The sequence below is a fragment of the Mus caroli genome, unplaced genomic scaffold (assembly GCF_978045245.1).
Source record: "Mus caroli unplaced genomic scaffold, Mus_caroli_1 scaffold_11, whole genome shotgun sequence".
Classification (NCBI taxonomy): Eukaryota; Metazoa; Chordata; class Mammalia; order Rodentia; family Muridae; genus Mus; species Mus caroli.
In genome coordinates, this window is record NW_028227266.1 from 49,221,754 (window position 1) to 49,293,221 (window position 71,468).

At 43.4% G+C, this 71,468-nt stretch overlaps 2 protein-coding genes and 2 long non-coding RNA genes across 7 annotated transcripts; 2 read left to right on the plus strand and 2 right to left on the minus strand.

The window, feature by feature from the left end:
• Positions 1-2,523: 2,523 nt before the first annotated feature.
• Pou2af3 (POU class 2 homeobox associating factor 3) lies at positions 2,524-13,300 on the minus strand. 4 transcript variants are annotated; one of them, XM_085844643.1, is made up of 5 exons: positions 11,801-13,300; positions 9,826-9,920; positions 6,089-6,143; positions 4,556-4,785; positions 2,524-3,137 (listed from the first exon to the last, which is right to left on the minus strand). In XM_085844643.1, exons 1-5 carry the CDS (start codon positions 11,805-11,807, stop codon positions 2,763-2,765), a joined length of 762 nt encoding a protein of 253 aa, XP_085700769.1. In that variant the 5' UTR covers positions 11,808-13,300; the 3' UTR covers positions 2,524-2,762. The 4 variants fall into 4 exon arrangements, with proteins under 4 accessions (XP_085700769.1, XP_029337770.1, XP_085700771.1 ...); XM_029481910.2 differs by lacking the exon at positions 11,801-13,300 and adding an exon at positions 10,569-10,647; XM_085844645.1 differs by lacking the exons at positions 9,826-9,920; positions 11,801-13,300 and adding an exon at positions 6,997-7,209.
• Positions 4,611-9,534, plus strand: LOC147002014 (uncharacterized). The gene is made up of 3 exons (XR_015048955.1): positions 4,611-4,663; positions 6,021-6,247; positions 8,193-9,534. It is a non-coding gene; the product is annotated as an uncharacterized LOC147002014 (long non-coding RNA).
• An 8,765-nt stretch (positions 13,301-22,065) lies between the features above and the next one.
• Pou2af2 (POU class 2 homeobox associating factor 2) lies at positions 22,066-45,312 on the minus strand. The gene is made up of 4 exons (XM_021172853.3): positions 45,164-45,312; positions 27,320-27,362; positions 23,944-24,242; positions 22,066-22,845 (listed from the first exon to the last, which is right to left on the minus strand). The coding sequence occupies exons 2-4, from the start codon at positions 27,324-27,326 to the stop codon at positions 22,444-22,446; spliced, it is 708 nt and encodes a 235-aa protein (XP_021028512.1). The 5' UTR covers positions 27,327-27,362; positions 45,164-45,312; the 3' UTR covers positions 22,066-22,443.
• Positions 23,681-33,314, plus strand: LOC147002015 (uncharacterized). The gene is made up of 3 exons (XR_015048956.1): positions 23,681-23,840; positions 24,973-25,094; positions 32,561-33,314. It is a non-coding gene; the product is annotated as an uncharacterized LOC147002015 (long non-coding RNA).
• Positions 45,313-71,468: the final 26,156 nt, after the last annotated feature.

Below are 71,468 nucleotides of genomic sequence, written 5' to 3' on the forward strand. Positions count from 1 at the left end.
GTATTTGTAGGACATGTAGATACCTAGTCAAAACCCACACTTACCCTGTCATGCTTTCTCACACTGAGGCACAGGCACATTGTCATGTGATTATGGACTCTGCCAATGGTTCTTAACCTTCCTAATGCTGTTCCTCATGTGGTTGTGACCCTTAATCGTAAAAGTGATTTTCCCACTTCTATGAATCATAATATAATTATCTGATAAACAGGATATCTGATCTTTGGCTCCTAAAAAGGTTCATGACTCACAGGTTGAGAACCATTGGTCTAGGTTGTTCTGTGTTGCTGGCAATGCACCATTCCAGAGATTCCCTGTGAGCTATGGCAGATGTGTGGGCAGAGTCCATCCACTTAGTCATATGTTACCTGGCCTATTGGTCTGGCTTCAAATCTAAAAATTCTTTTTTTTTTTTTCAAGACAGATTTTTTCTGTATAGCCCCGGCTCTCCTGGAACTCACTTTGTAGACCAGGCTGGCCTCAAACTCAGAAATCCTGCCTCTGCCTCCCGAGTGCTGGGATTAAAGGCGTGTGCCACCACACCGGGCAAATCTAAAAACTCTTAAACAGTATTTTAAGGAGAAGTGATTATCTGTCTGTCTACCGATATCTATTCATAGCCTCACCACACACACATATACATACACATGAGATGTGTGCATGCCTCCCTGAGAGAAAGGGAGGGAGGGAGGGAGAGAGAGAGAGAGAGAATGAGAGAGAGAGAGAGAGAGAGAGAGAGAGAGAGAGAGAGAGAGAGAGAATAAGAAAATCAGGGTGCCAGAAACATCCTTTGTTAAAACTGGAAGGAAGTTGATTCAGAACATACAAAACTGATGGAGAAAGAGGAGTAAAATGGAAGAGGAGGAGGAGGAGGAGGAGGAGAAGGAGGAGGAATAGGAAGAGGAGGAGGAAAAAGAAGAATGGGGAAGAGGAGAAGCAGGAACAGGAAGGAAATGGAATCTAGGGCAGAGACATATAACAGCAATCACTGGACAACGTTTGCGCCTCTGCTCTCTCTTGGGGACAGCTGCTGGAGCCATACTCCATGGAGAGTATGAAGTGGCTTTGAACCGCATGAATAGGTATTTGTTGACTTCAGGCCAGCATCAATTTAATTTCAAGCCATTAAAAGACTAATTTTATTGGCACTTCAGAAAGGCAGCAATTGTTCCGTTTCCATGGCACAGCCTTTCTTTGAGGCAGGCTAGAACTTGCTCTGTTTGCTCAAGCCTTAGCTAAGTCCTCAGGGAGAGAAGAGGTGGTGTCATTCAGAAAGCACCCCTGTCTTCTCATAAGGAGAAAGCCACTGAGGAGCAGTGAGTCAGCTTCTCCTTTTAGGCCCTCCAGCTACCCTGGGGCTTCAGCAGTTTTTAATGCTTCACACTCTGGTGTCTTTTGGACAGTTTGATCCTTCCAGGGAGGTCTGGCACAGCTGACAACAGACCTTTCTGTGGGGTTAAGTGACTCCATAGTGTACTGAGCAGTATTTCATAAACCGTGGCTCAAACTTCCTGCCACGTGAGGGTGAGGAGCAGAGTTTGGAGTTCTTTCAGACTCCGGTTTGGGTGCTCACTGTCTGGGAGAATTAAGTTTCCAAGCCTTAGACTCCTCCTGTATTCTCAATGTTGTTATGATGAGTGAGTGAATGGGACAGTGCCTGAGAAATCTGCACACAGTATATACCACACAGGAAGGGCTCAGAGAACTGTAGCTGTGGCACCAATATTATACCACATATTGAAAGAGGGGATATGGGAAATGTACCCCAGATTTTACCTCTATGGACTCCAGATGCCCTGAGCAAGCAAGATTAAAGGGTACAGTTTGACTCTGCACAAGCTACTTCTCTTGACTTTGAAAGACAGCTGGGCTCCTCACTCGACTGATTGGAGGACTCAAACTCTTTGAAAGTCAGTTGTAAAGGATACATTCTTATAAATCCCCGAGTAGGCATGTGTAAGACATATTTAGAGATCTAAGGCAGAAGTTCAGGAAGAGAAGATAAGCATGCATCTAAACCCATCACTGGGTGTAAACTACGGCAGTTGTCAAGGGGATGAAGTTCCATGTTTGCGGAGGAAGTTTATAGAACAGGCACTTTGGAAATGCAAAAGAGTTGTCTCAAGGTTGACACTGCTGTAGGTAAAGAGTGCGCTTTGGGTCACATTAACATTCCATTGACGGATGCTGGATAGGAGAGGTAAGTGAGTCATCGAATTTTTGTCTGATGATCCTCCAAAATGTACATCCTTGGTTAACCAAAGCAGGCTTTTCTGTTCTCAGCATCTCAGCAATGCCTACCCCTCTGTTCTGTGGCATCCAGGTCTTTTCATCATATTAGAATGATTTTAAATGCACAAATAAGTTACGATGAAACTATTCAAGTATAGTTAGTTATTTCCCGGTTAGTTGATAATACTGAAATCAAAGGATACTACTATTGGAAATTGAGAAAAACAACCCAACATGTATTATACAAAGTTATTTATTAGTTTACAAAAGAGTTTGTTTGTTATACCGAGAAGGAAGGCACTGGAAAAAGCCATACAAAAAAATTTTAACAGTGAGTGTATAAAATAAGACTGTCACAAGACCAAGTTTGAGGGCATTGTGTTGATTCCTACGCTAGCTATCAGGTGATTGAAAATGGTGAAACGTAAACCATATGTGGGGTAGTTTGTGAAAGGGTTGGATGGTTGAAGTGTCATCAAGATGCAGTAGAGAAAGAGATACACTCATGACACATTCTTGTATGGTTTCTACTAACTATAGCAGGCATCACAGCTTGTCTCCCTCTTATAGAAATCGCCAGTGGTGGCCATGGGAGGGGCAAAGTCCACACAGTCCATGCCCGAGTAGGAGAAGAACTCTGTGGTTCTGAGGGCATCCAGATGCTCTGCCTCACAGGATGCATAGTAGCAGACCGAGGAGGGGGTGGCTGGGGACGAGTGGCTGTACTGGGGGTGAGAAGGCCAATGTTGGCAGAAGTAGCCATCTTCTGGGAGGCTGGAGTGTAGGGAATCCAGAGAAGGAGGTGAGCTGTAATTTTCTGGAGTGTAGGAAGGCAGCTGAGTTGGTGAGTAACTGCAATCAAAGGAGCCAGAGAGACTGGAGGAATCCGAAGGTGATCCTGGAATCTAGAGAAAGGAAAACCAGGGAACAAAAGCTGGGTAACTTAGACAGGATGAAAGAAATTGAGCAGTGTGGATTTACTCAAGCACAGTGAGAACACTAGGGCTAAGAATGAACCTCAAACCCTTAACTTAAGTCCTTGGAAGTAATCTCATTTGCCGACTGTGATTTCATGACACCGCACCCCAGATTTCTTTTCCTCCTTCTCAACAATCGATTGCCTTGCTCCACTGCCTTCCTTTGTTAAAACCTTGCAGGATGTTTTGTTCTTAAACCACGAAATCTCACTATGTCTCAGGTCACCTGCACGTCAGATCCTGCTGCGTGCCACAGTGTAAGCTGCAGGTGGCACCTTGGGCCACACCCTTGACGTGAGCAGCCAGGTAAACACATAGAGGTAGAACCCAAGTCCTCATAGGCCCGGCATCTAGAACACCCAAGGATGAGAAAAGCCCTTCCTGCCACCAGTGTATTCCTCTGCTAGTGGCCAGAGATCTAACACATCTTAAGCACGCTGACAGTGGCCAACCTTGGCAGCTGAGCTGAAACTGTGTGTTATGTTCCCGTGAAATGATGCACGCGCATTCTGTAGGGTTACTTCCCAATCTTCTCTAAATTCAGTTTCCCTTAATATAGACTTTTGACAAATGAAAATAAAAAGTGTTCACAGTTTTTAAAAGAAAAAAAAACTTACAAAGTTTTAAAAAATTATAAATCCCCAAAACATACAAACAACAATCTTACTCATTTTAAAGAGAACACACTTTTGAACATTTGAGATCCATCAAGAATAGAAAATCCAAATTCTTTCAAAGATTAGGACTGCTTTGTCTTGTTTTGAGAGAAGGTCTCATGTAGCCTCCTAGGCTATACCTTAACTCTATATTTAGCTGAGACTGACCTTGAACTCCTAGCCCTCTTGTCTATGCCTCCCAAGTGCTTGGATTAAGGCATATTCCACAGGCTTAAATATCAACCATCTCAGGCTTAGATATGTTCTTTTGCCTATGGCAGCCCAAACCAGCCAGTAAGTGGAGCCAGTTCAGCAGTTAAGCCAGGCCCCATTAGAATGTTGGTATCACATATACGTAGCCTTGATCCATTTCAAGGACTTAAAAAATCTAAGGGCTATTGTTGAAACTATTTATTTCCAAATAAACAGATGTCTTAACAGATATTTTTAAAAAGGAGTAGCACCTTTTTATTGCCAGACATCCATTTACATGGGAAATCATAATATGTGTATTCAAAGGCTTATGCCCTTCACGGTGCCCACACATTGAACTTTAAAATGCTTCCCTGACTATTTCCTGGTTGATAACATTTGTATGCTTTCTCACGAGATGATGCAAACACTTCTACAAAGCATCTCTACCCCACAGTTAGCAAGCACCAGGCTCCAGGAAGGATGTGGATTAATTACCAGGCTCTGGTTGTGGCAGAAAGGGGCCACTTGACAGCTCTCTGGGAAATAGTGGGGAGCAATCTGTGCAGAGTTGAGCAAAGGCTCCGGGAGTGTGTCTGTCTGAAGGTAGGACTCGAAGATCTGGTCGAGGCAGCTAGGACTTTCTTCACAAGAGACACAGGTGGAAAATTCTCGAGTTTGAAAATAACTGGGCGTGGAAGACGTTGGTTCAGGCTCAAAATACAGTCCTATAAGAGAAAGGGAAATGATTGTTGTTTAAAAATTGCAAAATAGGTTTGAATAGAGTTTTCTTCTATTTATTATATCTAGGGGGAAATGGAGGTTGGGAAATTCCTTATAAGTAAACACTTTTGGAATTTGGACTGTGTTAGTTGTCTTAGGTTAATCCAAGTCCCAGAGAAATTAATCTGGTCAGTAATGTGATGGATAGCTTTCAGTATGGTTAGGCTGAAGTAAAAGAATGCATGTGGCCCAGCCAGTATCTAAATGCCACATTCAGGGAATAGCACCAGCCCCCGCCTTCAGGGCTATAAAAGCACTAATGCCGAAAGCTATCTGCAGCGCAAGGAAACCGCTCTGATGAATTTACTGGGGGGCGTTGGAAACCTGCTGGTGTTACGATCTTGCTGCTTACCTAATCTTTTTACATAAGGGACTTAAATTGTTGAGAAGAGGGTTTGGAGAAATGATATAAACAGTGATGCACATGCTAATGTAGTGTACAAATTAATAGCACTTTGCTTTTAGAAGAAGTACAAAGGGCAGGAGTGTCTTATTTGTGGATACGTTAAGATGAGAGTACAATGGGAAAAATATGATAGAGAATAATGTGGATAATCTGCAAAGAGCATCGCCCCCTTTCCAGTTAATAGGAATATTCCCAGTGTGTGATAATCAGTCTTAAAGGTTCAAAGGGGTGGGGGAAGATTTAGAGGAAGCCCATTAAAGGTCTCAGGTTCCTTTCAGGTTAAGTTAAAGTGATGTATTTGGTGGGAACTGCTATAAGCACAGGCTTCCTTCTATATGACCTCCTTAAATTCGTAGCTGCTGAGTGGCATAGGAAGGACTGTTTATGTAACAGAGTTGTTTGTTTGGGGCTGGGGAAACTTACACTTGTTTGAACGGCTCTCTGGGAAGAGAGTGGAGAGTGGGAAGGAAGCCCCTGTCGACTATATGCTAGGTGAACAAGAGCAAAGGCATTATCCTGGATGATTACAACCCATACTGCACCAAGAAAAGACGGAAAGATTCTAAAGCAAACCCTGCTTTTATCGTGGAGCCGAGGTGCTTGGAGACCAGCGACTGGGATAAATGTCAAGGACAGAGTCTTGGTACAGAGTAGACAGTTCAGAATGAAGATAAAACTATGTCTTTCTTTCCTTTCTGGGCTTGCATCTGGAGTCACCTTCTGATTGGTTGGATTCCAATTAAATGGTGGTGCCTCTCTTAACCCCTGCATCAGGCTCTGAAGGGCTTCTGAGATGGACTTTTGAAAGGGTTTGAGGGAACCATAAAGCTGGCTGTACTGACCTGCGGAAGATGGCATGGTAGTGTCTGGAAGGTGGAGAGCGCTGCTTCCTGACAGCTGTCAAGGCAAGAAGAGGAACTTGAAGCAAAGGGAAGGGCTGCGCTTCCTCACTGGGGAAACTGGGCAGGGGATTCGATGGGGACAGCCGCTTCTGTTTTGCGGTAAGCCTTCCTCTAAGAACCCTGGACTTCAAACACAGCCAGCTTTATGTTTGAGATTTGCGTTTTTGTTTGCTTACTTGAGCATTGTTTCTCCCCCCACCCCCCGCCACGAATATCAGATTCCTTGATAAAATGTTAAGTTATTAATTTTGATAAGGGTTAATATAAGTCACTTATTTTGTTACAGACAGAGGGCAATTCAAGTAAAGTCAGCAAGCAGCCTTTCTATTAAACTATTTTATAATGAGTAAGACTTAACATTCACTTAACCCAACTATGACAACAGTCAATACATTTTCAAGTTTGTACCTACTACTTTGTTTCTTTGTCCTAGGAATTAATTTCCCCTAAAGAAATAAGTAATAATTAGACATTGTTTCTAAAATTTTTAAATCTGAGAAGTTAAAATATTCACATTTATGACCTTTAAAATATAAGAAAAAATTTGAAGTAGTTAGTGATTCAGAGTCTATGAACATTTGAGTTCATAGCCAGAAAATAATTCTTTGCAGATTAATTTTTTCTATTTTCTATGTAATTTGCTTTTAAAAATTATAGTATCTAAATACTGAAGATTCATGGGGCTAAACCTTTCAAACGTTTAAAGTTAAGCAGCTTGCCACTTCCAGCTGAAAGGACAATTATGCTAGCCCAATAATGCTGGCATTGTTTTCTTTTAGATTTCAGGTGGTGACTTTAAAGTTTAAAGGGGCCCTGGCTGTGGCTCTGGGCTAGGACGGGGAGCTCACCACTCCTCTCTGGGGTTGCAGGGTAGACTCACTCCTGTTCTCTGAGCCACTGCAAGCATCACACAGCCAGCCACTGCTCAAACAGGAGGTGTGTTAATTTTGAAAACGATCCATGCTGTAATGTCATGAACCAGGAAGCTGGAGGCCTTTACCAGCTCTTTATGCAAATATTTGGCTGCAGCTTGAGCTGGAGGACTTGGAAGGAGGGTTTATTATTTTTTTTAAATCTGCTTCATTGTAGAGCTTGCTTTTAACCCCCTGCTTCCCCCCATTGGCCTATTTGCTTGCTTCCCAGTAATCCTGTTATCTCCTGGACGTATGTTTACAATGTCCTAATTGATATTATCTTTCTGGCCCTTGGTGGTTCACTTTTTGCCTTGCTCCCAGAATACAAAGAATGGTGCCTCTCTTATTTCAAACAGCACACACATCCACAATCGACAATATATAAAAACGCATTAAGCCTATTAAAACAAAACAAAGGAAAACCAGTGGTTAAAAAGAAGAAAGGTAAATTTTATCTTTAGATAAGTACCAACTCGAGTTTCTCTTTACTCCAAGGGCAAAGAAGTGGTGTGTGTGTGTGTGTGTGTGTGTGTGTGTGTGTTTGTGTGTGTGTGTGTGCATGTGTACTGATAAGGCTGAAATAAAAATTTAATATAACTGTACTAGTCTGACACATATACTTTCTTCTGCTACAACTTGAGACTTAGATATCTACCTCAGTCTATAACTTCATGATTAGTTTCTTAAAGTTTCAAACAGTTATTATTCTGACTTCATAGCCAATGAAGGCAGATTTACTCTTGCTTTGCAGTGTTTGGCACAATTAATTCTCTCCTGGATTACTGTTTCCCAGAGATGTCTTTAATGTTGGACCAAGTTGGATATAGTCTCTGTTAAACTAGAAAAGTCTGCCTGGAGTAGGCATACATTATTCTTCCTGGGGAGCAGTCTATCACCCTTGCTGACTGGGTACACTGTATAGCAGTCCCAGAATCCCAAAATCCTTCTGTTTGCTCTCAGAAAAAGATTTTACATCTGGGTCTCCTACTGAAATTCTATGTGCATGACTCCTGTGAGCTGGAAGGGGTGGGGAATGAGAAGTTTCTAGGAAGCACAGTAGGGCACATTCCAGAAAGCAGCGTTATGTTCTTAATAGACATTGGTTCTGAAGGCTTGCTTCATTCTCACAGGGAACTCAGAAAATGGCAAATGAGACTTCTCTCAAGATCAGAGCCTGGTCAAGTACTGAGATTCAATCCTTCCTCTTGCCCTGTACTCTGCTAGGAGCCAAGGGTGGTCACAACGATTTTAAGAACCCAACAGGATTGCTTTGCCTAAGTGGGATGCTCTGGGTATGGCTGAAGCCGAGTTCTGCAAGTACCAAAGCTCCTGGTTCTCGTTTTATTAATGGTATAGTTATGGACTACTGAGGTTATTAAACTCCTGTTAGTATGATCGGCTCTGTAGAAAGATGAAACTAGAGAGCCAATACTGAAAAATAAGATGATCTTGTTTCTACCTTTAGCCTGTTTCTAACTTCAAGACTTTGGATCTTAGCTGTCATGAGGAATACAGATTTTTATGATCTATTCATGTCATCTGATCATTACAATCAAATGAAATAATGAATATACAAAGGTACTTTGAACAAAGAATCACTGAAAATCCACCTTAGTATTGTAAGGACATTCTATTGTTGCCTGAAATTCTGCAAATGGGGACAACTAATTTATCTAGCTGTATGTATCAAATCATAACAAATGTGCTTGAACTCTAAGTTCTGAGAGAAAGGTGTAATATACATTAGTGTAAATGGCCCATCCACCCTTGGTTGGAATTTACTTTAGTGATCTGTTGATCACTCACTGTGGAGAATGCCCCTAAACACTTATTTAGCCTTTATACAATCCTCTTAGCTTTCAACAGAACGATTAGGGGAACAGACAAAAAAGTCTCTAGTAAGTCAATGTATTGGAGGACATGTGCCACAGAGTCACTGAGAACTAAGCCCAAGTCCTCTGGCTCAGAAACCTATCTCACCATCGCTCCATAATTTCTCCCTCCTGTTGCTTGAGGTGCCAAAGTTCCATTCATGAAGTCCAACATGGAACTCGCACAGGATCACATGCTGACGAGACCAGTGAAATCATAGATGACTGGAATCCTGTCTGATCCTCCCTCCACACCTACACCTACCCACAAGCAATAACAGTGTCACGTGTAGAAGGCTCTTCAAATTGAACTCTCTCTCGGTGGACAAGCACGCCTAGTTTACATGGTTCTGCAGCTGCCCCGAGCACTCGGGTAATAAATGTGAGGTGTCAGAGTGTCTTATGACTACCCAGATCAGTTCTGTCATAGTTCTGTGTATTCTAGAGACAGAGGCCTTTTCTTCCAGAGACTTCCAGTGACTGCTGGTTTTTCATATACATGACCTCAGAGCCTAAATTACAGAGAAACTAGGTGGGTTTCTGGGAGATATTTTTTTTTCAATGAGTTTGTTGGGGCTGTATCTATACTCTCTTAACACTATAAAAACATATTTAACCTGTTGGCTGCCTCTCTTCCTTGCAGAGGACCAAGAAGCCTTCCCCACTCAGCTATGAGCAGTGAGAGGTGAGCCTCCCACAGTCCTGAGCCCTACACCATGTCCCACAGGTTTTTGTGGCTGCCTATGGTGACCTGGGAAGTTGGGGACAGATGTAAGAATCCCTCCCTGAGCAGGGCTGTGCTTATGTGTGGCCTCTGCATCTTCCCTTACACAGGGCTGAATGAAACCTTCGATGGACTGGGAGGGACAGAGAGGGAGAGGGTGGTGCTTACGTTTGCCCCTGAGGCGGCCTGGTGTGCCCTTCTTTGCTGCAGAAGCTCTTTCACGGTCATCTTCACACGGACGCCTTGATATACCTTAGGTTTTTCTGGGGAGAGGCAACAGGGTTAGTGGTCAGTTTCAAAGCTTGGGTGTCAAGGGGATACAGTGAGGGTTCCCTTGGTACGGCTAGGATACCCAAGGCCAAGTTCTACCTTTGCAGAACACCCGAAGGGAATGAAAAAAGAAAAAGAAAAAAAGAATAAAAAAGAAAAGGAAAGATAACATTAAAAAAAATACCCACATTTCTCAAACTAGAAAAGGTTAAGCACGGGCAGGTGCTTCAGGGTCCTAGTGGGAACAGTACCTGTGGGCAACTATGAAATTATTCATCCCTAGCTGGGCCCCATCCTCAGGACAGTACCAGCTGTTCTGCTCTGGAATGTGGAGGGAGGTCAAACAAGCCTGCTATTTTGGCTATGTTATTAAATCTGGGGTTCCGGCTCAGCTTGTGGATCTGGGGTGCTCTCTGTTTCAAACTGATCTCGCCGACCTCACCATAATGTGAACAACGGCCCCTCTCCCCATGCCCCCCGCCCCACTGTATTCCTCTATCAGTCCAGGCATGGCTTCTGGAGAAGTACAACCTTTATTTGTGGTGCCCTTGGTCTGGAAGCCAGCCCTGAGACAAGCGACAAGCTACAGGGATCGGGGCAGTCAGTCTGTCCTGGCCCTGTTAAGAACTTACTGCACTGACCCCAGAAAAGGAGCCAAGATCGGGAAATAGTCTCCTGTCGGTCCTTTCTCTTTTACAAAAATGTCTTTTCTTCCTCACCCCCTTCCTCCCTCTAGACTCCAACTCTGTCGCTCTCTTCATCTCTTCCCACCCCCTCCCTATCCGGTGCAGGCGTTTGGAGAACTGAGCTGTGGCGAGTTCTCCAGCAAGAGCTGCAGCTCTGGAGTAATGGCATCCCCGAGGCTCCCTAGGACCGCGCAGTCGCCTGGAGGCAGCCCTCCGGAAGGGGCCGCCCCTGAGCCGGCAGAGCTGGGCCGGGAGACCTGGGAGAGCCCAAGTGGCGGACCGTGCTAGGCGGGGGTCGGCTGGGAGGGACCGGTGACTGCCGGGGGTCCCGGCAGAGCGCAGTGAGTAGGTCTGGCTGATTGTTAGGCCAGGCTAGACCCGGCAGAGGCACTTTCCGAGTAGGGTTTGACTTAGAAGCCCAGTGTGACTCCCACCCGACCTTGACCCTGGAGAGAGCGCTTATTAGAATCACGGGGAGGGGCGGAGCACAGTGGCCCCTGGCCTAGGCGTTTGGAGACCGTGCCAGGCCACCAGCGCCTCGCCTGGTTAGTGTAGGGACCGCGGCTGGACAGCAGGGAGACCCCCACCCACGAGCCAGATCCTGAAAGTTAGGATCCCTCAGGAAAGTTAGTGCGCTATTCTTCCCGGTCCTGGGCATCGGTTTGTCTTGCTGCAGTGCCAGGACGCGCCCACTCCACTCCAGTCTCCTTTCCTCCCATTCCCACTGACTGGGTCGGCTCTGGGATCTGCAGGCAGCGCGGGCGCGCCTCGGGGTCCACGCGGGGCCAGCCCCAGCCCAGCTCCCAGCCGGGAGCGTCCTGCTCCAGTCCAGGGCTCACCATGAGCCTCTAGCTCCCCCGCGCCGCCGCTTCTGGGCTCACAAGGTCGGCGCCTCCAAATTCCCAGGACGCCAAGGTGGAAAAGTGAAAGGGCAGGCAGGGGCGTGGGGGACTCGATTGTCTTTCCGGAGTGGCCTTATAGGTCTCTGGGCCTCTGCTCTGGGGAGCAGTCACCCAGAGGGACCCGACACAGCGGGATCGCGTCCCCTCTGGATCCATGCCCGGCCCTGACTATTATTCCCTGACTTTGTGCCTCTCTGTTATACGCAGGAAAAGCAGAGGAAATACACTCGGATCCAAGTGCCCCTGGCCCTCATGACCCAACCCCTGGAAAAGCATCTGAGTTACCCGACATCCTGGTCAGCAGGAGCTGGGCTGGAGACTGGATGCTGCAGCTTCAGAGACTCAGCACCTAGGAAGGCTCCTGTGCAGGGAGAAAGGCAGAGATGCGACATTTTTAAAGTTTCACAAAACACGAGGCAGCACCCAGGTCCCTGGATCAGGAGACACACAGAATTAATGTTTTATACCTTCGGGTATAGGTTTGAGTTTTTTCCCCCTCATGCCAAGTATTTAAAACCTCTAGAAACCCATGATTTGACAATCAATGATTGCGCGATACTTTCAATTTGAATATTCAAAGGCTTAACAAAATGGACTATCTTCTGCAGAAATCCTGCACACAGGCACCTCACAGAGAGTCCAGAGAAACAGAGAGTGAGATCCCTTTGGGTCCTGACCCTTGCTTTTCTCCTATTTTAAACATTTTGTCCACCTGCCCACAGGCAGAGCAGGTGTCCTCAAAGATGCTCTATGTTAGTGCCTCAAAGGCTGCCCAGAAGCCCCCACTGACCCAGGCTGTTCCCTGTGGACCACCTGAACCAGGTTGGACAGCCACAATGAATCTCTCTTGTCCACTCTCCATTTTAAGGGGAAATGGCAGGTTTTGGGGAATGAACATGGCAGACAGAGGGTGTGGCACAGCAAAGAGCCACTTTGGGCCCAGGCTGCAGGTCAGAGGACAGCAGAGGCCGAAACTTTGTGCTTTGTATCCCTTTGGCCCTGCCTGGCCACAAGGCTTGCCGGTCCAATCTGCATCCTCCCTCCTGCTAGGTCACAGACACTGGGCTTCCAGCAAGCAGTCCTTGCACATCAGCGCTCTCTTTGCTCTTTGGAGCTGTAGACCAACACAGCTGCCCTTGACCCATCTGAGATTCCTTTAGGCCAGGTTTCCACTGCTGCATTGTGGCAATCCGTATTCCTATGTTTTGGTTTGTTTTTAATTCCTCGAACCCCAGCCTTTTTACCTCATAGAACTCCTGCTTCCTTTAGAGGAAGGCCATGGTTTCTTTCTTTTCTTTCTTTCTTTCTTTCTTTCTTTCTTTCTTTCTTTCTTTCTTTCTTTCTTTCTTTCTTTCTTTCTTTCTTTCTTTCTTCCTTCCTTCCTTCCTTCCTTCCTTCCTTCCTTCCTTCCTTTCTTTCTTTCTTTCTTTCTTTCTTTCTTTCTTTCTTTCTTTCGAAGGCTCTGAGGAGAGAGGTAGGAGGGGTTTGGAACCAACCTGTCTTCTTGGACCCCTCATGAATATGAGTAACCCGGGCCCATGCTGATGTGTATTTTGGAAGCTCTGCCTGAGATGCTCTCTGTCCTATGATTTGAAGGATGAAGAGACTGGAGTGATATGGAATGTCAGGTCAAGACGTCACAGGGGACAGAAGGGTCCCCTTTGCAAATAACTAGGAAGTTTTCAGGAATGCAGATAAAGTGATGGCATAGGCCTCTCTTTTTTAATCCCTGAGTTGTCTGAAGCGCAAACAAAATAAAAAATAAACCAAACAAACAAAATCCAAAAAAACCCCCCACCAAGCTTTAGATTAAAAAAATCTTTAGAAAAAATATCTGAAAACTTAAAAATATATCAGACATAATATATTAGATATAGAGTATCTAACAAACATCTCAGCTAAAGGGTCTCTGGGGGTGATACAAGCATTCAGGGTAGACCTGTCTGCTAGGCAGGTGGAGCCACACATATCTGGAAAAGGGTCAGGGCTGGGGACACTTGAAGTAGCATCTGGCGGTGGAGAAGTAGGGTGAGATGTGGTTGTATTTGGTCCAGCTGGTGTTTATCAGCCACTGGACCCTACTTTTGCAAAATCAGGCCTGAGGACCAGACCAGAGAAAGGACCAGGGGATCTGAGAGAAACCCTCTCCCTGGGACCCCATCCTTCCTTCCTCTAGTCAATGTTTTCCCTTGCTGCTGTCCTCCTTTCTGTCTTGCTTTTAAGATCTCCTCGTTGTCCTTTGGCTGTTTTGTTTATTCTGCCCCCCCCCCATTTTCTGTCCCTTGTTTTTTTCCCTGTTGATACTTTTTTTTTTTCATTTCTTGTCTCTCTTTTCTCTCTGACTCTATACATGCCTCTCTTTCCCCTCGTGCTCTCATTCTTTTACACTAAATATTTTTCTTCAGCTCCCCTTTCACACAGGATTGAGCAGAGGTGCCCTAAGGTCACAGTTTTCCCTTGACAATATCAAGAACAGTAGTGTTGGTGACTGAGTTCTCCAGAGAGAACACAGACTGGAAGACAGGCTCTTTAGAAGCCTGGTGTCTATAGGGATAAGAACGAAGACATCTGCATCTTTTCTCCCAGAAGTCTTTGCCTGAGCCATAGCGAACATCCTGGGGCATCTGTGTGCTGGTGCAGTTCCTGAGGTTCAGAGTCTGATGATGTTACTGACAAATAACTTCAGAAAACTATTTCCACAGGCCCACTTTGAGAATCTTCCCTGTGCTATCTATATTGCAGGTCAGCTCAACATTCAGGAGTTTTGATTCTTGTTCTTGTAACTGAAAAGCCTCAGCACAGACATTTCAGAGCCAAAGCCCTGCTTCAGGGGGCTGGAGACAATGCTTTTTCAGTAGATCCTCTTTGCATCTCTCTCTCCTTTCCCCCTCTCTCTGTCTTTCTGTTTCTGTGTGGTGTGCATGTGTGTGTGTCTGTGTGTCTGTGTGATGATGATATCTAAAGCAACCAGGTATTTTTACCTTGAGATTCCAAATGCCGTTAGAAGTTGGTACCCTGCTTCAGTTGCTTGCTCGCTCTCATGCTTGCCCATCCATCCATCCATCCATCCATCCATCCATCCATCCATCCACCCATCTACCCATCCATCCATCCATCCATCCATCCATCCATCCATCCATCCATCCATCCATCCATCAATCCATCCATCCATCCCAGTGTTGAGATAGAATCTAGAGCATGCTGGGTAAGCACTCTACAGCAGAACAACATCCCTAGCTCAGAAGATTATTTAAAGTTCTCATCTCTTGCTCCTGGGTACCAGGCCTGTATTATTGCATAGCAAATGACAGACCTGGTGTTCAGACTTTTGTAAGTATCACCCCAAAGTCTTTGCTGTCTTATCAGCATGTCCCAGGGGCTTCTAGAAACCTGGAGCTCTGAAGAAGCAACTGGCTAGTGGTGAGGACAAGCTGGTCATTATGCTGACTGTAGTTTGGGTTATCCAACCAGAACCCTCTTCCTGGGGGCTGAATGCTTCTAGGATGCCTCCCTGAAGTTCCAACAGTCCCTCTGAGGTTGTAAAAAATTGGGGGGTCTGGTCTTCTGCCACAAGCCCCTTCACTTATAACACTATCTTGATGTTGGGTGTGGGAGAGGATATTGACATGCTGAGAGGGAGTGGCATCATGACCTGTGGCTTTCTAGCTTGTAGCTCCATTGTTGGCACATATAAAATCTGTGTGGAGGAGATGGGTCTCGCTGTTTGTAAGGCAGATTTTGCCTTTAAATGAGTGATAATCCATCGAGATGTTCTTTCCTTGAGCATCAGGTGTGTATCAGGCACAGTAACGAGTACCAGGAGTACAAAGATCAGTAAGCCTTGGTTTCTGCCAGCAATGGCTCTGTTCTCCCACGTGCTCACTGCTTTCCTATTGTAGGTTAATTTGCAAATCCATTCATTCATTCACCATTTATTCAACCACCTTATGTTAATTGCTCCAACTGGTCCAGTTCTTGCTTTCCACCCAAGCCTTTTCCCCTGAAAGCCTCTCTGTCCAGTTTTCCCCATCCTTCCTAAATCAGCTTTTCAAATCTCTGCTTTTCCATACCACAAACTCAGAAATCCTTCAGTCTGTCAACTGTTCATCAATCATAAAGTCAGCAGCACCTGGGGGGAGCAGAATGGGCATTGTTAATGTGTAAAGTTGAACGTTTTTAATTGGAAAAAATATCGATGGTCTTCTGCATGCAAATGACCTTGCACAGCATTGTGCTTTCCCCTCTCAAGCAGGTTTTATTAAACGTAGACGTGCATATTAAAAGACCTTCAGTATGAGGAAAGGGTGTCATTATTCCTTCTGAATTTGACTATAGCCCTAAATTTTCTTTAGTAATGCAAAATTCTTTTGTCACCTCAATGTTGGGACACTGTTACCGAATGTTGTGGGAAATATCAAGTTCCAAAATGTTGAATGCATAGAAGAAACAAGTATTTATGGGTCCTTAGGAAGCAAGTTTGATCCATGTGAACCATGTGACCAAGGAGACTAGGAGATGGAGGTTGTGTAATAATAATGCAGCCATAGTCAGTTTCTCCACATACTATATATTCAGAATTTAGACTTTCCTCTAAGAGAAGCTTATGATGAGCCAACCTTTGATCATTTATTATTTATACAAGAAAAGTACCGTATCACACTGCTTGCAAAGTTACTGTTTTAGTTAAAACATTTTTTTATTGCACCATAGTTCTAACACAAAAGTGTGTAGAGAATGCCATCAGGCAAAGCTGTGAATATTTCACCAAAGCTGGGAAATAAAATAGCTGAGCAAGCACACTTTTGCATTCTACTTTCTAAGCATTGGACCTTCTGGATCCTTCCACTTAAGATATCTGACTAGTGGAACAGTTCTGTTATTTTTCTTACTGGAGAAGAGTTGAAATCTTGGTATTATTTGTTAGGACTACAGTTTCTCCTTTTGGAACATGCAACTTTTTCCCTGTTCTTTTTTTTTGTAATCTATTGACAATGCATTTTGCAAACCTCTATGTCTTATCTGGTCTGAAGTTGTCGTTAAAAGATATTTATGTATCACATATCTAATAAAGCATGATACCAATGTTTGAAAATAACTCTGGAAAGATTTATTATCACTTAGTTTGGCCCTGGGAGATTATAGTTCTTGATTTATTGTGTTTGCTTTAATCGCACCAGAGATATCAAGCCCCAAATAACTAATTTGCATGTCATCTTAGAAACACGTCAAAGTATACGTGGTTAGTAAAAGATATAACAGTATGTTTTCTGTACTCTCCAGACGTGCATCAATTTTTATCCTTAAAGATATTTTAAAGCACTTAATCAGCCATCTTAAGAATGTGCCCACACATTTTCAATATTCATTCATGGTCAACTTGTTTTAGAGGGCTGTTATCCACAGAGTCAGGGGCTAAATGGCTGCTCATTTTTATGGTACTTTTAATTCAATCTAAGGAAAGTTTACTGAGCACCTGCTGGCCCCAAGCCAAGTGAGCCATTCATGATGGCCCCACCCCCTTGAATCTTTAACCAGATAATCACTCTTTGTCTAGAGCAGTGGCTCTCAACCTTAATAATTCAACCCTTTCATACAGTTCCTCCTGTTGTTCCTAAACCAGAAAATTATTTTCCTAACTACTTTGGAACTGTATTTTTGCTACTATTATGAATGACATGCAGGGTATCTGATAGGTGACTGCAGGGGATCTCGACCCATGGGTTAAGATACATTGATTTTAGAGTGTAGGTTATATATCTATATCTATATCTATATCTATATCTATCTATCTATCTATCTATCTATCTATCTATCTATCTATCTATCTATCTATCTAAATTTACATATTGAAAAGATAGATCTCCAGAAAGTCTTTTGTGTGGACACCTCTGCCTCTCTCTATGCAAGCATCTAACTTACTGGTGAGGTTAGTAACGGTCCTCTTTGTGACCTTCTTCTGGGGCACTTTAATAGCACCCTGCTATTGTTTTATTAACTCAGCCATGGAAAGTCATAATGATCACTTAAAAGTACTTATTAAACAAACAAAGTAAAGATGTGGTTTCCTTCTCTCGTTCTTCAGGGTTCGAATTACACTGTAAGAGAATTGCAAACACTTCAACAACGTGCTGTATGTCCAGTGATTCACCGAGCGATTGTCTACAAGGCAGGCTTTGCACGGGCAAATTTTACATTTCACTTAATGATTTTTATTGCATGAGTTTATTTGTTTGTACATGGAGTGTGTGCATAAGGGGTGTATGCATGTCACATTACACGTGTGAAAGTCACTTCTCCCCTTCCTACTACGAGGGACCTGCTAAGCCTTACTGCTGGTCCTTAAGTTTCACCTTTGACTTCTGGTATTTTCTTCTTCTTTTTTTTTTTGTAACTTTTTCCAATTTTTTATTAGGCATTTTCTTCATTTACATTTCAAATGCTATCCCCAAAAGTCCCCTATACCCTTCCTCTACCCTGCTCCCCTACCCACCCACTCCCACTTCTTGGCCTTGGTGTTCCCCTGCACTGGGGCATATAAAGTTTGCAAGACCAAGGGGCCTCTCTTCCTAATGATGGCTGACTAGGCCATCTTATGCTACATATGCAGATAGAGACACAAGCTCTGGGGGTACTGGTTAGTTCATGTTGTTGTTCCACTTATAGGGTTGCAGACCCCTTCAGCTCCTTGGGTACTTTCTCTAGCTCCTCCATTGGGGGTCCTGTGTTCCATCCAATAGCTGACTGTGAGCATCCACTTCTGTGTTTGCCAGGCACTGGCATAGCCTCACGAGAGACAGCTATATCAGGGTCCTTTCAGCAAAATCTTGCTGGTATATGCATTAGTGTCTGCGTTTGGTGGCTGATTATGGGATGGATCCCCGGGTGGGGTAGTCTCTGGATGGTCCATCCTTTCGTCTCAGCTCCAAACTTTGTCTCTGTAACTGCTTCCGTGGGTATTTTGTTCCCAATTCTAAGAATGGGGGAAGTATCCACACGTTGGTCTTCCTTCTTCTTGAGTTTCATGTGTTTTGCAAATTGTATCTTGGGTATCTTAAGTAGGTTGAACTTGACATTATCACTTTCACCCAACTTAAACCGTAAACATGCCCTGAGTCTTGGCAAGGCCTAAAAGAGATGGCATGCTGAGCTGAGGCTCACAGTTTACTTGGGTTCTTCCGTGGGAGGGTATGAGTCACAAGGCATCAGGGTGGGGGGTAGGGGTGGAGTAAAGGGGGAAGGAGGGGGAGAGAGGAATGCATTTTTTCCACATTCTGGTATTGTGCAACCAAAGGTGTGGTTGATATCCACATGTTGCATAGGAAATAGTGTAGGGAAATGTGATTAATTTCCCTGACAGAACTTTGTAGTTTGTTTCCATTTTTTTAAAAAAATAAGACATTTCTAGAACAATAAAAAGGACCAAATTAGAATATATGAAAGTGACACACAGTCCTTAAAATTCATCCACCACTTGGAATTTATCAGCCTCATTCTTACTCCCCCATCCACCTCTCCTGTGGGCCTGACAGCTATAAGGGGCAGTTGATGGAGAGCTGGCTGTGTGCATCTTCCTTGTTAAAGGTTAACCTTGTGGACACTGTGAACCTAGTTAGCCAGTTTAAGAAGAGTGGAGACACCTTGATGTGCTTCTTTTCTCTCTACATTCCAAGGCCTGGTAGCCAGGCTCTATTTGTTAGAGAACCAGTGTCTCTTCAGAGTATTACAAGATAAAAGATCAAAAGGTTCAAGTAGATAAATGCACAGTGAGTCAAGAAGATGACTACTGAACATCATAGCCAAATAGATGTTAGAATTATAATTTACAGAAACCATATTATACACTCACAACTTGGTAACTTTCCCTGGTGGGTACTGCAGAACTATTGTTATTAAAACATTTACACAACCAATCTAAAAACAAAACAAAACAAAACAAAACAAAACAAAACAAAACAAAACAAAACACCTGACTCTCAGGCCGTCATGAAGATCCCTAATCTACAGAGGTCACAAGTTTCTTCCTTTCAGTGCAGAGGCCTGATGCTTGGGTCTTGGGAACAGCTGGATGACAGAGGGTCTTAGAGAGCTCCTTGGGACCAGAACAGAGGGATCTTAAGTGGCAGAAGAGTCCAGAAAGAACAACTCTCCTCTGCTTCCATGGATGATGTTAGCTTTCCCAGGTAGGCCCACACTAAGCAGAGCAGAACTTAGACTGACCTTTCCTTCGGGTGGGTACTCAGTGTAGTGTACATTAGGATTGCTGGCTATGGGCTTGTTGTTTCTGATGTTTTGAGGAATCTGTTGAAGAGCCACCGACACTCAAATTAACCTAAATGTTTATCAGTGGATAAACAGATAAAGAACCCCCCTCCCCCCAACACCCTCAATCCTCACTCTTGTGATTTGTGACAATATAGAGGAAACTCAGGAGCACACATTTAAGTGAAATAAGCCAGGTGCCCAAAGATAAGTGTTGCATGATCTCATTCATAGACACTGTATAGATGTATAGAGGTCTATATATTGTATAAACCTTTTTAGAAATGATTAACAGAATCTAAGGTGGGGAAGGGGAGGGAGCTAGGAAAGAAGTTGGTCATTGGGTACAAACTTAAATTAGGATAAGCAAGTTTTGGCATACGACTGCACAGTAGAGTGACTACATCAATAATTACATAGTTGATATTTCAAAAAACCTAGAAGAGATGATTCCCCTATTTTTATTGTATTCATTGAAGAAAGGCTTTTAATGTTTTACTACCAAGACAGGATGATGTTTTGAAGCCATGGGTGTGATAATTGCCATGACTTGATCACTGTGTAATGTTTGCATATTGTGTGAGTGTTCTGTCAACCTGACATAGGCTAGAGTCATCTGGAAGAGGGAACCTCAGCTGAGAAAAATGACCTCCTTGGATTGGTCTGCAGGAAAGTCCTTGGGGCCATTTTCTTGGTAAAGGGTTGGTGTATGAGGGCACAGTCCACTGAGGGTAGTGCCACCCTGGACAGGAGGTTCTGAGTTATAAAAACAAAACCAAAAAGCCGAGGGAGCTATGGGGAACAGGTCAGGAAGCAGTGTTCCTCTGCGAGTCTCTTGCCTCCAGGTTTCTGCCCTGATTTTCCTTCATGATGGGCTAAGCTGGAGCTTTGGGAGGCCTTGCCTTCCCAAGCTGCTTTTGGCCATGACGGCTACCATGGCAACAGAAAGCAAATTAGAACATGCAGATTGAAGTATCACATTGTACATCCACAGATGTATATAATCATTTTATATACATATGTACATATATACATACATGTGTGTGTACATATCTAGTGCTGCCTAAAACTGGATGTTGAGAGAGAGGAAGTCACCAGTGAGAGGAGGCTATACAGCAGCCACCGAAGCTCCCTTTTCCTTTGCTTCTGCATGGGTACCCTCCAGGGAGGGAGCTTGGCGCACAAGGAAGAGGGAGGCTTTTAACTTTAGCATCTCTGTTCGTATTCCACAAGCTAGGGGGTAGTTTGCTGAGACAGAAAACCCCACCAGAAGATGAGAGAAGGAGGCATGTCCACTATTTGCATCTAAGTATGAATGACTACCTGGATTAGAATTTGTGCACCCTGACTTCCTAGCTGAGGTAAGCAATAAGACAACAACAGAGGACATTTGGGGACTCTCTGGAAGAACTGGGCCAAACTGGAACTTGAGAGACCTTGATAGAACACACGAGTCTTGGCTTCCAGGAGATAGGAGGGACCAGAAGATGTGAAAGGAAGTAAAGAAAGAGTTGTGCTAGGAGATTGTAAGGGTCACCTTGGTTTATGCATACACAGTGTCAAGGTGGAGGCAGGTCATTTATGATGGGTGTGACCTGCAGGGACCCACACTACCACGTGGACATTGTTCAGCTCAGCAAAGGAATTTATTCTGCCCAGACTCACCAGAGGCAGATTCCCGTTTCTCACGTCGGTTTCTTTTCTTTGTATATGGTAAATGATATACACCTCTTCCCAGTAAGCCACAGAGGTCTTCCTTTGCATAGCTGGAAAATATGTATCATTGATGACCCTTGCCTGGCAATGTGTGCTTTCTCAATGTCCCTTTGCCTCTTGGTGTCCTGTTTGTTGCCTGCTACAACCTAGTCCTACCTTCTAGATTTTCTTTGAAATATAAGATTTGTTTTTCTTTGATCATTGAATGTCCATTGCATTCAGACACTTTGGTAACTGTAATGGATTCCATTAGCCAGATACTGCCTAGTTTAACTGAAGCTGGGGGTGGGGAAGTATTCTGAAATAACATTTGGACATCCTGGATAAAACTTTACCTTTACAAAGCCACCTCCTGACCTCGGACTATTTTATTGACAATAAGGCACTTATATCAGGTGCCATACTATTTTTTTTTTACTGTGCCTTTACAAGTCCTTGTAATAATGGAAATGTGTATAATACTACACACTTTAAAGTAACATGCTATATAAAATAAGTTTTGTTTTATGTGCTTCAAACTGCATAGACCATTTCCTCTTTCTTTGGCTAAATACACATAGTTTTTAACTAATAAAATTAGACAGGAAAATCATGTTTTATGTTCTGCACAAAGTTTTTAATGCAATATAAGAAAAATAACTAGTGCCAAAAAATAATGCTTTAAAGGTAACAGAAAATTTAGAATGAAACGGGATCCTAAAGCTCTAAAGCGGCCTCCTTGCAAAGGTTGTCTCATTAGGATGTGATCCACAAAACATTTGATTGACATTGTAGTGTTTTGTAGGGGTTTTACAGTGGATAAGAACAGGGATGAGTACCGTTGTCAACTAGCACTGACAGAATTGTGGCTTAAACTGAAAATCCAGTTCTGAATGAGCTAGCACACCTAGAAAAATCTGTGGACACAGAGTCCAACTTCTCTATAAGGATGCAGAAGTCCTCTGGCCTGCTTCTCAGTAAGCTCTCCGACACTCATAAGAGCCCCAGGCCATACTGCCATCTTCTTTTGTCCAAGGTGAAGGATCATGAAGGGAAGAGACATCTGACCCTTCCCCTGGGGAGAGGGGCCCCACCTTGGGTGGGAGGTCATTTGACACTGTCATGAAAGATGTGAAGGGGTATGGAGGTGAGGTAGGGTACCCTGGTGTGTGGTGCAGATCTTCCAGTGCATGCAGCGAGTAGGACTGAGTCCCAGCAAGGGATGCCCCCCAGCCCATGTTTCTGTGCTGGGTGCTGCTTCCTGACTCCAGTTGGGAGAGGCAACTGGTGCTGGGTGGCAAAGTCTGCAGGGCATCAGCAGGCATGGGGTCCGGCTGGCTGAGACCATCTGGTACCGTCTGTTCCCAGGAGTCTCTCTAAGGAAAACAGCAAAAGCACAGGAATTATTCTTTGGTTGATGCTCCGAGGATGCAGAGCTGCCACTGGACCGAGGCATCCGGAGAAACTTTGCATGCTTTCCGCTGCTTCTGAAGCCCGCCTTGCAGACAGCTTTTCCCGCTAGTGTTTGATCCTAAGCCAGGAAAATCTGGGCTAATTTCTACTTGAGGATGTAAGTCTGGGCCCCACATTCTCCTTTACAGAAGCAAGGGAAGGCAGCACTCATTTCTGGTTTGGGTGAGTAGTAGCCCTCCAATGACCTAGGCTCTAGAATGACCTGGGGTTGGAACTCCCTACCCGCTCAACAGTACTTTTCTTGGGGTGGAATGAGTTCACTCACAGTACCACCTACCACTCTCCGGACACTGAGACACTGAGCTGTTCATCTGTGACATGGGGCACAGATTTCCTGAGTTGCTGCAAGCCCTAAATGAACAAAAGTCCATAGAAGTCCTTGCCGCAGAATAAGGTTAATTCCCGGTCCCACCCTTTTGGTCTAAAATTCCACCTTCAGCCATTCATCCTATTGTGGCAGAAGGCTTTGCAGTTTTCTATTAAGGGACTATTAGAAGCGTTTAGATCTTTCTGAACCTATTTCTTTGGAGGGATCAAGAGAGAACGAGGTAGGAGGGTGTGTTGTGAGGAAGCTAGAGCCCAGGGACTGGGAAGGAAATGGAAGAGGAAGCTGGGTAAATCTCTTGGGGGAGTTGGTCTAGTCCTATCTAGATGTGACTCCAACCTTCGTTCCTTAGGGCTCAGAGGCCTGAAGGAGTCTTGCATTAGCAGCATGGGGGAACATTTAGCAAACAGAATAGTAACAAAATGCATGTGAGTTCTATCTTACAGACCCCGGCTCCGGAACCCTAGACTTTTGATGTCTCGGTTTTGATGTGATCTTTGAGCTGGATTTCCTCAGAGGCTCCCCAGCAACGCCAGCCTGACCCAGCACCTCAGGTGTGAGCAGAATCCCCAGGTGAGTCATCTGCCTTCAGCTTGGTCACCATGCACCAGTGCTGGGCCACAGGAGCTGGGACCCCCTCCCCCTCCCTCCCTGCACACGAAATAACCACACTCACAAAGACGAAATGAGTTGGGTCACTGGGGAACGGAGGCGGCAAGAGCGGTGGCAGAGTCGAGGTGCTGAACAGGGAACTGGGTGTGGGGGTCAGCGCTGGTGGGCGGTAGTCTCCATAGGGCTCAGCCAGGTAGGACTCCAGCAGGCCTGTGTGACTCTGCCCAGCCGTGGATTCGCAGGCAAAGGGCTTGCTCATGCTGGAGGTGTAGAGGTCATTCGAGAACTGTTTGCTGCTATGGAAGTCGGAATCGGACAGGAAAGATCTCCTGACACCATAGTAACCTGACATCACTGGCGATCCTGTAGCCAAATGAAAGAGAAATGGGCAGAAGGTTCCAGTAGGAAGCTCAGAGTTGGCGGTTCTGCATTTGGTGCCATGTGAAAAGATGGTACCCACGTGCCTGACACCATCGTTAACAAAAAAATCCACATGTCTCGAATGGCATGCAATGTTCCTGTATCACTGTTTCAAGTTCACTTTGACCTTAGAGATGAATTCATGTCAGAGTACAATAACTTTACCTAGATAACGATTTATCATGCATCTTTTAGGTCCAGATACTTCTAGGAAGAGGCACCGAGAGATAGTTAGAGAATCCCTGGGTATGGTATCCCAGCCAGCATTAACCATCAACCTGACATAGCCTAGAACCAATTGCAAAGAGAGTCTCAAATAGTCTTTATCAAGTCAGTCTGTGGGTATGGATGTAAGAGATTGCTTTGATTATAAAGTGACGTTAGGTGTGCCCACTGTGGGAGGCACTATTCCCTAGGTAGGTAGCCCTGGGCCGTATAAAAAAACTAGCTGAGTGTAAGCCTGTGAGCGAGTCAACAATTAACATTCATCTATGCTTCCTGCTTCAAGTTCCTGTCCTAATGTCCCTCAATGATGGACAGTAATATGGAAGCTGAGATAATCCCTTGCCTTCTTAGAGTGGGTTTTGGTCATGATACTTGTGGCAGCAACAGAATCAAATTGGAATATTTGGAATCTACACTTTTTGATGGGACTATAAACATCTTTTCACAGCTTCTGAGCTGCTGCATCCCGAATATACAGGACTGCATCCCATAATATACAGGACAACATCCATAATATGCAGCCAAGAGGCTGCTTCTGGGATTTTTACATCCGATAATACATCTCTCTGGGTAAGAGGAGACATACCTCACTTTAAGCCAGGGACAGGTGGATTGCCTTTTCATTTTTCTGCACACCGATCTTCACCACCATGTCTCACACCCAGCCTGCACCAGGAGATGGCTTGCCCTGAGCTGAGTGCTGAGAAGCCAGGTTTTGAGGAAAAAACAACAAACCCTCTGACATTGCAGGCTTTGATGGTTCTAGTGTAATTTGCTGCCCCCTTGTGGTCAGACTGGATTCCCTCATTCATCTCTCTGACTTAGAGTAGTCGGTTTGTAAAGAGAAAGCTTGGCAGAGTTTTGTCAGGAGGAAGAGAGAGAAAAGCTGAAATTGGAGAGAGTTTTATTTAAGAAAAGACCAATGAAATAGTTGCTGCGTTTGACACTCTCTGACCCTGCAGTCGTCTGCAGCAGGAAATGGGTGGTTTGTTGGAAATCCGTTTGGGGCACAGGATCTAGGGCCGTGTAATTTATCATTTTATATATCCCATCTTAGACCTTTATAACTTGCGTTTGCATATCTTAAATTGCCTTCCCAGACCCTCACAACTCACTTAAGCTTTCATATCCTCAGACCTTTATACACCTTAGATATCTTTCTCAAGGGAGAAGATGTCCCTCTTCCCTCCCTCCAACAACAGTGAGTCCCATTGAGCTTTGTTGTCACCTCCCACCCCCTGAAGAGAAACCAAGATCCTTAGCCACCCTTCCCCGGGTGACTCGTTCACAGTGAGAACCTGAGCCTCTCCCACCTAGTGTAGTATTTTTATTTTGCTCTTTACGCTGTGACCTGCTACCGCTATCTTCTCAGGGGTTCTAAGAGCTCTGTGGTGGTAGATCAGGCCTCATACACTGTCTGGTCTGTAAATCTGGGAGTGGAATGCTGCATTCAGCATGCCACGCAAATGTATTCATTTGGGGAGACACTCAAGTTCCCCACCTTTAGCATGCTTTGGCTCGATACACTTCCATGTTAAATCCACCGATTTCCAATCGGCCTGTAAGGCTGTGAGTGAGTCAGCAAGAAGAATTCGTCTACACTTTCTGCTTCAAGTTTCTTCTCTGACTTCACTCAATGATGGATTCTGTAGTGACAGTTTTAATTATAAACACACTGGGAGAGGAATCTGGGCAAATACAAAAATTCATGCCATGAAGTTCTAGCCCACAGATTGGTGAGGGCGGTGAATAGGTAATCATACTTCCAGGGCGGTGCATTTATAGTTCTACTTTCAAAATAAAAAACAATCATGAAGAAAAGCCCTCTGCTTTCCCAAGTGTATCTATTTCCACTCAAAAAGAGGAGGAGAATTCTAGAAGGTAGGAGAATCTGCAGAAACTCCTTTTAGTACAAAAGAGCAGATGCAGCCAAATTTGAATGGAAGTAAACTCAGGGGTGGTGGTGGTGGGAATGCATTTACATCAGTTATCTGGGATGCTTCAGAACTGCTTTTCCCATGCAACTTGGAAAGTGTTAAATCACTTTGGAGTTTGAAATCCGGAAGGGATCATGTGTGGTGGGGCTGGGTGTACAAGGATGTTTATCACTGTTACAAAACTTCCTTTCCCACCCTCACATCCACACAGCACACGGAACTCACTGTGTGACATGCAGGAGGAATTTAATAAATGTAGCCCCAACCCCTCATGTTCTCTTCTCCTTGGGCATATCATCTAAAACAGTGATCCTCAACCTTCCCAATGCTGCAGCCCTTTAATACAGTTCCTCATGTTGTAGTGACCCCCCCAACATAAAATTATGATTGTTGCTACTTCATAACTGTATTTTTGCTTACTGGTATGAATTATAAGTATCTGATATGCAGAATATTTGATATCACGACCCACAGGTTGAGAACTGCTGGCGGTCATGATGTCAGAGCTTTAGATGTTTCCACACTGTGTCAGGAGCCTGCTAGTTTTGTCTAGAAGCTTCTCCCAGGCAGGAGATCGAAAGGCCCATCTTTCAAGACCCAATCAATTAAGTTCAGGGTGATTCAATGAGATCTATCTTCACTGATCAGTTTTTTCCCCTCAAAGAAGCAAAAATGAGAACGTAGGTGTTAAGGAAACGTTGGAAGCTCTTGGCTGGAGACAGAACGTGGTCGTAGAGAGTCGTTACACAGCATGTGTTCGACTCTGGTGTCTGTGGTTCCCTGCACTGGGAAACAAAGCACATGCGCTCACTTAATACTTAAAAGGGAGTAAATTGCTTGTTGAGTTAAAGATCTCACCTGGCATCTGGATGAACGGAGGCTGGGAGGAGCTGACACTGCCCTGGAAGGCAAACAGAAGGCAGGTGTTTTCGTCTTTAGTTACAAGCTTGAATTTAATTTTAAAATCAGGAATATATTTTTCAAACTATCCTTCTTCCCTCCCTCTTTCCTTCTGTCTCTCCCTTCCTTTTGTTTTTGGGTGTGAATGTGTATGCATTTGTGTGTGTGTGTGTGTGTGTGTATATATATATGGTTGTACATATGTATGTATTTGTATATGTGTGTATTTATGAGTGTGAATGTGTTTGCATATGTGTTTGGGCATATATGTGTATTTGTATATGTGTGTATGTATATATGTGTTTGCGTATATATGTGCATTTGTATATGTGTGTATGTGTGTATATATGTGTTTGTACATATGTGTGTATGTGTCTTAGTCAGGGTTTCTATTCCTGCACAAACATCATGACCAAGAAGCAAGTTGGGGAGGAAAGGGTTTATTTGGCTTACACTTCCATCCTGCTGTTCATCACCAAGGAAGTCAGGACTGGAACTCAAGCAGGTTAGAAAGCAGGAGCTGATGCAGAGGCCATGGAGGGATGTTCTTTACTGGCTTGCTTCCCCTGGCTTGCTCAGCCTGCTCTCTTATAGAACCCAAGACTACCAGGCCAGAGATGGTCCCACCTACAAGGGGCCTTTCCCCCTTGATCACTAACTGAGAAAATGCCCCACAGCCAGATCTCATGGAGGCATTTCCTCAACTGAAGCTCCTTTCTCTGTGATAACTCCAGCTGTGTCAAGTTGACACAAAACTAGCCAGTACAGTATGTGTGCATGCATTGTGGAAGGGTGTGCATGTGGAGGTCAGAGCACAGCTTGCGGGAGTCAGGTACGTTCTACCTTCCAAGTGTTGAACTTCATCAGGCTAGGAGGTAAGTATCTTTAGTTCCTGAGCCCCAACACTGAAGTCTTATCAATTCCTAGTGACTGTGACTATAACTGTATTTAGAAATAGGATCTTTCAAGGTGTAATTACTTAAAAATAAGATGTGGTCATACTGAATTAGGATGTGCCTCCAATCCCAGATGACTAATGTCCCTATAAGAAGAGAAGAGGAAGTGGAGAGATGTCTTAGTGGTTAAGAGCCCTTCCTGAACAGGTTAAATTCCCAGGTCTCACAGGGTGGTTCCCAACCATCTGTAACTCCAGTCCCTAGGGATCGGATGCCCTCTCTGGCCTCTGTGGATACTGCATGCAGGCAAAAATCCATATAAGTAAAATATAAAACATTTTTTTAAAAAAATAAGAACACACTCAATGATACAGACATGGTGGGGGTCATATAGAGACAAGAAAAACACAAATAATCTAACCTCATGACTGGGGGTCAAGGAACCCTGGTGACCAGCAGAAGAAAGGAGGAAGGGAAAGGGACTCTGTTTCTTTAGCTCAGGACCAGGGCCTGCTCACATCTCTAGAACCAGTAATGCTACTGTTTAAGCCATCTGCTTAGTGCTTGCCTGTGTCAATAGCCACTGTGGGAGACTAGTGATACAGAAATGTAAGGGATGTCTGACTGGGAAAGATGACTGAGGTGGGTGGTGGGGATGCACAGGAACACACCCATGTGGAGGTGATGTTGTACAGACATCAGAATGAAGGGTATCTAGATGTGTGGACTCTTAGAAGATTACAAATGGGGGCAGGCAAGTCAGTTGTGCAAGCACCAGGCTGTGACGCTGGGTTTCCAGAAGCCGTGTGAAAACCTGGGTAGGCAGCACGCGTCTGTAACCCTTGCCTTACGTTACAGACAAGTGTATCCCTGAAGCTAGCAGGCCAGCCATTCTAGCTGAATTCATGAGCTTCAGGGTTAGTGGGAGAGTAATTGAGGAAAGACGTTCAACAGTGACCTGAGGACTCTACATGCACACATACACAGATGCTCACAGCACACATGTACACAACAGCACATAGAGAGTCACATAAGATACAAAAAAAAATGAATATTACATAAGCAAATGCTAGCTCCAAAATGGCCCCCATTAAAGTCCATGGTGAAAATACCTTCCAAGGAGGTCAAGCATCCTTAAGACCTCAGGCAGAGCTCTTAGCCTAAGTCCTCCAGGCCCTGCAGACTCTGAGAGCTGGAGAGGATTCACAGAGTCTCACGCAATCACTCTGCATGTTTCCAACACCATATATTGAATGTCCAACAATGGAGAACTCAGTGCTCTGGCGCCCCCCCCCCCTGTCTTGGAGATCTCTGACTCTTTAAACTCAGAAGAAAGGGGTTTGCTCTCTTTTCTAATCATCTCTTTCTCTCAATCAGAATAGACTTAACTCTTATTCCACATAGCTTTTTTTTTGAATAGTTGAAGATAATCCTTTATTTTCCAAATGTCTTGTTTATGTGTACAGACATGTGCACATGTGTGTGTGTGTGTGTGTGTGTGTTTAAAGACCAGAGGAGGTCAGTCTTGTCCACCTCTACTTCTGAGACAAGACATCCTTGGGATCCTTGGGGATCGGTGACTAAGTGTGGCTAGTTGGCCAGCAAGCCCTGGGCACATTCTTGTTTCTGCCTTCCTAGCTTTGGGATTCCAAGTGTGTGCCATTATGCCCAGCTTTGTACATAGGTGCTGGGTGCTAAACTCAGGTCCTCATGTTTGTGTGGTAAGCATTTTACTGAGCTGTTTTCCCAAGAGCACCGCTACCAACTGCCTCCCTAGTCAGTCTATCTGCTATAATGACTACCTCCGCCTAGGGGCTTAGCCCTTTATTCCACACTTCTGGGAACTGGGAATCTGAGGTAGTAGGTTCATTCCTGTTTGGGTCTCTTTCTGGTTTGCAGTCTTCTCACTGTGACATCCAGTGACACCCAGAGATCATATATCTAATATGTTAATTATCTCTGACTCCCCGCCTCTGAATACAACCATGCTGGAGAAGAGGCTTCATCCTAGAAATCTTGAAGTCTCAGCCATTCTGTCTGTCCATCGCTCTGACTTCTAATTCTGTCTTCCACGTAAAATGTCATCATGCAGCCACTCGACGGCAGTATTGTATTTAACAATGAATACTGTAGAACCAATGTGCCTATGTTTGAATCCCAGGTCTGCCTCCTTATTGTGAACTTTGGTTAGAACCTAGCCATGAACTGCTTAAAATAGCACCTGGTATAAATAGCCAGCGTGTGCAACATGGCTCATGTTATAGCCATCCCCTCTTATCACTGAGGCATACAAACAGTATGTTAGTCCTACTTACGCATGTTGATCAAGTTTAGCTTATAAATCAGACACAGTAAGAGGTAGTTAATAATATAAAACAAAATGAATACAATATTCTGTAATAAAATTATCCATATTGCTTCTTCTTTGGAGTAACTACTGGTGGAACAAGGGTGACTCGGTCTTAAGCACTGGATCTTGTGAGAGTTGGCCTGGTAACTGAGAAGTCTGTCTCCTTTTGCTGTGCTGGGTGGGGATTGAACACAGGGCCTGTGCATTGCAGACAAGTACTGTCCCACCGAGTTAGATCCCCATCCCAAGGAGAAGGCTTCCAGTGACTGGGACACTGATATCACTTATGGTGCAGATCCACTGGACAAAGGTAAAACCCATCTCGGGGTGGGGGGATCTGGTGGAGCAGCAGAGATTTTAACTGCTCCTCAGAATGGCTACAGTGTAAAACATGAATTAGTCATTGATGGGATTCTCCATTGAATACTTTAAAAGTGCGGTTGGCAGCGAGCCACCCAAACTGTGAATCCATGTGGTGAAAGGATGTGTGTAATACAATCTTGTTCTTGAGACAAGGCTTCACTATGTAGTCCAAGCAGGTCTTGAACTCAGGCCTGTGCTGTCCTGTCTCTTGTACTGGGAGTACCGATGAGTACTGATACCTCAGGAACTCTTAGATATGCAGTGGTCAGAGAGGTGCAGATCAGGATCCCTAACATCTGTTTGACCAAACCATAGATGAGCTGGATTTGGCACAAGTTCCCATGTGGCCAGGGCCCCTGCTGTTCAGCATACTCTTCCTGTTTCTGATTGCCTGCCAGGGTCACTTCTAGAAGGAGTCTATTGCAGACCTCTGATACCTCCTGACTTTGATCACAGCCCCCTTGCTGGTGAGATTGAATGGTGGTGGGGTTGGTAACTGTTCAGGTGCTTCTCTGGTTGAGTCTGCTGTTGCCTCCCCTTCCCCATTTCTCCTCCCTTTCCCTGTTCTGGCCAAGGCGTGGCCAGGATGAAGTTATGAATCAAAGCTCAGTTGGATGTCTGGGTCTTTCTGACATTTGTAAGTCTCAGAGCATCATGGGCTCTCCTGAGCACCAGCCCGCATGCCTCTTCACCATGCGGCTGCAGGCAGGCTGCTGCTCGCTGTGGCTGATGAAGATCCTGCTGGCTTCTACAACTCGGCTCTAAAAGTTCCCTTACCCTTCCCTTCTGCCACCACCAGTCCTGAAGATGCCACTCCTAGCCTTCCTCTGAATAGCTATAATTATTACCATGGAAAACATCAGGGCTATTCCTGCCCAAACCCAATTTTAATATAGGAGGCTCTACCAGTTATGACTCTAGTTAGTTTTATCTATACTTTGACAAAAAGAGGTCTCGTGCGCTCTTTCCTCCTATATAATTTCATCTTGTCTGCACTGTGGGAATTAAACACTATTTCCATTCTTTATGGTCACCCATAAAACTTTACTATGCAGACTTAACAAGACCTGCAAACAATACCTAAAACCTACTGAAAGATAAGGGCCCAAGGACATTAATTCTCATTACCATTTTCCTATGGTTAGTTATATTCTTTAAGTCAAGCAGCTACAATGTAGACACTATTGGTATATTAAGCAAATTGCTACTATATCTACTTCTATGCTTACCTTTTCTCTGGTTAATATTTGTCTGGAGGTTCTATATTTGCTTCATCTTCCAAATGCAACTTTCTCTAAGATTCCTTAAGTGTGTGTGCTTTTTAAAAAAGTAATTCACGTCTGGTTTTATTTATCTAAGAAATAATTTCTTTTGACCTTATTTTAGGAAGATAATATTTCTGATTTTACAATCATGCAATCAGAACTTTGTAGGTATTTAATCTCTTGGCACTTTGAAAACATAAGCCCACAGTCTTTGGCTTCCATAATTCCAGCTAGAAGTCTGCTATTACTCTTAAAGTGATTTTGTGTGACAAGCTTGTTTTTCTTTTCTTGTTGTTTTTAAAATATATTTTCTTCTGCCTTCCAGGATCTTCAAACCCAGTGTACATAGTCAAGAAGTAAACCACACTCCTCTTCATTCTGCTTGGTACAGGACACATTTGTGTCTTTGTTTTGCTGGGGCTTCGTGCCTTTCATCCAGTTACGGCTACTTTGAACCACTACAGCCTTAAACTCCACTCTAGTATATCCTCTGAGACTACTTAGATACATCTTGGATGTTTTGCTTTTATCCTATATATTATATAACCTCCTCATTTCCCCTACATCCATGGTTTTGTGTTTCTTCGTATCTTTTAGAGATTGGTGTAGAGTTCTTCAGATCGTATTGGTTTACTAATTATTCAATTGTAATTTGCTGCTTAACTCACATATTAAGCTTAAAAATATTTATACACATGAGTGTGCACATATGTGTGGGTGGAGGCCCCAGGTTGATGTTGATGTTGGGTATCTTCTTCAGTTACTCTCCACCTTAGTTTCTGAAACAAGGTCTCCAGTTGGATCTGGAGCTCACTAACTTGGCTAAACTGTAGGGCCCGCAAGTCCTGGGACCCTCCTGCCTTTGTCTTCTCCCACTGAAGTTATATGTGTGAGTGGGTTATGCTATCTGTGGTTTTTGTTTTGGATGCAGAGTATCTGACCTCAGGTTTTCATGGCAAGCACTTTACTAACGGACCCCACCTCCCCAGACCCACATTGAGGTTTTTTTTTTTTAATTACCACTTTATATTTTTGTTTTAATAAATCCGACTTTAAATTGTGCTCTGCGATTTTTTTGTCTTAAAACATCCTGAAGGTAAAGTATCATTTGTCTCGTTGTTTTGTCTATAAGGCTGAGGCACAGAGGGGACACTCAAGTTTCTTCCTACGGTGTGTCATGGTGGCAGGAGTGAGACTCAGTGAGGCCCTCTGATAGCAGAGCCCAGTTCGTCACCACCACACCAGGCTGCCTTCCAAGAATTTCTTTAATTAGGACTAGAAACACACCACTATTTTAGTAAAAGTCAGCTTACAGGAGAGTTAGAGACATTCAGAGAAATGATATAATTATGTAAAAGCCCACAGAAGTGTGATTTAGGATTGGATACTTCTGAGATATGTGTGTGTGTGTGTGTGTGAGTGAAATATTTTTTTCTTGATTTTCCCAGTGACATTTCATTTAGTGGGGACCAGATTTAGTCAGGTATCATTGACATGGACTAAAATTCTTAGATCTTAAGTATGTAATTTAATGTGTTCTAAAAAGTATTCAGCGAACCCTTATAACACAGTGCCAAAATCATGTTATAGACCACTTTCGTTAAATTAGTGTGTGTCTCCTCTATGGCCAGGAACTATTCAGATTAATCAATATTAAAACCAATGCTAACACACATCCCTTCAATTCCCCTCACAGAACAAAGAAGAAAGAGCTTGTGTGACTGGAGAGGATTTCACTAGACAGATTTGACGACTCGACGGGATTACTTTCCATCCCGTTTCATAGGTTAGGAGAGAATAACCTGGGCCAGACAAGCTTCCTCCCCCATGGGAAGGGCCCACTCACTCCCTTTATTCTTTGTTCAATACATAGTATTCATGCAGTTACTTTTTTATCCTATCAATAACACCGGATTTAATATTGCAGAGTCCCTAGCTTTTGACCATGCAAGATGGTATATAATTTTTATTTTGCATACTGCAAACAACAGGATCCTGCAATACCAGGTAGCCAAATTTAGAGGTTTATATTTGAATGAAATTTGCCGATCTGCAACTTCCTGTAGCCAGCAGAGCAGCCTCACAGCTGCCCCAAAAGCCCCTCCATGAAAATGAGTTAATTTGAACTAATAGGTCACCGAGGTAGTAAAGTGATAAGATTAGGAGTTTCCTTTGAATACATTTATTGCCATTTTTATGACCCTATAATATTTTCAGGGTAGTAGTTTCAATGTAGTTGAGGGAATACATTGGGATATATGAAGAAAGATCCCTCTCAGTGGCTTAATGTTTCTTTGGAGCTGTTAAATCCGTTAAAAATTGTTACACAGTTTCTAAAGCATTTCCTTAAACTTAAAGATATTAATAGTGATGCTTCAATAGTAATAGCTATAGCCATTTATGAGTAGGTGGTATCTCCAAGGGATTTGCAACACTTTACACAGTTTCTTAGGATTATCCTATCCATGTGGGGTAGGCAGGTCAATGTAGTGATAGTATATTGAACTTTCTAACATGGTATTTTTATCTGAATTTAGATCCATTGCAGGGCACATGCTTTTCCACCAACTTTGTAATAAATGTAAAGTGATGCTGATGTCAGAGCACATTCCCTTTCAATGGATACCACTGTTAGGTGGGCATACTTTCTTCTCGCAGGAAATACAAATAGGCATCGAGAACCGTGTGCACTATGTGATCAATATGCTGCAGAATCAGGAGACATTGGATGTATGTCATGCTTGGTGCCTACACTACCTCAAACATCTTTTGCAAATTTTGAAACACATTTCACTTACGGACTGAGTATCTGAGCTCTCCAACTCGTGACAAGCACTCTGTGATGACTAGACAGTATGGTTAGGAGCATCTACAAGGTGCCAATTACATCACACACTGCCACCAGCATAGAAAGGGAATATTGTCTGAGGCTCACTAAAGGAGACACCGAGCATAGGAGCGGCTATGTGCCCACAACCAACTAGTCAGTGAATAAGAGAACCAAGTGTGAGACTCTAGCCTCCTAAGCATCTTTGGTGAGTTCTCAAGGACATTGTATCAAGCAAATCCTGTGTCCTGGCTCCTCAACAGAATCACCGAGTTCGTTGACTGCCCTTGACGTGAGAAACCATTACAGGGCTTTGCAGGTGCCAGAAGGAAATAATCAACTGCTCAGATTAGGAGCCACTTGCCAAGATTAGCTACTTGTGAGAAGAAAACACCACTACATTTTTTTTGGAAGCTCCTTTCCCCAGGAAGTGGCATCACTGATCTACTCCTGAATTTAGGGTAGTGGGTTGCAGTTTGAGTTGACTGATAAAATATGGCCGAAGGGATCTGTGAGCTTCTGATTTTAGGCCTCAAGGGGCTTTGAAGGTTGTTTCATTCACTACCATTTACTTCCTCCTAAGAAAGGGAGTCTAGCCTCCAGAAGGACAAGAGACTGCATGAAGTGAAAGTAGGGTGATCCTACCAATGGCCAGCAGCACCAGGTACCAGAGAGGCAAGGGAGAGTGCTTCCGGCCATGCACTTCACCTGAGCCCCCAGCTTAATGCAACTGCATGAGTCGCCCCTGGGAGACAGCAAATGAAGCTTCAGATGACCCTGGAAGCTGTAAGAAATGATAAATTATTATACTACTAAGGCCAAGGGGTTTATGAGGCAACAGTGAGTAGCAGATACATAGCCAGAGAAAAGTAGCTCAGGAGATACAATGGCTCCTTCCTACTTTCTACCGATGGGAGATTAGAAGTCAGGTTAGTTAGTGTGCTCAGATTTTGAGTGTGAAGGCTGAGAAGGGGCAAGGAAGCTCCCCGTGCAAGGAATCTTACGAACTGAGCCCGGAGGAGGAGAAGCTTGGCTTTCCCGCAGCGAGCTGAAGGCAACCCGCTCCTTAGCAGCAGGCACTTCCTTTTGTGGCTTCCATACAAATGTATTGTGTGCCCATTGTGCTCTAGGACTGTGGTAATTCCAGAAACACAAAGAAGACATGAGTTTTGTAGTCAGTGAGCATATAGATCCACAGGGACAATAGCTATACAAATGTGGGTGTAATTAGAGCAGAATTTAGAATAAGAGTTGAGGCCAATGGAATGAGAGCTTCTTGTAGCTACTTCTGGTTAGGCATTATGAATGTATCATTCACTTTTAGTGACAACTTTTATAGTTTGCGTTCTCTTCAAACTGTGTACTAAGTGTTCTCACCAAATGCTTACCATTAATCTTTCAGATGATGCTATAACGTATCCTCGGTCTATAGATCGACACAGCCTGGGTTCTCATCTAGATATGTTTCATCACAACTTGGTGTAGATAGAGAAGTGAGGACACAGAGGAGAGTTGGGGTGACTGACTGTCTTGTGAGAATGGGACTTGATATGCCATCATATAGACGGTGCCCGAATCTAGTCTGAAAAGATGACAGGAAATCATCAAGCAGGTTGGAGGAAGGCGTGCCACTGAAGAGAAAACCAAGGCTGGGGATGTTTGCAATATTGTCTGAGAGGTGGGAATGCAAACAGGAAGTGCAAAGACAGAGAATGACAACGAGCAAGCGAGGAGCTTGAGGAAGACACAGGAGCTCAGTTACAAAGGGATTGGGCTGTGCTAAGGGCTTGGACTTGGTCCACCAATGGGCATTGAGTCTTCAGAGTCTCTGTGGTGTAGCCATGATGAAAGTGCTATTCTAGAACACGGTCTCTGATGGTGAAGCCATGGGTCTGGAGTTGTTGGCAGAGCAAGTGGCAGCTGCTGGAGTCCAGTGGAGACCTGATGATAAGGGTCTGTCTGGCAGATTGTCAGGAGGCTGGCAGGTGACACCTCTGTCTGCGTCTGTTTGTCATCCTTCTAGTAGCTGTATGAGAATAGCTGATTCATGCCTCTAGGTGCCAAGAGCTGTTGTGGCCACCTGTCCTGGCCACTGTACAGTTCCCAGGGCCTTTTCTCTTTTGCTCACCATTGACTACTTTCACACTGACACCGGTGTACGGAGAGACTACCACATCTCCCCATCCCACACTACAAAATCGAAAGGCCCGTATGTTCTTCCATGATCTAATTTAATGGTGCACTGTGCAGGTCTGATCCTATGGTCAGTAATTATGTTTAATTGAGGAATGAATGGTGAAACATCCTTATGAGCACTTACTTTATATTGACGAAACCTCCCTCTGTGTGGGGCGTCTTCACGCTTGGTAACCTAGGCAACCGTAGGGACTACATCATTGAATATGTAGAAGGAATGATTGATTAAAGCTTTCAAAGGCACAGAGGAGGAGTGAAGAGCAAAAGCCATGTTCAAATTCTGAGGGAAAGGAACTTTTTATGGAAACACAGATTTACTTTGTAATCATCTGTGTAACTATATGTGATACAATTTGAAGTCAGTTAACCTGTTTTATCAACTTAAGGTTCTCTCCAGTGGTTGCAACAAGCATCTGTAAGAATGTATGTGAAACTGAACTTAGCGGTACAGTGTGGGGAGACTTCCACAGATATCTACTGTATAGTCTTTACACTTCCTACTGTGTAATCTCTTTGGCAATTACACAATGGGTTGCCTTTGTAATTAAGGCAACTAATTAATATTAAATCAACATTACTATTAATATTAAAATGGATGTCATCTTTATATCTTTATGGTTAATTTCTCATTTGATAAAAAATATGATTCCAAATGTCTTCAATTTCTGAGCCATGAGCTATTTTATGTCCCTTGGAAAGCTCACACGATGACAGCATTCCAACGTTTTGACAGTTTCTTAAAATTTTTATTTTAACAGCTCTGCTGTTTGGCACAAAATTATGTCCAGGCTGTGTCTGTGAGAAAGTGATTGCTGTTGCCTAAGTTACGAAATGAAACATATTTTTATACTCCTGGCTCTTGGTGTGCCTTTGAAATGCTGCTTGTATTTATGCAGCTAGGTTAGAGCAAGGGGAGCCACTGGGAAGCCTTTTGGCCAGCGAAGAGATTACAGAACTGCAGCCCCACCAGATGGACCAGCCAGGGTTGTTTTGCTGTAAAACCTGATTATTTTTGCAAGCTGCATGAAAGAATTCTCCACCAGGAAGGATTTTAAATTTCATGACATTTAAAAAGAAAATTCCACAGAACCAATAGAACAGCTGAGAAAATAAGTTCCCTATGAAAGGCTTGCTCTTATTATTATTTAAAAATTTTCTGCAATTGTGCAGGAGCAGGTGGCTGGGTGGGGACCACGGAAAACTCTGGAAGTGTGGTTCAGTTCTCCAAACAGGGCAGGACAGTGGGCTAATTAAAGTCAGACAATAGGCGGTCTGGAAAGCCTTAGAAAATAAAGCGTCCATTCAAATGAAGAGCAACCGTAGAATGTGTGTCCCTAAATTCAAACAACGGCATTTTGCGTTTATGAGGCATCCAGTGCTAAGAAAATGTTGTTTTATTTTTTTGGGAGGTGGGCATGCTGGAGAGATGATGGCTCAGCAGTTAAGAGCACTGACTGCTCTTCCAGAGGTACTGAGTTCAATTTCAAGCAACCACATGGTGGCTCACAACCATCTGTCATGGGGTCCAATGTACTTTTCTGGCATGTGTCTGAAGATAGCTACAGTGTACTCATAGAAATAAAAATAAATAAATCTTTAAAAAAGGAAATGTTTATTATTATTATTGTTGTTGTTATTATTATTATTATTTCTGGGCTCATGAAGGAACTTCCTTAGCAAGGCTGAGGAGCAACCTTCCAACACCATGCCTTGAGAACAAGGAGAAGGTCTGGGGAGGATACTCTTCGATTAGATGTGGATTCCCTCTATTAAGAACTTGAAAACTAATGGGAAATAAGAAATGGATTTTTTTTTCCTGTGGGAAATTTAGAAAAAAAATAGTAAGGTAAAATGAAGTAAATGTATTAAAAAGTCAAGTTTTCTCAATGGCTTTAATAACCAAACAACCATGAGGTGTTTCTCAAAATATAAGAAAAAAAAATCACAGGGGAAAAATAAAAATATAAGGAAACACAAAACTCCCAAACAGTAGCAAACTATTAAATACACATTAGCCATGTGGTGACAGTTCATTGTGCCTTAGGCAAACAAGATAATCTTACCGAAGCCAAAACTATTATAGGATTGGTTCCAACTATGAGAGTCACAGAGGCGAACAATAAATTTAATGGTTAATTTTAGGAAATCCACGCCACTCATGGCCATGTCAAAGCATGTCACTGACTTTTTTTTTTCTGCACTCATGCCTTCAGAGCTTGAGTCACTTTGTCTGAAACTTTACAACCCCTGATTTCAAATGGCATTTTTTTCCCTGTTTTTTTGAGACAGGGTTTCTCTGTGTAGCCCTAGCTGTCCTAGAACTCACTCTGTAGACTGGGCTTGCCTTAAACTCAGAAATCCGCCTGCCTCTGCCTCCCAAGTGCTAGGATTAAAGGCATGCGCCACCACTGCCTGGCTCTCAAATGGCATTTTTACATTGCTATATTCTTAGATCTTAGATCATAGCTGTGAATTTATGTGATCAACTTCACACTTCTAAAACATGGATAGGCAGCTTCTGAACTGAAAATCGCTTTGCACGGCTTCTTCCAGCCACCACTGCTAGTCAGTAAAATTACTAAAGTGTGACCAGAGTTAGACTGCAAAGTTTAGAAGCTCTCTCTCTCTCTCTGTATGTAATTTTGATTAAAATTAGAGTTCCATATTAGAAAAGGATTCCATTTGTCTTTTGCTATAGGATGTCAGGGAATGAGAGCATTGGTGGTCTTCATCCTCCAATCTCTTCTCCTATTTCCATGAGAAAGTACAGTGTAATGATGCTGCCTTCCTCCTTCTCTAGTTCTATATTTGCTAACACTGCCTTTCAGGCATGGCCAATAGTGGCTGTCACACTCTTCAGGATCCAATGTGATCACACACACAAGATCTACATAAGACCCACACAGATCTCCCAACATCCTAGACTGTGGAGGAAGGAGCTCACAGGGGTCCCATCTCTTCTTTGAGGACACCTTAGTGAATCTATACAATTAATAGTTGGTAGGTGAGAAGACGAGATATTTTCTTTGTAGTCTAACCATTGTAAAGGTGCCCAAGTGCCTACAGGCCACCCCTCGCCTATATGCCTGTAAGAAACACTAATGAGACTCATTGAGTCATTCAAAAAGGAAAAGACATGAAAGAAGAAGGAAGACTAATTGGGAAGAGGAGGGAAATAAGTGGGAGGGGAAGGGAGACCAGAGAAGAAAATAGGGTGGATATGATCAAGATATATACATGTTTAAAAATGTCACAATGAAATTTATGTTCAATTAATTTATATATGTCAATCAAACATCAAAATACAAGGAATGCTCTTTCATGTGTGCAACCCTGGGAGTAAGATCACATCAAGGGCTGGGTCTCTAGGGAAAGTCTGTTCAGTGTTCTCCCCTCAAGCCACATCAACCCCTCCACTCAGAGTGGTAGCCGCAAGAAGCTGAAGCCGGTAAGCATGCAGAAGAGAAAATGAGAGAGAGAAGTGGCTTGTGTGAGCCCTAGGGATTCTGAAGAGAAGGGACGCTTGTGGACTTTTAAGAGCATGGAAGGGAAGCTTCTTCAGTGTCCATGTGTGACGTGAGTGGATTCTGGATCAGGCGGTCTCATACGCTGGGTGGGTTTGTGGAGAGACCCGTGAGATCTGGTGGTCTGAGGGGGGTGGGGAGGGATGACGAGCGAGTGTGGACTGTGCGTTAGTAGCAGATTTGGAAACTGAACTAGAGAAAATTGTTAAAAGAAATGAGAACCTTTGGGGAGTCTAGGTTTTTTTTTTTTTTGAATCACGGGAAAGGAGAGTCTTGGTCGTGGAGGGGCATTTCCTGGATAGTCTACATATCTGTTGCAATGGTAAGTATGGAGATCACATGTGGAGGGTGTGTGTGGGGGGGTACAAGACATAACTGGAACCCGTCATTTTATACATGGAGTCTGAAGCTTGGTATGAAGATCTGAAAATTAGTGGTGACTCCAAGCCTTGTCCCACCTTGGTATGAATACATACATTTAAGAAGGCAGTATAGTCAATATAATTGAGGATGTAGCTCAATTGCTTGAATTCTAGTCTAGCATATAAAAAAAAAACCCTCTCCTAGGTTTGATGCTAGAACTACAAAAATCAGGCATGGGGTCCACACCTGTACTCACAGAACTCTGGAAGTGAAGGCAGGGATAGCAGAACTTCAGCTACAGAGTGAATTTGAGACCAGCTTGAGCTACCTGAGAGCCAGTCTTGAAAATATATGCATAGTGACGACACATCGACCAGTTGAAAGAAAACCTCTGGAGTCCCATAAATCTGGGTCCAATGTAAGCGCTGCAGCTTTCTACCTGATTCTTCATTCTCCCACCCGACTTCCTTTGGAGGCTGCTGAGCTCTTGTTGGTAAGTGAATATATCTTAAAATACAGAAAGGGAGATATGTGTAAAGTCTCTATTTCAGAGCTCAGCAGTAAATAACAGCTATTATGATTAGTGTTTGAGACAGGGTCTTATGTAGCTTTTAGTTCATGATATAGCTGAAGACAGCCTTGAACTCCTGACTCTCCTGCCTCTATCTCTCCAGTGTTGGGACAAACAGATATGTGCCAACTCTTATGATGATGATGAGAAAGGATAAACAATACAATTGTACCACCCATTCCAGTCCTTGTCCAGATATTAAACTTAGTGTCAAACTTAGGTCATGGGATTGTTTTTGTGCTTTATGTGATTTTTCTGTTTTTCCATGTTTCTTGCAAATCCAACTTTGAAAACTCCAGTTTAAATTGAGGAAAGAGGATTTACCTTTTGCTTAAGGTCGGCTTTGGAAGTTAGGAACTGGAGTTTGGTGTGTGTGTGTGTGTGTGTGTGCTTATGGTGGGGCGTGGGTGGAACATGTTTTGAGGTCTGAGGAAATCCATTGAGTTAGGAGAAAAAACAACTCTGCCCAGCAGGGAAAGGAGGAAACCTTGTGCTGTGGTGAACTCTGATCCCCTCCCCTGTACACCTCTCACAAGACCACTCGCGCTGAGGAGCAATAGTTTCAGGAAGTCCTGTCAGGTCAGGAAGCTGCTAGCACCCCCTATTTTTTTTTATCTTCTCCCTGCCGTCTGAAGCAAGGCTTTTCATAAAATAGAGTTTATGATGAATAAGTCAAATCCTTATTTGAGAGTAGCTAAGGTTTGGACTATTTAATATTGCAGAGTGAAGCAATATTGGGATATCTTAGCTGTAGCTATTAGATTGGACGTTCAATTGTCTTGACCCACAGGAGGGAAGAGGGTGACAGACACTGGCACAGTGTCCAACGAAGATTGCTGCTTCTAAGACAAGGAGTGACCTGAGCTGCCCACAGATAGCTGGAGATGAGGTGATATGTGTAATAGGATGCTATTCAGCTACACAAAAGAGGAAAGCTGTAATTGTGGCAGCCCAGATGGAACTGGCACCATTATGTTAAACAAAACAGGCTCGGAAGTCAAGTTTTCCTTGTTCTTCATGACATCTGCAGGCTCTACAAAGTCATCTCCTAGAGTGGGTACTAGAAGGTGGGGTGGGCCAGCAGAGGTGTGTGTGGCGAGAAGGGAGGGAGACTGTATGACTCGCAGATAGAAGAGTGCATCTGAGTAGAAGAGGCAAACTGAAAGTCTCATTGCGCATCAGAATCACGCTCTGGCTGGTAACTGACCATGTAGCTTATACAGCTAACCAAGGAAACGGCCAGGGCCGGAGGGGATGGCTATGCCTGGCACACTGTTGACTATATATTTACATGTATATTGAATATAATACTGTATTACAAATATGCATAGTTATTCAATTAAATCAATTAAAAATAATTCCAAGCAACAAAATAAACTCCATTTCATGAAAAGACCCTCATGTCTGCCATTTTTCTGTTTTGTTCACTCAGAATAAGTAGTTTTTTCCCCTAACCTACAAAGTTAGAGGTTTGACATGTTTCCGTTCTATTAGAAATGGTAGTTTCGAGGGTGGAAGGAGCTTGACTCCCCAAACTGCTCTCAGAACACCCCGTAATCTGGCGTGCATCCGGCTGAGGTTGGCACTTACTTTCTCTGGTACTTATTAAGTGTCAGTTGTCATAAATTCCTAAAAGCCACTGCATGCCGAGCATGCAGGACATGTCATGTGATGCACCATGTGCTCTGCAGACATCACCCAATTTCAGTCCTGTTACTGTCTGTGGTGGGTAATGCTGTCCCCATGTCTATGGGACGAAGCTGAGACTCAGAAATCAGGACTATCTCCATGGATGGACTCCGTCCTCTCAATCTGATTCTTAGGCTTGTGCAGCAAGCTCTTTATCACTGAGTCATCTCCCTAGCTCCTTACTTTATTATTATTATTATTATTACTACTAATATTACTATTATTATTAATTTGAGATAGAGTCTCTTTACAAACTGGCTATCCAATGAGCTTCCACAATCTGCATGTTCTCTCCTCCCTCCCCGGCCCCAGCCCTGAGGTTCTGAGCAGACACCACCACGCCCAGATTTTATTTGGGTGGATGGGATACAAACTGAAGTCCCCATGCATGCTCAGAGTGCACCTTACCCACTGAGCCCCTGAGCCATCTCCCTAGCCTCCAGAGATCTGTTTTAAATGCTAAATAGAGAGATGAGAACATCTGGAAATTAATAACCAAAATAAAGAGGCCAAAGGAAGAGGATAAGCTTTTTAAGGTTTCAGTCTTCAAAATGAAATCCCGAGTTCAAGGGTGGAAATATGCAGAATTGGTCAAAAGGTCTGATGCTCCATACAAGGGAGGAAGTTCATATAACAGTACTGCTGGGGACCTTTGCACCGCCTTTGGGGAAGTACATTGTAATAGCTCTTGCCACAGAAGAGTAACTGTATAGAATGATATGTGTGTATGTGTGTGCGTATGCATATGCCTATGTGTGTATCCGTCTGTGTATATACGTTAAGATGTTTCACTATGGTAACCAGTTCACTAGCTACATGTTATCTCATAGCATCATGTTGTAAATCTCAAATACATAAAATATAATTTACTTTGAAATGAATACTGGGCTTGGGGAGATGGCTTAATTAGTAAAGTATTTGTCCTGAAATCAGAAGGTCTCGACTCTAATCTTGCAGCCCTCATATAAAAACCCTGGCATGGTGATGGGAGTTTGTGATCCCAGAGTTGGGGTAGTAAAGACTGACAGCTATCCATGGCACCCTGCACAGTCAGGTTTGCACAACTGGTGAGATCTGACCTAGTAAGAAACAGTCTCACAGAGCTCTTAAATCACATTTGAGGTTGCCCTGTAGCCTCTGTACACATGTGTATGCACACATACATGCATACCTCCCACATGTGAACCCATACCAATATGTATAAAATACCTGTGCACACACAGAGACAGACAAATACAAACAAAATTGGATGCTGAGAAGAGCAGAGTCTTAGGATATACTTCAACTCTAATTGCAGACGAAGACATCAAGGCTGAGAACGGAGAATGCAATACACTTTACAGAGCCACAGTGAGGGCCTGGACGAGACCCAGGCTACAGCAATACTTCTCTGGGGGAAGAAGAGAAGTCTCAGGGCAATCAAAGAAATTTTGGAGATAACAAAATATATGGTTTCCTTGCTACGAATTTTCCCTCCTACTATTTCACAGGAAACACAGATGCAAATCACAGATCGGGATGTCACAGGTTTATATTCTGTGGGAAGGGGAGTGTGCATGTGATTGGCAGAGCAGAGCAACACCTGGGCAGGGAACTAAACAAACCTCCCATTGTGGACCTATTGCAAAGGTAGTCCCCAAACCGAGCCAGCCAGTGGACACCTGTCCTGTAGTTAGTGTTTCTTATACCTCTCTCATCAAAGATCAAACATTTTCAATGAGTCCAGGCCATAAAGATCGCTCGATGGTGCCCATTTACCTGCTGTTTAGAGTTTCCTCCACGTGTGGCCCACTGCCAGGCTCCGTTTCTCTACTCACAACGTTTTCACCCGAAAAATGATTAGGACAAATCATTAACCGAGATACGGCCATATCCCGATTGTCCCCGATAGAGATTTAAGCAACGGATTGAAGTGGAAGGACTTAGGACTGGGTGCAAAGGGAGCAGCGGTGTAATAACTAATATTTGAGAAACAAACAGCCAGCGTGGGCGTGGAAGGGTCTCACCATGTGAAAGTAACTTTTGTTTTACATTTATTTTTATGCATACTTCAAGGCAGCATAATCCAAATATTTCCTCCGTGGAAATAGTTCTTGGCATTTCCTTCAGTTAAAGGCTTTCAAAACTGGAGCCAGATATTTCTGTTTATTCTTCCTTGTGTTTATGTAAAATATTAACCCAGACCTTCACATCTGCTTGGCTATTGTTACTGACTACAGGGTTTCCGTGGGCGTGCCCAGAAAGCTATCACCGTATCCACCAATCTGAGGGCGAGACTAACCCCCAGAGCCTGGTTCCAGACCCTGCTTAGCCTCCCACATAGGACGAGGTACTCCCCTACCCTCCCACACAATTGAAATTCCAAACAGTGTTTCCTTCTCCCCTGGTGCCAGCTGCTGTGCATTCAGTGACTCTAGATGAATCTTTATGATTGCGTAAGGAAAACTTGATTAGCGAGCTACATCGTCTGTGAATTGTTGACTGAATTTCAAAACAGAGCAGAAAAATTGTGGCAATTAGGCTTATTGCTTTCTTTTTTATTCTGTAGATTAGATAACAGGGCTTATTGAATTTTGTGATGTGATTCTTAAAATGTTAAATGATTAGCTTTTATGAGTTCAGTTGAAATAGTGTAGCTGCGAAAGAAAATTTATCAGTCAGAAATCTAATTATATAGTTTTGGTATCAGGTGTTGGCAAGTGGTATCTGTCTGTCTATCTATCTATAGATCTATCTATCTATCTATCTATCATTTCTTTACCCTGGCAGAAGTCCAGGGGCTAGTGAGGAATTATAGAAAACAAAATCAAACCTGAGAAAAAAAATATCAAAAAAATTCACAGTTTACAAGTACATGAAATGCACCATCTGCCAAGCCTCAGTGTATGGGAGGTAAAATAATGGAAGTGATTTGGTCAAAATCTTGCTTGTTGCAAGATTTTGATTTTTATGATAGTCTACAAAACTTTACTTCGAAAAAACAAAACAAAACAAAACAAACAAAAAATCCAAAAACCCCAAGAACATGAAAGTTGTTCTTGAGGAAGTTCTTCTGTGAAGACAGAAAAGCTCAGCTTGGGTCACCCTGGAGGGTGGTGAGAAGGAGCCAGCAGCTACCATGGGCATCAAATAACTGCTTCTGGAAGCATATTGGTCGAGGGGACCTAGTTTTTCATAATACATGCACTAGTTTCCTAGGGCAACTATAACCTATTAAACAGTGTCTAAACCATCTGAATGTGCTCTCCTGGTTCTGAAAGCCAGGCACCCTAAGCCTGCCTGGAAGCTGTCCCTGCTATTGGGGCTCAACTAGGAATCTATCTTCTGTCTTTTCCCAGCCTGTTCCTGCTTCGTCTTTAATGGGGACTCTACCCTCTGCTTCTTCCTGCCTTTGCAGCTGCTGGGGCTTCCATGATGGTTGCTTCATTGCTCCAGCCTTACTGAAGGGCTTGCTTTACTGTTTCCTCTCATATCGTCTCTGTATTTCTCTTTCAAAGCTGTCCTTACATCTGACTGCATTAAATGCCCACCCAGGTAAATTCCTCACAAGCTGTTTAATCATGTATCAGCCAACAGGTCCCAGAGGATTGATGTGGGAATCTTTGGGAACATTAGTCATTGGCCTTTAGCCATATTGTCACTTGGAAATTTTGTGCCTCATGAATAGTTTTCCTTACTACAAGCCCATATGAGAGTGGAGACCCACTATCTCCTTATGGATCAGTATGAAGAAAAGCAGGTGGTCTCGGCACTGCTTTTGAGATGGAATCAGAGCCTGTGAGTGAGGGTCTGCAGGCAGCAGGATGCTCCATGGTTTCTGCTCATTAAGTTACCTTTACAGCAGGGATAGAAATAGGCCTGAAGAGTGAGTGCTGACTGATGGTAATATCTCTCTAGACAGATTTCTCAGTATTCTGAAGTAGTAAATGAATAGTAAAATCAATTCATAGAGATGCTTAAAGTCCAAATAAGTTCACACTGGCTGCTACACATTTAATCACTGAAGCTTAAACATCATCAAAGTGAGAAAGCAGATTCTAGTACTGAGATGATACAATGGGAACATGGAGTTAAGGTCCTGTGTACCACCCAGGATGGCCCTGTCAGTATCACGGATGGAAGCAATATTTTTCTGTTGCTAGTTTTTCTAATACTTATTTTCTCTCATACAGTCCCTCTGCCCCTTCCTCTCCCCCTCCCCACCCTCCCTCTCCCCTCCTCTGTTTTTCATGTATCAAAGGCTATTGTGCCTTAGTCCACTCTGAGATATCTTTTTAAATACAGAATTAAGACTCAGAAAATCTACTTTAAAAAATTAAAGTTCTGTGTCTGTGTGAGGGTATGCCATGTGCCTGAGACCAAGAGAGGGGGACAGGTGCCCCAGAGCTGGAGCTACAGGTAGGTGTGAGCCACCTGCCTTGGGTGCTGGGAACCTGACTCAGGTCTCCCAGTTATTTCTCCAGCATCCCTAATTCTCTGTCTTGTTTTTTTAGCACATCTTTAGCCTGTTTTCAACATATTCATCTGTAAAATGTAAATGCAAATTTCAGATAATATGCCCATAAAATGAGATAACACACACGAAAAACCACCTCACTCTATCCTCACATAAATATTATAGCTGTTTTCATATTGCATATGTATACGGTCTGGTAGTAAGCATTCAGTTTATTCGGCTATATGAATGTGTATTTTTTTTTTTTTTTTTTTTGGTTTTTTTGAGACAGGGTTTCTCTGTATAGCCCTGGCTGTCCTGGAACTCACTTTGTAGACCAGGCTGGCCTCGAACTCAGAAATCCGCCTGCCTCTGCCTCCCGAGTGCTGGGATTAAAGGCATGCGCCACCATGCCCGGCTGAATGTGTATTTTTTATGTGTATTCCTAACAGATTATTCTTTTTTTCTTACCACATATCTGGTTCCTAGTTTCTCAGTAATTACTAGACCAACACCCATGGCTTACTTAGATAAGAGATAAGAAGCCGTGTTGCTGTTGAGGTAAGGGAACTTGTTCCTTATGTAAACCACAATGTGGAAGAGAGTTGTTATTCAGGGAGAAAGTGTTGAAACGATCATTTCCTGACTCCGCCTCCACACATGGGACAAGCCTGAGAATCTGTGTTCTAAGACAAAACTGAATCATGTGCTTTCAATGAGTGTAGATTTCAGATCTCATCAGAGATGTCTCTTTGTACAGTGGATAGTGGTTACCATAGAAATTAAAAGCTGGCCGAAGTGCAGAGAGTAAGTGGGTGTGGAGTATTCAGACACAAACAGGACACGAATAATGAGCCTCTTTCCCAAGGGCTTTGGGAGCATTACATGAGACAGAGTGGAGAGACTGAGAGCTGCAGGCTAAGGGGACCATAGCAGAACCATATCCTTTGGGCATGGTGGGATTGCCACACTCATAATGCACAGTGGTTGTGTTTGCCTGCACAGATCTGGACAAGCCAGATTCACATCCCAGCATGGAAGGGAGAGGGGTTCACAAGCCCTACATCTAACAGGAGAGCTGTGGACGGTACATGGCTTCTTGGGGAGGAAGAGTCGGCTTTTTTTAAGAGTGTGACCCTGATAGGTTGACCGTGCTCCTGTGGTCATTGCCCTACTCCAACTGAGGCGGCACAAATTGGACTCAATAGGTTATAGAAAAAAAAAAAGAGGATGTAAAGTTGGGAGGTGGACAGTATATTTGGGAAGAGTTAGGGGAAGGAGTTAGGGGTAAATATGATCAAAATATATTGTATGAGAGTCTCCTACATTTAGTAAAGTATTGGTATTTAACTACTGTAACTGACTAGTTGTATTTATATTATTGTATTATATAATATAACATTATTATATAATAATAAAATATTATATTATTTCATCTTTTAAAAAAGAAAAACTTAAAAACTAGAGAGAAAAAAAGAAAAACTTATGACTTAATATTTATAGGTCTTGGGCGTGTAGCCCTTTTATTTTTAAAACATACGTGAATTCACCACTTGGATGTAGTCTGCCTTGTCTTTCTACCCGGCGCACCCTTTTACAGAAGCCCAATGCTCTGTCTTATTTGTATGTATATATCCGTGATACCCAGAAGTGTGACCTCTGTCCTCAGTTATACTGCGAGACACAAGGTCCATTCCCTGCCTTAGTGTACTTATGTGTGCCTCTTTTCTACCTCATTGCATGTTTCCATGGTCATCCTGAAGCTCAGGTGTCTGAGGTTGTGGCTGAGCCTTCCTGCCGTTTGCACATTGCAGTTGCTCATTTTGAGGGGCTTCAGGAGCACCCCCACCCCGCTCTCTCTGATTCCCCTCTCAGTGATTCCCCTCTAGTGATGATAATTAGAACACACCCTCCAGATGCTTCTGAGCAGGCACTCAGAGAAATACCAAATCGGGATCAGGCAAGGAGCCCAGCTGTTCAGATTTCTCTGTGTACGCTAAGCTCTGATTGTCAGGGTAGAAGGGAAGAGGCTGTTTGACGAGAGGGGTAGTGGGGTGTGCGTTAAAAGGTGCTCTTGGATACAGAAGCTGACCACTTATGTTCAGAGTTTGCCATTGGAGCTGTGTTGAAGGTGGCGGCAAACATGTCAGCAGGTATTCCCCAGGAAGTACTTCCCTTGTAGATGCTGGATGCGGCTGCTCTATTTATTCCTGGTCACCTACATGTCCAGCATTCAGGCTATTGTATTAATAGAATACCTGACCTTAACTTTTCATATTAGTTCTAGTCACTTTTTGAGACATGAGCGCAACTTACTAGGCAATAAGCAGAGCTACCAGTGCAGATGTGACTGACAGACGTCAGTGATGCTCCAAACCTATTGGGATTTATCATGAATCACATTCATCAGACAGAGACTATAAGCTGTGCAAAAGGGCAGCAACCTCTCCTCAAGCTCTGAGCCTTTCTCTACCAGTGACTGGGGCATGTGGGTAAGTCCAGACACATCCGGTTTCTACCGTCACTAACTGACGTCGTCAACAACTAGATCACAGAGCTCTGGAGACGTTGCCAGTAACTCATGCACATGCCTTGAAGTGAGGAACAGTCAGATGTTTTTATGTTATGAGGAACCCTGAAGCTCACTTTGGGTGCTCATTTCTTGTTGGATCCAGAGACTTTCCTAGGGTGAGGGGTTACATACACAGATGGTCCCTGGCAGGCCAAAGTTCCCTCTCTATGCATGTTCTTTCTGTCACACCAGGCACCTTATTAAGGAGAAGGGATAGCACTTGTGGACTGTTATTTGCATCACATGAGGGAATAAATACATTCTATTTCCAGGGTCATATGACCAATAGCAGATGAATAGAGAGACATATACTATTTCAAAAGTAAAACAAACAACAACAACAATAATAACAAAAACTACTGTAAAAATGGGCTGAGCAGGACAATGGGGAGTGTGTAGAGAATAAAAGTTCAAGTAAAAACCTTGATGCCAATAGACAAGTCCCCAGAGACTATCACGTGGGTATCCTCACTAGGGAAAGATTGTCTATCTAGGGAGCAAATTTAAGAAAACAAAGCAAAACCCAAAATATGACATATGTCCTAGTAAAGGGAAGTCTCTTGAGAAAAATCAGAGCCAGGGGGTGAGGCAGTGATGGGAAGGTAAAGGAGGAGAGGAGAGAGCTTGCCTTATCAGAGGCTTCAAATGGAATTAATCAGGACTTACACTGAGTCTGGAGTTACTTGTCTGCCTGGATCGCTTTTCTGCCAGGAGATCTTTGACTGTGTGCTTCACTCTCACACCCTGGTACACGCGTTTGCTGTAATCTCCTGGGACTTAAGCAAATGGAAAAGTCACAATCTGGCATAAATGGAATCACCAGGCCAAAGACTAAAGATCACGGAAAAGTCACAATCAGTATAGATAGGGTCACTTGGTTAAAGGCTGAAGAGCTCGGTCCTGGTCCTGTTTTCTCATTAGAATGAGAGAGATTTTGAATTTGAAGTGGATTCAAAGGAGTCCTAGTTCCTGCTGCTTGATAAAAATTCATCTAAATTCCATGGAGATAAAAGAGACATTCCCCCATCCCCTACACAGTAGCTGTTCAAAGTGACCTCTCTGGTTTTCACCTCTGCTTTGTCAAGAATCACTCCAAAATTTACAATTTACACGTTGGTCACAAGATCAAGGATCGGATGAACTCAGGATCACAGAAGGCCCAGGTTACTGTGAGACTGTATTCCTACTCTGGCATATCAGTATGGGATGTGTGGCAGAGGGGCAAGTGGGTTGTTTGAAGAAAGCCATGTTTACTACACTAAATTTGTTTTGTTCTTGAAAATCTGGTGATTGGACGTAAGGAATGACTGCTAAAACCCGTCAGTGTAGGCTGGGTTGATGGCTCAGTTAGTAAACTGCTTGCTCTGCAAGCACAGGACCTGAGTTTGGACAGTCAACACTATACAAGAAGCCAGGTGCAGAGTCTGTGATTCTAGCAATGGGGAAGCAGAGACCAGAAGATCCTCTGGGCTTGCCGCTCTAGCTGAGTCAGTGAGCTCCAAGATCAGTAAGAGACCCTGCTTTAAAAAAATAGCATGGAGAATGATGGAGGAAGATATCCCATGATGACTTCTGCCCTCCACCCACACATGCATGCATTTCCCCCACCAACTCAAACACACATTCAAAAGAAAACCAGACCAGGGATAAAGAAAAGTTATTGGTTTAGTTAACATACTTTCAAATACTATGTGCAGTTGTTGAAGATGCTATAGGGCTAGTAAATTTGCATGCACTATTTACTACGATCCATTTTGCAAATGAACAAACTGAGCTGTTACTTGCCAAAGTCTCAACTAATAGCAATAAAGATGCAATTTAGACTCAGATCAGTCTGTAGCTAAACAACCAGGGAAAACGGCTCACCAAGAAGAAATAACAGATAGGTGGATTTATAGAGAAACATCTTCCCAAGGTTCTGGAGTTGGTTAGCATTGCCTTAAACAGTTGTGAGCTTTGTGAAGCAAGAAGGTCAGTAATTACTGGAGAATCTTCTGCTTGGACCACCCTGGTGGTGCTCAAGCACCGAATTAGTGGTTGAACTTGACACAGTTTAAAATATTTTTAAGCTTGAAATTGCTGTGGTAGGTTAGATGGCTGGGATCCAGTTTAACTGAAGTGCTGCTGGCTTATAAGCAAATATGCCTGGGACAGATTGAGTGTCCCTGCATATGACAGACCATACCCATGTATACATATCAGAGGTGCATGGTCAGAGTCTTCCAATCTGCTTGAATTTGTAAACAGCCTAGGGTGTAACTGCCATACAAATCAATTTGTACTACACAAAGAATGGAGAGAGAGAGAGAGAGAGAGAGAGAGAGAGAGAGAGAGAGAGAGAGAGAAAGAGAGAGAGAGAGAGAGAGAAAACATGGTCATAGGCAAGGCAAGGCAAAGGTAAAGGTGGTTGCTGGTTAAGCATCAGGAGTTGCATAGTCACACATTAGACACTGGTGTGGAAAAATGAAAATTCTTCAGCTCCATTTTCTTCATGTGTAAATTGATTATAATTTCTTCTTAGCTGTCTTCAGGGATTTATAAGGAAAAAAATAGGTAATACATCTGAAAATACTTTGAAGCTATTTAGTTTCATAAAAATATCAGCATACAGATAGAGCGGGAAAAGAAATGTGGTATCGGAAGAATGAGTCAGCTAACTCAAATAATATCACACTCAACATGGTTTCAGCAAAGTAAGATTATTTCAATGGTCCTTTTTGGCCTAATTTTGATAAGATTTGGCCTACGTAGTCTTTATTAAGGATGACTAAAATACTTCTTTTAAATCACTGTCTAATATAATACATGAGCTTATATCTAGAATAGGTTGCGTTTATTTGTTTATTTTTTAGAAAAGCCTTAGGCTATATTTATTAATTATTTATCCAAGATTTTCTGTGTGTCAGTAGAAGCTAGGAGAGCATACGATCCAGAGGAGAGGGAAATACCTTAAAACAATTAGAGCGGGAATGTGCCAGGTACAACAATAGAAGTCTGTCTAGAATATTTAGAGAAGTACAGGAGGTATCATTTCTTTGTAGGGACAGGGAGGGTGGGAGCTGGGAAAGGCAGGATGAGATCTGAGTGTAGGCTTAAAGAAGGAGGTCAGGAGAGAGTGATTGCAAAGTGCAACATTCCAGGTGTGGAGAGCAGGGTAGGCAAAGGTCTGGGAGCAAGAACTGCATGAGGTATGAGAGAGGAAGTGGCTAGAAGGGAAAATGAATAGCATTCAACCTGCCAGCAATGAGCTATTGAAGGCTCTTCAGCAAGGGTAGGTATGCTTCAATTTGCATTTTAGATAGACTCTTCAGGCAACAGCATAGAGGGTGGCTTTGACAACCACAAAGACACAGGGAGATCAGTTTGGAGAGCTCTAGAGTAATTGAGACAAGAGATCATTGGGCAGGTAGGAGCGCCAGGAGCAGATGTGAAAATTATTTAGATATAAGAGGGTTTGGAGGTGAAGATTGAAGGAAAATTTCCATGTTTCCACCATTGCTCTGGGATGTAGGTTTTAGAGCCATCATGATAATGATGACAAACCAGGAAAGAGGAGGTAACCCCTAGAGGGAATGTTTGACAGGGTCATATGATGCGACACATAATCATGATCTGTATCTGGCATACTGGGATGAACAGGTCAGGATACTCTAAAGGGTTGAAACAATTATATGGAAAACCCTATGATATTGGTGTGTGTGTGTGTGTGTAATTATTGGCATGTATTCATAATACATACTGATAGCTTTCATAAAGATATTTTTTAGGGTAGATTAGAGTTTATTAAGGGCACTGAGAGGGGAGTTAAGAGGGTAGTAGAGAGAGAGAGAGAGAAGACAAGTGAAGTAGAGGAGTAGAGGAGAAGAGGTCAGCCATGAGCACGTGGAGAGAGAGAAAGGGGGGAAGGGAATAGGGAGAGAGGGGGGAAGGGAAGAGCAAGAAGAAGAGAAAGCAAGGGAGCAAGAAGATAAAGATGTTTATGTATTATGTCCTTTGGCTCCTTTCCCTCACACCCCCCCTTCTTTTCACCCCTCACCGTGCTGCTCCCTTTCCTTCAGTCTTGATACTATTTTTACATCATATATAAGAATGAATTCATGCACCTACATAAAATCTAGGGTCCATAAATGAGAGAAATATGCAACATGTATCTTTCTGAGCCCAACTTGCTTTCCTTAATACAATGATCTCCATTTGTATGCATTTTTGCAGCAGACAACATAATTTAATTTTTCTTCATGTCTGAATAAAACTCTAGTGTGTATCACTACATCCTGATGCACAGGCCTGGACTAGAAGATTAATGATAGATGCCAGGGTTGCATTTACAGTTGGAGAGGTTTAAGGGCCACAAGAGAGAATTTTAGGAAGAAGACAAGGAAGATCAGTGGGAGAAGCTGTAAGAAATGGGGGCCGAAGGCATCAAGAACTTAGGAACAGACATTTTAAGAAAGAAAGATGTAGTCCCTACTGTCTGATGTAGTGGATTGACAAGGACAGAAGAGCATCCCTTGCTTTCAGTTTGGTGGTTGACGTGAACTTTAGCAAAAGAGATTCTGGAAATGTGGGGTACCTAGAAGTCAAATGATGTTAGGAGAGGGATGGAGGCGAGGGAGGAAAGGTAATTGTTTGAAGTCTGAAGATAAAGACTGCTAGAGACTGGATGATCATCACAGAGAAGTTCAGCATTAAGGGGGAGGCTGCTGGGGTTGCCCTATCTATGTACATGTTTAGGAGCCGCAAAGAATCAAGGATATGTGAATAAGAAGAAAAGAGTCAAGTTTTTTGAAAGAGGTAGAAAATGCTAGAAGTTAGTCTTGAAAAAGAAATGAATTAGGATAAAAGCCCATGTTAGTCCTCAACCTCTGAGAGGAGAATAAAGAGAGGTCACGTGGGACAGGGTGATGAACACAGTTGCACTATGCAAGAAGAGTAATCCCCAAGGGGAGGTTAACAGGGATCCTGATGGTTGCAACAAAGGAGTCAGAGCCAGGTAGAGAAATCGAGTTGAGAATATACATCTTGTGATGTGATTCTCAATGCAATTCCTGGAGCTTCAGAATCAGCAACTGGAAGCTGGTCAGGGATGCAATTCCCAGGCCCTACTCTAGAGTACCAATCAGAAACACTAGGGATGTGGCCCAGCTCTCTAGGTGATTCTGATTTTCTCAGAAGTGGCAGAAAATTGACTATACACACCAGGAAGGTTTGTATGATGTTCTTGTGTGTGGTGGGATGTGTACATCTTGGAGAGGCCGCTCTAAGCTTGGCAGTTATGCTGGGGAATAAGAAGGCACTCTGGATCATAGAAGGATAGACTCAAACATGCTTGAGAAGGAAGAGAGGTCCAGGTTGGATCCCCATGTGTTTGCAGACAGTCTCCACATTGCTTTCTCTGAAAGACTTTGTATATGAATTAGCAATTTCTGTTTTATGTGCATGCCAAAAGCCTATGACAAATGTGCTTTTTGTAAATAGTTTAAAAAAACAACCACATGATAATTAACTGATGAATAGAGTTCACAAGACAGAGAAATAACCAGATCAAAAATTTGAAATTTTGTTATCCATCAGTTGTATGTACCTATTGGCCTTGACTTATCAGAAGTATGGAGTTGTGTGCCACAGGGGCTATTAAACACGTTTCAAACACACAGCAGAATCCATTGTCATGAGCTCAGTGAGACATTTCCATGTGAGAGGAAGCAGAAGCAGAGTGCACTTTGGATGTCCAATCAAAGGTTTGCAGGAAGTCATGAGGCTGAGTGTGCATTTAGAAGAGTGTTTATAGGTTAGGAAGAGAAAGACATGCGTAGGTAAAAGTGAAGAGACAGGAAGGAGCCATGCTTATGTGGAAGGGTCAAGCATTGGTGTGGTTTTACTTTGTAATTAATTAATTAGTTAATTAATTAAATGCTTTGTATGTATAGTGAATGTGTGTGTGTGTGTGTGTGTGTGTGTGTGTGTGTGTGTGTGTGTGTGCATAATACAGATGGGATGTCTGGTCTCCTACTCTGTTGTTCGTTCCCTTATTCTTTTGAGACGGGATCTCTCACTGAACCTGGAGCTCACTGGCAGCTGGCAAGACCCAACAATCCTCTTGTCTCTGCCCCTTACAGTGTTGGAGTTAACATACATGCAGGGCCATTTCCTGCTTTTTATGTGGGTGCTGGGGATTCAAACTCAAGATTCCCATCTTGCATAACTAGTTATTACATTTAAATGAATCTATACTTAGATGAATGACCCTGGGGCTCTGACCTGAGCTTTAGACTTCAGTAGCCATCTCTGGATGCATCTCCAGCAGATATTGCAACCTGCTCAAGTCCAAATAGAAACTGTCTTCTCCCTCCTATTTACAGGAAAGCTTCCCTATCTTAGTTGATGGTAACACCATCCTCACGGATCCTCACTCTACATCCACCCTCTACTCTCCTTTCTCCAGTACTCTACAAACTCTAGTTTAGATATACACAGAAATGCTACCCATGGAATCAGTCTAGAATCTCTTGACTCTTTATCTCCAGAGGAAAGACAGTTCTCTCATGGTGATTATTCTAGTAGCCTGCTAATGCAGTGGTTCTCAACCTGTGGGTTGTAACCCCTTTGGGGGTTTGAAGGATCCTTTTACAGAGGTCATTTAAGACCATTGAAAATTACAGATATTTACATTATGTTTCATAACAGTAACAAGATAACAGTTATGAAGTAGTAATGAAAATAAATGGTCAGGGGTCACCATACTATGAGGAACTATATTCAAGAGTTGCAGCTTTAGGAAGGTTGAGAACCACTGCTCTAATGGGTTTCCTGCGTCTTTCATCCCTGCCCTGGTCTATCCTCACAGCAGTCAGGGCTGTGGTGTGACATGGGGTGAGGGTGAGGGTGGTCCTTTAAAAATATCCAGTTGCATCTCTGCCCTGCTGAGAGCCCTACAGCACTTCCTCATTTCACCCTTCTCAGATGACCCTGTTTTCTGGCTCCTCTGATCTCATTTCCTAAGACTCTCCCTCTCTGCACTCTAGCGTGGTTCTGAAAAGGACCAAGAGTGCTTTTACCTGAGGATATTGCTACCTCTGAGCTGGAAAGTTAGCTCCTTTGTCCTTTACCCTTTACTGTGCACCAGTGCACCCTGATGCCTGTGACTGGCACATATTGGGCTTCTAGGTAAATAAACATCTGTTCAAAAATTCTTTTCATTGATACTGTTAATTCTAATTAAAGTACTGAAATAATCAAATAAATCTCTATAAGAATTTATATTACTGGTCTGATGAGATAAAGATTCTTACCACCAACCCTGACAATCTAAGTTCACTCTCCAGGTCCTTTATGGTAGAGAGAAATAACTCATACAAGTTGTCCTGTGACCTTCATATGAATGTAGCACTGTGTCATGCCCCCTCAACGCCACCCCCCATGCAGGCACATTGCTTAGATGTCAGTAAAATTAAAAATAAATAAAATATATAATGTCATGCATTGCTTAGTGATGATGACATGCTGTGTAAATGAGTTGTTAGGCAATTTCATCCTCATACAAACATCATAGAATATACTTAAACATATTAAGGTGGCTCTTATGTCACTAGGTGACATAAGGCTATCGGACAACTGTCCTTTATGCATTTGGAAATTGGCTGAAACACTTTGCACTGCACACTTGATAAAAAAAGATGAAAGAAGCCACCGAAGTACATATCAGAGAATTATGACCATTGCCATAGTTTTGGAACATTTGAAAAAAAAATATTTGAAGGATTAATCTGAGAGCGGGGTCCTAGAACAGGGTTAGGAGGAGAATACAGAGGGGTGGGAGGTATCATGAAGCAGCAGGAATAACAAAGGACATATTTAAGAGCTTTTTGAAGGGACATGCACGTGCACGCACACACGCACACATGCACATGCATATATGTACACACAAACACACACAAATAGCAAACTATGAAGATTTGGATAGGGAAAGAACATTCTGAATATGTTGACTCTGAGATTGTGGGGATATAATCAAATAAAGGTGAATGTGTCCTGTAGATAAAACAAGAATTTAGATCTGGGTTGGCACTGTGTATTTTTAATACTATTATAATTGGAGCCATGAAAATAATGTTCTCCATAGATGAAGTTGCAATAAGAGGAAAGAGGGTATTTTGTCACAGGTGCTTAGAGCAAGAGAGGTCCACTGTGGGAACGGTCCAGAAGCACAGCACAGTAGAGTTGGGTCAGGATGGAAGCACTGGGTAGGTGAAAGAAAGAGAGAGCCTAGAGAAGAAAGGATAACCAGCAATTTCAAGTGTCTGGCACTAGGTGCTCGATAAATGGATAGTGTGTGTGTGTGTGTGTGTGTGTGTGTGTGTGTGTGTGTAGTCTTACAAGTTTTGAGATATCTAGAGCTCTCTCATCTATGTAGATGGTATAGGTAGATACAGATGTAGATGTAGATACAGATGTAGATGTAGATGTAGATATAGATGTAGCATGTTAGAGAAGTTGGGGAAGATGAACTTGAGAAAAGCCATCGGGGTTGCTAAGGTTCTTAGAATATGGGCAAGAGTCATATCACAGGACATAGAGGCAAGCCCTCGATTTTGAGTGTCACGGGAGCAAGCATGGTGAGGAAATGAGATTAGCCAGATAAATGAGTTTTGTAGCCTCAGCATGGAAATGTGAACATCAACTCTGACAACAGTAAACATGAGTGCATTAAAATTTCAGGAAATCAATGGCGCTTAGCATAAATTTTTACATCCCACCCGGGACAGCTTTATTTCTTTGGAAGAGTCTCTGTTCCTTGTTTTGGACAGAGTGATTTTCAGGGTTCATAAATGTCCCTGGTGTTTCCACCCCTACTCATTTTGGCCCTCACCGTGTGCTGTGTCTATATAAAGAATCTACACCTGCATCAGCACAGAGAGCTGGGGAGAGGTTTTATTCAAATGCTCTAGATACAAACTTACATTCAGATCAGTTGTTGGGAAAACAAAGATGAGTGTTTCCAGAGAGAGAGAGAGCACAGGAAACCCAACCTCGGGAATTAACTCATCCTTTAGAACTGGAAAGAAGTTGGCACTGCAGGGTTGTGACTACATATCTGTACCCAAATGTTTCTGTCACACTGTCCCCTAGTCCCCTCTTCTTTGGAGAATTTGACCCATAGTAGACTTAATGGGGCTGTTGTTTTCATTTGTTTCATCACCGTTTCCATCAAAACAAACTCAAATATTCCAAGATTAATTTGATACTTATAATATCGGTGACCCTTCCCCGGGGCATTTTTAGTTATGCCAAGTACACATATGATATTTGAAACATATCCTTATTTTAGTACTTTAATGACATTTTGAGATGTATTTTCTTGCTTTTGAATTCTTTAGAGAGGCTAAGGAGGAGCTGGTGACATGAAGTACAAAAATGAAATGACCTGGTGAGACAAACATCAAACCAGACCTCCCCTGCAACTTCAGCAAAGACGTTCCATTCTGAGTTCTGTAACCCAACAACAGCACAACGAAGTCAGTGGACACAGCTCTGAGTCATAGCTCCTTACAACACTGTATATAGTTCTCCAGTCACTCAGAAGAGTCAAAGAATACTGAATGGGTGGATAGTTGATGGGTAGCCTTTGTGCTTGTTCCAGATTCTGATTGTGAGAGAGAGGTACTGAGGTCCCAAACAGTGCAGCAATGATACAGTGTGCTTGGCCATTGTCGGGGTTAACTGTCCCTCTGTTGTACCTTTTCCTCATCTCGCCCCTTGGCTCTGTCTGCCTCACTGAGGGGAAGGCAGATACTCTCTCAGAAACACCGGTGCTGCTTGCTGTGCCTCTACCAGAAGCTTACTGTGTGTGCCTCTGTTTCCGATCTGGGAAGCGGAAGCATTCGCTTTATTGCCAGGAGACCACCAGAGGTGAAAAGTCTCCAAGGTCATCAAGTCCGAAAGTTTGCATTATTAATCAGAAAACGATGTCAACGGCTCATGACATCATCAGCTTAAAGTAAAGACGGGACATTTCGAACAGGAACAGTCAAATTACTGGACATGTTGGGATTGTGTGGAAGTCATTTCATCCACAGTGGTGACCCACAAGCTCTCTCATCTTCTGCCTCTTGCCTATTAGCCCTTCCAGGGGGAGTCCTGACTGAGCTCTCCTGCCAGCTAAGGCCATGTCATAGCAGGCAAGTGCCCTGAGCACTCCGTCCCAATTCTTAGGTTTTAGAATCATAGTTGAAAGAGATACATCACTTAAAATGTATCAAGTTATTGTTCAAAGTACTTTATAATGAATTTAAAAAGTATTCTTCTGTAACTTATTAACACTTAATATGCTAACATTGACATCTCAAATTTATTCTGGATCAGGTGGGTTCTATTCTACACCAACACTAACACATACCAGTTCAGGATGAACAGACAAGGAGAGACCTATATATACTTGGAACTCATGAAATGACTCTCAAGCCGCTTTCTTATCATATATTAGCAGAACAGCCACTGTCATTAACCCAAAGAGTTTAAAGTCAGTTGCCAAAAGATGTTTCAAGCTCTGCACACATGTGGATTTTTCTGTCCTTTCTTTATAACTGAGGGCTTCCAAGAAAGTGCTACATTGACCACAAAGTTCCACTATTCTGGAAAAGTTAATACTCAGGTCATCGTTTAATAAGAATCACTTGAGTAGATTTCTTGCTCAGAACAAATACCCACTTAAAGCCAGTGCAGCAAAATCAAATCTACAAGCAACACATTGTGACTAGAGTTATAAGAACATCACCAACAACTGGCTCCTGCTTTGTTCTCAGAGCCTGATAGTTGCCATTGCGTTTTTATGTCTGATGACACCAAGACTACAGCCAGAACTAAGAATTAGGATTTCTGAAGATTGTTTTTAATTGTAATAACTCACCGCTGTCCATCCTGGGTGGTGCCACAGTGCCAGGCCTCTGAGAAATGTCCTTAGGGAGGGGTCCTGAACTCTTGGTTAGTTCAGCCTGGTCCTGTGTGAAGGAAGCCTTCTGCACACCGAGTGATGCTTCTGCAGTGACTTGCTTCAGATTTGATTAAATGCAAATCCTCTGGTGTATGTTTCTCTCCAATTTGCATCCCCAATGCAGATTATATATGAAGGTCCTTTTCCCTCTCTCTAAGGATTTTTATTCAGTAACAACGAGTTTCCATTAGGACACAACTCTCTTAAATGTTTGTTATGGAAACAAGGTGGCTATTATTTGCTTCATGAATAGCAGTGGTGTTTTTCCATCTCTTAAATTAGGGTTTGGCTTTAAATAGTAGTGTGTTATATGAAAAATTCCATATTGCCCAGTTGCTACTGTAGTTGTACTACTTAGACCATATTACTTAGATTTTTAAAAGCTGGACACTTTTCAAACATAGTTAAAATTTTGGGAAGTTATTTTCATTTGCAAATAGAAATAAAATCTCATACCATTTAAATACATGTAGATCACTTTTTAAATTTATAAACAAATGTGTGTGCTACTGCAGAGATTCATTCATCATGTATTTGTAAACTGCCTAAAAAGTCTCTACAAAGTAGCCCAGAAGCTAACGATGTTCAAAGTAGTACACGGAGAACCACTTCTAATCAAACTTCTTCACTGAAAATCTTTTTGGTGTATTATACTACAAGTTCCTTTGGAACAAAAAACATAAAGAAAACAGAATTTAGGTATTTCAGCATTTCCTCACACATCTTTTCCCACAGTTGCTGCTTAATCTAGTTTTGATTTTTGTCTCCTATTCTAAGCAAGGTTAGAACTAGGCATCTTCCGAAATTCTTCCCTAGTCATTCTAGATTCGTACGAGTGATGTCTCATAGATTCACACAGGCATTGCCTGGTGGTTCTCAAGGACCTGAGAGAGATCAAAGGAATCTAGAACAACAGTTTATACTAGAGCTGTAGTTCTCAATCTTCCTAGAGCTAGGGCCCTTTAATAGAGTTCCTCGTGTTGTGGTGACCCCCAACCATAAAATTATTTTCATTGCTACTTTATAACTATAATTTTGCCACCATTCTGAATCATAATGTAAATATCTGCTTTGCAGGATATCTGATATGTGACCCTCTTGAAAAGGTCATTTGATCCCAAAGGGGCTGTGACCCACAGGCTGAGAACCACCATGATAGATACTTTGTAAGAGAATTTCGAGCTTCTGAGAGCACAAGACTTTAGGTCTGTTCCACTGCATGGACAGCTGCAGATAAAAAGAACTTCTGGAATTTTCTGATGTGTAAATTTGTATACTCTAAGTATAGTGTTCATTTTTCTCCTGGAATGTACCATTTGTGGTCTCTGGATGTTTAGGAGAAAACCAGAAAGGGCAAAACTTGTCTCATTTTCTCTGTTTCATAACTGCACAGATCCTGTGACTTGTATTCTTCTTCAAGCAGGGGAAGTCTAGCAATCATACGGACTCATCTTATGTACTCCCAGTCAGTAATTCATAGTAATTCTTATGAGCTTGTTAAGTGGACTACTCACATCTCCATCGTGAGCTCCAGCAAGCCTGTAGAGTCCTTAAAACATCACACTATTGAAAGAGCCTGGATTAACTGAAAACATTCCAACCAGAATACAATAATCTTAGCACAGTTATGGGTTCCCACTGCTGACAGAATGAATACCAATCTGCTTAGCTGACTGTCAAGGCTCTCTGTGATCTGAATCCCCCATTCCTTCCTACCTGTCTGTTATTATGTCCTCCAAACATCGCAGTTTCTCATGTGGATTTTGGACCACTTTTCCCAGAATCACTTGTCTATTCCACAATTCCATGGTCATAATATTAGGTGGTCATGCTAGGTAATTTACACTGTAAAGAGTCACTCCCATGTGCTCTTAAATCCCAAGGGCTGATGGCCTCTACAGTAGGTATAACTGATCACTTGAATTTTTTAAAATTTATTTTCGAGAGGTCTATTGTATCCTAGGCTGGCCATGAACCTGCTATATAGGTGAAGGAGGAGACCTTAAACTTCTGGTATTCTTACTCCTACCTGCCCAGAGATGGGATTACACTTGTGTGCCACAGCTGTGTTGCCGCAGTGCTAGAATCATAACCAGGGCTTTGTGCATGGTTGGCAAGCGCTCTACCAACTGACAAATCTCCAGCCCTGCTCAGTGCTACTCAAGGGAGCTGCAGCTCTTTGCATCCTCTGTCTTTGTTTATAGTAGCCTCAAGCCAAAGCACTCTTCCCTAACCTTGTGCTCAAGAGAATTCTACAGAGCTTTTAATATTCAGCCACAAATATCATTTTTCTCTCATGGTTCACTTGAATATATACCAAAATGATTTTACTAACATGAGAGCTGTATAAACGTTGTCCTTTCTTGTGTGTGGTTTGTCATACACCCTCTTCCTTCCCTCCTTCCCCTTTCCCCCATTTCTTCTTCACAGCCCTATAACACAGATGACCAAAAAATCAATTCAAGAATCAAATGCCTGATGAACCTGAGGTGTTTCTGGTTGTACTTGCCTGGTTGTGTGGCTCTACTTCACTGTAGCCTTAGTCCTGAACACGGGACACACACATACATTACACTGATGGTTTCCTAGCATGCAGTGCCCATGAGGGTTGCCTGAAACACTTCAGTTCACATTCCAGATTATTATATGTTATGAAATAAGGTGGTTTTGCTGTACATACAAAGTTTCTGTTCTTGCACATAGCCTGACCAACATATTCATCCAGGCTGTCCTTTTGGGATTATGCCCAGAGCTGTCTTTGTATATTTCTAGATATGTGGCATTGATGTGGTGTGTGTGTGTGTGTGTGTGTGTGTGTGTGTGTGTGTATGACAGGTGCATGTGGGTACTCATGGAGATCAGAAACCGGTGTCAAATCCCCATGGAGTTTGTGAGCCACTTGATATGGGTGCTGGGAACTGACCATGGCTGCTCTAGAAGAAAGCATGCTTTCTTAACCCCTGCGTCATCTCTCTAGCCCTGGCATGACACTTCTAATGACAATGTAATCCTAATGTACTCTTTTTAAAATATGCTTTGACATCTTACAAGATATTTAGTCAACTTACACAGTACTTACAAAGATGTAACTAGGGTGACCCTGTCTGTCCAGGTTTCTTGGGACAGTCCCCATTTATATTTATCACCATGTGTCACCTGGTGTTCTTCTTTTACTCTCAAGAGAGTCTCAGTCTGGAGAGTCATGTGGTCAGGCCCCCATGGTAGTTATGCAGCGATGCAGGCAGGGACAGTTACATCTTAACTGCTAGTTAGAAAACAGCATGACCTCTATCTCGGGAATGTGGAAACATGAACTCGTGTAGCTTAGAGTTCATGAAATGAGAAAATCTTCTTAAGATTTATTAGTCCAAATGTTGATGTCTCCAACTCATTTCTCTAATAAGAAAAACAGAGTAATTTCTGTAGGTCACCCAGTGCTTGCCAAGCTTGCCTATAAAATGGCTCTTAAGTGTGAAAGCTGGGGTGACATTGCTGGTCCTATTTTGGGAAGTTCTGAAAAGTTTGGGAGTTTGGGTCTTGCTAAAGGATATAAGTCACTGCTGGGTAGATCCATGGGGGACATCTTGACCTTATTCCTTTCTGTCCCTCTTCATCTTCTTCCCGACCACCATGATAGATGTCCTGATTTATCATCCCCACACCTCAGACCACGGACTGCAACAAACTTTTCCTCTCTTAAGTGTTTCGCTCAGATATTTGGTCATGGGGATGTAAGAGTTACTACATTGAGTGTGTGCAAGGAAACAGCAAGATCCACATCATTATGGGCTGACTGCTTAGTGGAGAACATAGTCCTGACTGAGGGACCAGAATGCAGCGTGGGCAGCGTCACTTGGAGACTGCCCTTGTCTCTAGGTACCAAAATCTCTCCTCTTGTAAATGGTCAGTGTCCTGGCTTTGTTTTAGTTGACGTTCCATGTTACAGTCCATCATTGTGGGGAAGTCAAGGCAGCGAGGACTTGAAGCAGTCAGTCATATCACATCCATAGTCGAGAACAGAGGGATGGATGTGTGCTCATTCTGTTCCCAGCTAGCTTTCTCTACTCATATGCATTTCAGAGCCCCAAATCAGGAAGGGTACTGCCTGCTTTTAGGCTGGGTCTTCTCAAGGGAACTCTTCATAGATGACTGGCCAAGTTGACCTAGACAACCCTGCACCGAGACACTCTTTCTAGGTGATTGATTCTAGGTTATGCCAAGTTCACAACCAACCAAAATGTTCAGAAGCAATACCTTTCTTTCCCTCCTTTCTCCATTTCTTCTTCTCTCTCTTCTTACTTCTCCTTCTTTTAGACTGCCTTCCTTTTCTCTCCTCTGCCTTTCTTCTAGAACCTCTTCTTTCATTTTCTAATCATTGCCACAGCTGTCAACTTGACTACATCTGGAGTTAACTAAAACCTAAGTGGCATCCCTCATCATGCTCCATCTTGCTTTCTCTTTCCTGGCTTGTGAATTCCTTCATTTTCCATCATCAACATTTCTATTCAGTCCACCTTACTCATCCTACAATTCCTGATGTTAACTCCCCAAATGATTTCTGAGGTCCCTAAATGAAGGCTAGGTATCAACCTTGAATCCAAGTCCTCCCTGGTAGCACAGTGATGCCAGACTTTGCCTGGTGGCCTGTAATGTCCCTCCCATTTTCTCTCTACAATCACCTGCATCTCCAAGTTCCAGACTCAGCTCACAGCATTTTCCACTGCTGACAGCCTCATCTTGTCCCTCTGAAGAGTCTGTCCTTTCAATTAGATCTCATATAGCAAGTGCCCCCTCTTGTCCTGGATCGAGACTGATCCCTCACATTTAATCTTTACAGATCTTTCTACTGTACCTAATTTTCTTGGTGGAACTGTATCCATCTACTCCCTTGGACTTCTCACTAGATCTTGAGTTCTAAGGATGAGTGTACACGTTGCCTGTGGAATGCAGGAGGCATTCAAATGTTTAATGTGAGAAAATTTCTCTAAATGGAAATGAAGGAAAAAGTTCTCTAAAGGACTCTGCTCAGAAAAATAAAACCAGCTTACTATCCTTCTGAACAGCAACGAGAGAGAGAGAGAGAGAGAGAGAGAGAGAGAGAGAGAGAGAGGAGAGAGAAACTGTTAACTGTGGCAGACATCTGACCTATAACTAAGAGAGTCCTATCATGACTGACCAGTAAGACTATATGGCTCCTGGTGAAACTAGGCTTTCAGTTCAGCTTAGAAAAGTTGTTAAGCCGGGCAGTGGTGGTGCACACCTTTAATCCCAGCACTTGGGAGGCAGAGGCAGGCGGATTTCTGAGTTAGAGGCCAGTCTGGTCTACAGAGTGAGTTCCAGGACAGCCAGGGCTACACAGAGAAACCCTGTCTCAAAAAACCAAAACCAAACCAAACCAAAACAAAACAAAAAAAACTTGTTAAGAGGCCTTGTCCTAGTCAAGGCAAGAGTGACCTTGAAAGATAAATGCAAAGGAGAGAAAAAGAAACAATGAAGAGGATCGGCGGGTCTGCAATCAGGATGGATATGAATAGGAAGGAGAGAGAGAAAACTGTCACGTGTCTGCCCCAGATTGGCCTGAAAGGGAAGAGTTACGTACGCCTTTCTCTGCCTTTGTCTGAAAGCTGGGCCCAGGGAAGGATGGAAACACCTGAAAGCTCATTCATGGAGAACTATGGAGCAACCCAATCAGCTGTTTGGTTTTCTGGGCTTGGAAACTAGTACAAATCCAGGCTAAGCCACCCAAGACTGGCTTTGCCATTTAACCGCCTCATGTGCAGCTGACACGAAGGCTGGAACATTGCTTAGAGCTCTAGAAACTGTGTTGTGTACCTGCACTGAGTTCCCTCAGGCCATCTCTCCCAGCTGCTCTTTAATAAAGCTATTCACAGGCCTGATCCAGATCACCATTCTGGAGAGGCCCTGATATCCATTGACCTGCTCTTCCAACCTTCCCAAAGAGGGTGCTTAGAGCTCCGGCCCCAGAGGAGTTGTCTCAGTCCTGCTAGGCCAGGTCCCCTCAGGGTGCTCCTTAAAATGTGTCAAGGGGCAAGAGTTAATATTTGCCAGCACTTGAAGCCATAGGAAGAGGGCTCTTCCCTAACATATTCTGAATAAGCCCCACAGAAATCTGTGCTCTGCCAAGAATGCATTTTTTTTCTGGTTTGTCCCCTACCCACCGCGTTATCAGTCTCTGCATGGACTTACTTGCCTGTAGGTGCTAAGTAGGGTCTACAGATATTCAGGATGATTCTAAGCTTGAAGAGGTATTTGGCAGAGCACCACATCAAGAGTAGCTTACTAAGGTGTGGGGTTTCGATCACGTGCATTCTATCTAGTCCTTGCTTTGGGACTGACACATTGGGCAAAATTACAGTCCTTGAACAGGTTGGCATTTAAAAAAAATGCAGCATCTAATGATTTGTAGCTATTAGCTACAGGGAATGCAGAAAGCAAGCCATGAGTTTTGGGTAGGTCTGAGTTACTCCTGGATGTACTTCCAGCCTTAGCCACGAGGTGACGCCTCAATTCTACATGGAGCTCACTGGAGGACTTGTATGGCAGCTGGGCTAACAGACCTTTCTGGTAACTACAGAGACACAGTCACGGAGGGTGTGGACTTTTTTCTTCCTCTAAATTCTGGAAAAACCAACCTGAATGGGTCCTTCGTGAGTGGCTGCGGGAAAGGAGGCCATTTCCCACCATTCACTGCAAAGTACCCCGCCCTCTTTCTCTCCTGTAGGAGGGAAGAAGGGAGAAGATTATCGGTGACCAGACGGGGCTGTTGAACTACGAAAATATGGCGATCATTTATTAGCGTGCTCCAAGTTACAGACTAGATGGAACCAAGCAAACTCCACCCCCCCAAGAGGCCCTGGCTTATCATGGGGACACTCACAAGATAGTATCTAGCCTTTTCTCCAAGAAAGAGCTCTGATATGATGCACCTTGTGGTCAGGGACAGCCCTGCATTTGAGGGACAATCTAGTATGGGGATGGCAGCCTGTTCTTTGGGTTTGAACGTCTAGCTGACCTTTGGGAGACAGAAGCTCCTCAAGATAACACCTAAGGCTGGCTGTTCCAGGTTCCCCGCGACCCTTGCGCTTCTTTCTCTTGTAACCATTGCACATCTAACTGGCAGGTTTTTCCTTTTACACACAAGCACACACGCACGAATCTTGCTTTGCTAGAAATACAACTCTTGAAATCACTTCGTTTTGAAAATATTCGTGTCGTTTCCTCTGGCTAGGTGCTGCGCTTGTAGGTTTTGTACCGGGTGAGATACTGCTGAGAAATACATCTGCGTTTACAGGCATCTATAAGGAGGGCCGCTTTCTTCTGTATATGACAAATTCATCTGTTCCTGGAGTTAGTGTGGGGAGATGTACAAGTGAGCAGACAGGCAGAGTGCTGAATACAGGAGTCATCTATTGTGTATCCCATCCTAAATGGCATTCATATCACCCCAGGGAGACCTTGGGAACCACACTGGGGCTAACCTCTACGTTCCTTAGAACAATGCTCTTCCACTTACAGATTTGTACTTTAAGGACCGCAGGTTGTCCTTCATTTAGTGGCCTGCTGACTGATTGTTGGAGCAAAGCAGTGGCTGGAGAATGAAGGGAAACAGTGTCCTCCCTCTTGTCACGGGAATTCTGAATGCCCCCCTCCCCCATGGGTCAGAGGAGGGTTTCTTTGCTTTTGTTTTTTTGTTTGTTTGTTTGTTTTTTGATTAGATATTTTCTTTATTTACATTTCAAATGTTTTCCAGGTCTTCCCTTCAGAACCCCCCTATCTCCTCCCCCTCCCCTGCCTCTATGAGGGTGCTCCTGCACCCACCCACTTCCATCCTACCACCTTGGCATTCCCCTACACCGGGACATTGAACACCCTCAGGCCCAAGGGTCTCTCCTCCCACTGATGTCCCTCCTCTGCCACATATATGACCAGTGCCATAGTCTGTTCATGTGTATTCTTTGGTTGGAGGTCCAGTCCCTGGGAGCTCTGGGGGTCTGGCCTGTTGACACTGTTGCAGCCCTCCATGGGGCTGCAACCTGCCTTAGCTCCTTAGGTCCCTTCTCCAAGTTCTCCATCAGGGACCCCACCCTCAGTCCAATGGTTGGCTTGGAGCATCTGCCTCTGTATTTGTCAGGCTCTGGCAGAGCCTCTCAGGAGACAGCTGTATCAGGCTTCCATCAGCAAGAACTTCCCAGCATCCACTGTGGCCTTTCCTTCATTCTCTGCTCCACACTTTGTCTTCATATTTCCTCCTGTATTTTGTTCACCCTTCTAAAAAGTACTGAAGTATCCACATTTTTTTCCTCCTTCTTCTTAGGCTTCATATGGCCTGTGAATTGAATCTTGGGTATTCCAGACTTTTGGGCTAATATCCACTTCAGTGAGTGCATACCATATGTGTTCTTTTGTGACTGAGTTACCTCACTCAGGATATTTTCAAGTTCCATCCAGTTGTCTGCGAAATGAAGTTGTTTTTCTTTTTTTCTTTTCTTTTTAAAAAATTACTTTAATTTTTACACTCCATATTCCATTCCCCCCATCTACCCTTCAACTGCTCCACATCCCACACTTCCTCCTCACCCCTTGTCTCCATGTGGATGCCCCCTAACCCCTCCCCCCTTCACCTGACCTCTAAACTCCCTGGGGCCTCCAGTCTCTTGAGGGTTAGGTGCATCATCTCTGAATGAACACAGACCTGGCAGTCCTCTGCTGTATGTGTGTTGGGGGCCTCATATCAGCTGGTGTATGCTGCCTGGTTGGTGGTCCAGTGTTTGAGTGATCTCAGGGGTCCAGATTAATTGAGACTGCTGGTCCTCCTACAGGATCACCCTTCTCCTCAGCTTCAATTCAACCACAGGGGTCAGCTGCTTCTGACCATTGGTTGGGTACAAATATCTGTATCTGACTCTTTCAGCTGCTTGTTGGGTCTTTCAGAGAGCAGTCATGATAGGCCCCTTTTTGTGAGCGCTCCGTAGCCTCAGTAATAGTGTCAGACCTTGGGACCTCCCCTTGATCTGGATCCCACTGTGGGCCTGTCGCTGGACCTTCTTTTCCTCAGGCTCCTCTCCATTTCCATCCCTGTAATTCTTTCAGACAGGAACAATTATGGGTCAGATGTGTGACTGTGGGATGGCAACCCCATCCCTCACTGGATGCCCTGTCTTCCTGCTGGAGGTGGGCTCTATAAGTTCCCTCTCCCTACTGTTGGGCATTTCATCTAAGGCCCCTTCCTGTGATTCCTGGGAGTCTTTTACCTCCCAGGTCTCTGGTGCATTCTGGATGGTCCCTTCCCTCCCCTGAAACCTCCTATTTTCTGAGGTTGCCTGTTTCCATTCTTTCTGCTGGCTCTCAGGGCTTCAGGCCTTTTCCTTCACCCAATACCAGATCAAGTTCCCCTCGAGGGAAAGTGGAAGTCATTTTTAATAGCTGAGTAGTATTCCATTGTATAAATATACCACATTTTCTGTATCCATTCCTCTGTTGAGAAACATCTAGGTTGTTTCCAGCTTCTGGCTATTATAAATAAGGCTGCTATGAACACAGTGGAGCATGTGTCCTTATTACCAGTTGGAACATCTTCTGGGTATAGGGTGTCTGTTTCTTGCTGTTAAGTGGCTGTTAGCTTTCTTAGCTGAGGAATAGGATTCCTTTCTTCTTCATGACATACAAGGAGTGGAGCAACAGTGGAACACTGGGAGTGAGGAGATGAGCCCCAGCGGTGTCGAGGATTACAGGAGGAGGTGGAGGATGGTCTTTCACACCTAGCACTCCATCCATTGTCTATGCAAAGCCTGCTGTTCACAGTCCTGGGATGTCTCTGGAATTTTGGAATGGTATTGGTGAGAAAGGAGTACCACAGGAACCCTGGCCAAGGTAGAACTGTTTAGAACTGCTCAAGATCATGATATTTCCCTCTGGGAAACCATGGCAGACTGTTCGCCATCACACACTCTGGTGACGTTATCCCATGGATCTGCAGGTTGGCCTCTGCTCTGGACTATTCTAGGGCAGCCACGCTAGCTTTGCTGGTGTCAGGGGAGGATTTAGC

Excerpts from the sequence above, each read along its gene's own strand:
- Pou2af3 (XM_085844643.1), bottom strand. Across the intron at positions 6,144-9,825 it reads AGGCCGCCTCAGGGGCAAAC|CTGTCAGGAAGCAGCGCTCT; the intron begins GTAAGCACCACC and ends TTGCCTTGACAG. Across the intron at positions 4,786-6,088 it reads TACCATGCCATCTTCCGCAG|GACTGTATTTTGAGCCTGAA; the intron begins GTCAGTACAGCC and ends TTTCTCTTATAG.
- Pou2af2 (XM_021172853.3), bottom strand. Across the intron at positions 22,846-23,943 it reads ACCCAACTCATTTCGTCTTT|AGAGACTCCTGGGAACAGAC; the intron begins GTGAGTGTGGTT and ends TGTTTTCCTTAG.